General features: G+C 37.0%; 3 protein-coding genes across 3 annotated transcripts in view; all 3 read left to right on the top strand.

Annotated features, from left to right (window-relative positions):
- Positions 1 to 7227: 7227 nt before the first annotated feature.
- Positions 7228 to 20865, top strand: LOC134529725 (arrestin homolog). The gene is made up of 8 exons (XM_063364107.1): positions 7228 to 7385; positions 10390 to 10511; positions 11846 to 11977; positions 13242 to 13448; positions 14907 to 15095; positions 15856 to 16044; positions 17768 to 17936; positions 19733 to 20865. The coding sequence occupies exons 1-8, from the start codon at positions 7319 to 7321 to the stop codon at positions 19879 to 19881; spliced, it is 1224 nt and encodes a 407-aa protein (XP_063220177.1). The 5' UTR covers positions 7228 to 7318; the 3' UTR covers positions 19882 to 20865.
- Positions 20866 to 33864: 12999 nt separating this feature from the next.
- On the top strand, positions 33865 to 43092 carry LOC134528821 (uncharacterized). The gene is made up of 7 exons (XM_063362486.1): positions 33865 to 33914; positions 36657 to 36756; positions 38265 to 38352; positions 39750 to 39867; positions 40950 to 41015; positions 41103 to 41129; positions 42793 to 43092. Exons 1-7 carry the CDS (start codon positions 33888 to 33890, stop codon positions 42994 to 42996), a joined length of 630 nt encoding a protein of 209 aa, XP_063218556.1. The 5' UTR covers positions 33865 to 33887; the 3' UTR covers positions 42997 to 43092.
- Positions 43093 to 66898: 23806 nt separating this feature from the next.
- LOC134528820 (uncharacterized) overlaps positions 66899 to 72089 on the top strand; it is a 9294-nt gene continuing 4103 nt past the window's right edge. Inside the window, exons 1-2 of the mRNA XM_063362485.1 lie at positions 66899 to 66959; positions 69513 to 69597. Coding sequence (XP_063218555.1) covers positions 66942 to 66959; positions 69513 to 69597 — 103 coding nt within the window. The 5' untranslated portion in view covers positions 66899 to 66941. The remainder of the gene's footprint in view (positions 66960 to 69512; positions 69598 to 72089) is intronic.

Below are 72089 nucleotides of genomic sequence, written 5' to 3'. Positions count from 1 at the left end.
GACAGTACAGAAAATTCTATGGAAGGAGTTAGTCAAAACATTATTACAATCAGACGGACACAATGGTCTAACAACGAGGCAGTAGCAACAAAAACGCTAAATAAAGACAAAAAGCGACCTTGGACAACACAGCGAATAACAGAAGAACCACACGATGAAACTTAACAGATAAAATGGACACGACATCGAACAACACAGAGATGCACAGGCGAACTCAGCTATGTGACAAAACAGATATTCTGGACACAGCAACGACGACAGCACGGATGAACACAATAGGCTCCCGAAAGACAACAGTCGTGATGTTTCAGCAACTGAATGTCTGTTTTGGCGCGCATCAGTGTAATCAGCAATGGCATATGTAAAAACAATATCTTAAATCCATTTTTCCCACTCCAAGAACCATTAAAAAACCTAAAATTCTGACATTAACTGTTTAAGTAAGGGCTCTTAACAAAAATTAAGTTGATGTTTTGCTTACAAAGTATAGCAAATGTCCCAGTGAAAATCATAATTTTTTTCATACTTCATATTTATCTTGCAAATTGATGATGTCTGTTAGTTGAAAAAATAATTCTTTATGATTTCTTAAGCATAATTAATTGAAAATTCATTTATCACAACCATATTAAATTCCGCCGACAGTCATTTAGTTAGTCAAATTTACATTTTCAACTTTTTTAATAACACGAGAATACCTCAGAAATAATACACATTCCTTCTAGACTCACTCTTATTAGTAGGAACTCTGAAGAATTTTCACATGCATACAAGAGCTGTCAATTGAACTTTCTTAATAATTCTAACAATCAATTCTCGTTTTAACCATAATTGTTTTTATGCGACGTAAAAGCTATCTGAATACCATGTTTTTACAAGATTCTGGGTCAATTAATTCTTAATAAAACATGTAAAATAATTTGTGAAAAAGTTTAAATTTTCAGAGCTTAACTTAACAAAAAATAAAAGTCTTTAATTTTTTTCGAAATAACACATGTGCCAATGTAATACAAATAAATGCAAAATTTGCATCGTGTTATTATTTTTCAGTTGGTGTTAATTTGTTTATAAACTTCATAAGTTAAGAAAACTTGATGGTGTACTTATAATAGTTTAGGGTATGATTTTTCATTAAAAAAATTAATTCACCGTTAATTTATATTTTTCATAGTTTGAATGAATAATTTTAATTTAGAAAATGGCATTTTTGTATGTCGATCATTATGTAAGCAAATGTGTGAGTAGCAACATGTGGAAAGTAGTTAATATGTTACAGATTGGAGAATGGTTCTAATAGTAAGAAAATGGCAGCCAACAATATTTGTTATGAATGACTGAAGTATGGTTATCATTTAGGCCTATGAAAAGAGGTAGGCTAGATGTACGAAAATGTTACCTATTTAAAAATTCCGCGGACGGTATTTAACTATGCATATAAACATATATCGATACATAAAAATCTTTCAATTACTGCTGTATGTACAAAAATATAAATTATGGAACACATTTTTAACATTTGAAAGCTTGTTTGAACGTCCGATTTTGTGGTGTAATATTTTGATGTATGTATCTACTTCTTGTGTATAGTTAGTTAACATTACTCACCCAAGCATTCCATTTATCATATAAGTATGACTTTTATGTATCAACATGAAAAGTTTTACATTATATGTTCACCAAGTATTTCATTTTCTGGTAATAATTTGCTATTCAGTTCGTGTATTCAAAAATATTATATTTGGCTTGCTTCCTTAGAGATCTAGAGCCAGTTGTCCTCAGTCAAGGACAACTGAGCGAACAGCCGAGTGTTGGCTGCACAAAACAATGAGAGAGTTACAACTTATCTTCAGTACGGAAATAATGACATCTGTCACACATACACTTCTTATTAATATGTGTGTGTGTGTGTATGTGTGTGAGCGTAAAAAAAAATTTAAATTTTTTATCGTATATTCATGAGAGTACAAAGTTAAATTTGTTACAAACTATTTCAATGAAATATTTTGTATTGTATAAATTCATGAGCAATGGCTTATTGAAATAATCATTGATACAATTAATTCATGTCCATGGTTTGATACCAGGCAACACAGAGTTAATTATATTGACTAATTATATATTAAACCGTCTAAGGTACGAGATACAATAAATAAAAAAAAATCAATATCACATGAAACAGCAGGTCAGAGGAGGAAGGGGTTAGCGCATGGATAGTGACAGTCACTCAAGGATCGAGGCTCGTGTGTTCGATACCTAGTACCAACATAGCAGAAACTATATAATATTTTCTTGCATCGAGTAGGAAATTGCGTACAAATCAATACGAAGTAAAGAGTAGTGCAACAGTCTTATAAAACTCTCGAGGCTAGAGCTGGAGGCGGGAAGCTGGGCGACAGCCCGGCTGCAGGCTCGTGCAGGGAGACTTGGAGCCCCGCGCGAGCTGCAAGCCAGCAGAAACATCAGAGTGGTCACCCAGCTGTGCCGCCAGCCAACAGTCACACCATCGCGTAAAAACATCGTTTAAAATCATAATACGGCACATGAAAAGTACTCGTTAGAATCACTCGAAAGTACGAAAAAAAAAAAAAAATTGGTCGTCTGTAAAGTCGGTTTACGGACGATAGTTTAACGTGACAACGTCATAACAAAACATTGATGAAATGATTGCATACTTTTATGAATAAAATTGAATCATTTTTATTGAATTATCACTATTGTGTATGGACACAAAGAAGGAGTGAAATTAAATCTACAATTTAATTGATAAATTTACTTTTATTTGCACTCATTAATTCAAATATGTTTATTACTTTAACGAAGAGATTATTTTAACTATAACTTTTATACATGTTTGCTATTTAACTTCTTCCAATCTGTGTTATTCTGTTAAGGATAGGACGATGATAGGAAAAGTAGGAAACGAATGGGAGTGTTTCAAGTTTAATGTGCTTCGATAAAGTAAAATCGATGGTTGTTTCAATCGAGTGGAAGAGAGAGAGATGCGACGCAAGCTTACAATGAGCGTAGCGGGACACGGCGTAACGGGACAATGTGCGTAACGGGACACTTTTTCGTGCTTGCAGCCGGCGTTAATCGATTTATTAGACGTTGTCACGTCAAAAAAAGGAACGGTAGTAGAATAGTAGCCTACAAACGTAAAATTTGCACCCGAAAAATGTTGTAGTGCATTTGATCCAACAAAGAGTCGAACCCAGGCCATATGCCACCAAAAAAAAAAAAAAAAAAAAAGACATCGCCACGAAAAATAAGAAACAGAAAATCTTCAGCAAGCCTTCTTCTGGTATGACACACATACCAGGTGTTAAAATCAAAGCGAGAACACAATGCAATTTTTAGCAGCAGTTTCGTTTTCATTTTCATTTCGACAGCCACACTAGTCATTTACACTGCAGACAAGGACTCAAACCAAGATACCTACCCGGCTGAATAAATAGGTATGTCACTTGAAATCGCTACACCTTCAAGGGAGGTATTTTTAGATAATTGGCATACATTTCAAAGACATTATATCTAAAGTCAGGCATATAGGCCAAGCGAATCCGAGCCACCTTTTCCCGATACTTGTAATATCTTTCAAACTGTTCATGTACAATGCCAGACGTACAAGCCAGCACCTCTGAACCAAAATGTATTTTTCGTTGACATTCAAAGTATCTTTCCACCAGGCCATGTACAACGTCAGTCTTATAGACCAAGCGTATCCGAACCACGAGGCCTTCTTGGGTGATATTGTAAAATATTTACGCTTACAACAGGAACAAGAAGTGCTTGACCATGAATTCATCAGTCCTGTGTACACACTTGATTACCCACATTTAATAAAAAGGAAATACACTTGGAAGCGCACTCAAAAAACGAAGCACATTTGGACGAATATTCGACGAAAAGGACGAACATTTGAAAGCACATTCACAAAAAGGAAACACATTTGGAAGCACATTCACAAAAAAGAAATACATTCGACAAAAAGGATGCACATTTGGAAGCATATTCACAAAAATGACGCACATTTTAAAGCACATTCACATAAAGGAAACACATTTGGAAGCACATCGACAAAATTGACGCACATTTGGCAGCACATCCACAAAAAGGAAGCAAATTTGGAAGCATATTCAACTCGGTAGGATACGATCGCAGGATATAGTTGGATTCCATTGGTAGGATACCATCCCACCAGCAGTGGTGTAGCCAGGATTTGTGTATGGGGGGTGTTAAGAAGCATGCCCCCCCCCCTCGTATTAAAGCGGGGGGTCCGGGGGTCCTCCCCCGGGAAAATTTCGATTTTAAGGTGTAAAATAGTGCTATATTAGCAGTTTTCGGTTATTAAATTGAAATATTGTAATGGTAAAATTTTTATTAATTTGAATATGAAACTTGTTTGAGTGATGAATAAGAAACTAATTAAATATTTGGTGCTAAAGGGGGGGGGGGGGTTGAACCACTAACACCCCCCCCCCCCCCCCGGCTACGCCCCTGCCCACCAGTAGGATACGATACTACCGACTTGACTACGAAATTTTAACGAAAAGGACGTACATTCAACTTAGTAGGATACGATCCCATCGGTAGGCTAGATCTTATCCGTAGGATGCAATCTGTAGATACGATCGCAGGATGTGGCTACATCTGGTGACATTTGGCTTCATCTGGCTGCAACGACATTAAGGTACATCTGGTAACAACAGCTTTTTATTACAATATTTGGCTACAAGGCTGCGAGACTACAGGGCTACGAGGCTACAAGACTAAATAGCTACGAGACTGCTAACGAAACTGTACCTATTAATTGAAGTCTCCCTTATCGATGTTATAGTAGGCGATGGTGGTGTAGGCCCCACTAAGCTCTGCGCTGTAGTTGGCGTCACTGCCATCAGGGTCTCCGATAACGATGTTACCCTTTCCAAGAAAGTCGACACTGAAAATGCTGTTTCACTCAACCCAAAATCAATTCTCGGATATGCAGCAGAAAGCAAAGTAAAAAATGAACTGGGAGTCACGCCTCCTAGTTCCCACGTATACCCTAGCAGTTGCTTGTACAATATGACAATCAAAACAACTAACATTTTCATTAATTTTGATTTAATTTTTTTACTCTTTCGGTTTTTTCTCTGCGTGCTCCAAGTTATTTCTGACCCATCAATCCTCAATAGTTATAACTGATGACGAACTGCCGAGGCCGCGGAAACGTGCTGTGAGCAAAAGAGTAATGCAGGCAATGCTCTTAGCTCAGTCGCTCTAAGACAATTAGTGGTCATTATTTATTACACTATTACTGAAATACTCATATTGTCTACCAGTTGCTTAGTTTAATCACGAACAGTATTAATGAGAGACATAAGTAACGGTGAATGCACTAGTCGACTGTCGCACGGGCGGCAATCGATATGTCGCGGTGTTTGGTTTCCGCAGCGCTGCACTCGCCTGCCCTACACTGCTCTGAGACACGTTCGGGCCGCTGACGCTCTGGTGAGGCGGCGATGTGCCATGGCGGCCTGTGCGGACCAGAGGAGCACCGACGGTTGGCGTCAATACACAAACACACACACACAATCTTCTAGTCGTCTCTGCGAACCTGAGGAGAATGTAGAAGCACTTGAAGATAGCAATGAGGCTCTGAAACCAAAGAAATGGAAACGTCGTAGTAAAATAAATGGAGAGAAAGTACTAATGTTTATTATAAGTAATAAAAACCTAATTAACTGTATTTAAATGAAAACCCACCCATTAAAAAAACACGCATCTCTTTCTTTATGTAGTACTGCTTCCCAGATATAAAGTTTTTTATGATATAATATGTCTTGATAATGTATGTACTTAAACGATATTTGCATTACACTGTGCAAAGTGGCTGTTCATTATTTACGTAATGACGATTTTGGTCATTTTCGACCCCCTCATCACAATGTAAGGACTCATATTTCTCGGACCCCCCTCGCCTTTCATACAAAAGATTTTACCTAGAGTTTCTCTAAAAGAGTTTAATAGTTAAATGCCGTCAGAAAAGGTTCAGTTACACTAAAAAAAAAAGTTATTATTTGACAGAATAGAACGATTTAAATTAAAATTAAAAATATTATTTTAATTTTAAATAATGTGTATCATAATTAAAGGCGAGACTTGATGCGTCCTGGTGCTTTTTGGTGTATCGATACTCTAACTATTGCATTACCACTTTTTTTTTTTTTTTTTCGTGCAGGCGAATTTTGATTCGTAGTAAAATATTACGTAAGAATGGCTTTTAACCACCCTCCCCCCGAGGTAGGGTAAGACCCTTACGTAATTAATTAACGGCCCCAAACACGATGACAATGTTTTAATCGATTAACTTCTTATCGATACTCAACTATTCAATTACCATCCACATAAAAAAAATCAATGGCCGAAATCTAATTGATGTTTAAAGGAAAATTGTTCGTGAAAAATAGATCATCAAGGATTTTGATGATATCCAATCTCTATAGTGTAGTTGGAAGCAAGCAGGGTTTCGGTGCGAGAGGTCCTGCGCTCGAGTCACGGGCAAGGCAAGGCATAGGTATAATTTTTATAGTCTTAATTACTCACTGAAATGTCTAAAACTCAATGAAACTGCTTTAAAAAGTCAATGAAAAGGAGGAAGGGGTGGATGTATGGATCCTGGCTGATTAAAATCACCAACGTGCGACGCATATATAAAAAAAGAAACTGGATAGTTCACTCGCTTCTTGCCTCGCCAAAGCGAACCGCATTCGATTTTCGGTCGGTGCAAGCGGGAAAATTGACGAATGTTTTTGTGAGCTGCTGGGTTTCCTCAGGTTACTCCAGTTTTTCCAACCAAAACATTCATTCGCTGCTCAATCTAAACGCTTTACTCCTTACCTGTAACTAATGAACTCGATGTCTACAACACGTTATGAAGGAAAGTTTTTATCGCTGGGGATTTAGTGAAATTATTCCATCTTAACCGTAAGTACTTCCAATATTAAAAAAAAAGTCCTTGTTTTCCGTTGTACATATTTCAGATTATTTCCACCGGCTATATAAAAATGCAATAATTCGAACGACACGGTAACCATCTGAAAGTTGTGTGCTGGTGTTCGCCGTCTTCAGACTGTTAGCGAGACACCTCGTGCTGTCCTTGGAACACGTGACCTGTAATCTCGTTACCGCCAGTGAGCGGATTGGCAATCCTGTTTGCGTCGCCGGCAGCCGGAAAGCTGCGGGGTTGAGGGCGGTATATAAGCTGCCAGGGGCCAGCGGGCAGCGTTCACTTCTGGTGAGGCTCTCCTGGCAAGCCCCTCAGCTGAAGGATCTCGCCATGTTTCCGCTCCTGTTTCTGGCCTACGTGGTCGCCGTCAAGGTCTTCAAGAAGACCACCCCGAACGGTGAGTGCTTCCAGCGCAGCACTCTCTCTGCTGGCGAGCGCAGCTCCGGAAAGTACATACGCAACATCATTAACAACAGCACTTAAAAAAAAAAAAAAATACCATTCCATTAAAATAACCGCTATGCAGGGGTGCAACAACTAAATTTCCAAAGGGGGGGGGGCAATATAACTTTTTATAAAGAATCATCGATTGAAGCGGGGGGTCCGGGGGTCCTCCCCCGGGAAAAAATTTGTATTTCAAGGTGGAAAATGGTGCTATTTAAGCAGTTTTACTATCTAAAAACTGATTACACAGCACTTTCTTTGCCCCCGTTTGCCCCCACTTCAAGGTTTCAGAGGGGGGGGCAGAATACCCTTGCCCCCCCCCCCCCCCCCTGTTGTTGCGCCCCTGCCTGTATGTATATTTTCTGCGTTACCTATGACTTTCTTCAGGTAAAATGTAGCTCCGGAAAGTGCATACGCAAAATCTATAACAACAGCAGTTCAAAAAAAAAAACAATACCATTCAATTAAAATAACTTCTATGTATATTTTTTGCGGTACCTATGTCTTTATTCAGGTAAAATGTGAAGGATACGTTACGCACAGTAAAAAAATCGAATTTGGAACTGACGTATTCTTATACCATAAAGTCCCATTTAGTAAATTTTAAATTCAGTTACTCTTTTGAAAATAATGTAATGTATGTTATGAAGTTTCTTTGATATTAATACAAACGTTCAGTTAAACGTTGTTAACATCATGGCAGTTACAAATTTTAGGAATCACACCAATTCAATATATTACCAATGTATTACTGGCGGTATACAGCCTGAGAAAGATTTTCATACTGTTTTATTATTTTTAATATAGCTTACTTTCTGTTTCTAGAGTAGTATAAATGCTCCTGTATAATATGGGAAAGTTGAAGGCTTAAATAAAATTGTTTTCTGCAAAATATTTTAATTGTTAAGTTCAATTAGGTATTGCAGTATTTTTAATTCACCACACCAAAATTGATCTTTTAAAATTATTTTTTCAAAGCTTTTAATGTACATTAAATTGGTGATGAGACTGTATTTTTCTTACATAATATGTTTGAAAATAATTTTTCTTAAAACGATCTTGGGTTTTCTGATAGTGTTCGGTGTTCATTGTTATAATAATATCGTTAAAATATTAAAAATTGATCATGTGTGTGACTTAAAGTTATTAATAAAGATCTACTCGCATACAGAGTTAATTTTTAACAAATAAAAACTGCAAAAATTCTTAAGAGGCCAAAGAAAAAATTAATTATTTATTCATATACACACAACACTTGTTTAAATTTTTTCGAAATATTCTTTTTCCAGCAATAAACATATGAGGCTGATTTTGAGAAACTTGTGCTTTTACTGACATTCTTTAAGATATCTTGCTTGGAATTTCACAGCACCGATAATCTAAATAGACCAGTATATGGTGTTTAAAATTATACACCATTTCATATTACCTTACCACATAATTTTTATACATATAATTTATATACGTTTAACCTTTTCAAATCATTTGTTGCTTTCTCTTTTTATTGTTCAGTATGTTTGTTTCAATTGTAAAACAATTTTAATTAATTTTTTTCACTATCATATAATACAGTTTTGAATCAATACATTTTTCTGCATCATTAAGTTATATAATCATTTTATTTATTTTGTGAACGTTAGATTTACTATACCTGAAAACTATGTTTGTTTTGGTTTTTTTTGAAAGAAAAACTTTAAATTGTTTTAATTTACATAGCAAAATTAATATGTAATTATTAAAAATATTATTATAACCTTTAAAATTCTGTTCAGTCGAAATTATATATACGTATAGAGAATCCTCATTTTAATAGTCTATATGGGGAATGTTTAATCATTTTTTGCCAATTGCCCAGAAAAATTGACAAACGTGTTTTTGGGTCTTTTTGTGTTATTTGTTAATTATGTAAATTTGAGCACAGGAACCAGTATTATGGTTTAGTGCTTTTAAGTAACAGAGAAGCTCAAATGTAAGCTTACGATAAATCGAATATAAATAACAAACACCAGTAATAGCTACCGTACTACATTTGAATTCTACTGAGGTAGTGCTGTGATCCTCCTCCACTGACCCAAGCATAATAGTGGAATTCCCCATTGACAGTTCGCACAAGTCTATTCAAAATAGTATTTCTCAAGTGAAGTGATTTCCCATTTCTCAAAATTTAACTTAACTCTGCAATTCCATTGAGCACACTAGCTAAAAAACTATTTAGAGTATGTACGGACTTGTTTTCCTTAGAAATGAATTCCCTAAGAAATAATAAGCTATCAACATATATCTATTTGGCAGAAGAAATAAAAGCGTCTATAAAAGTTTCTCTCTTTGACCTATAAAACTTGTTTCGTTCGATTTGAAAGGTTTTTATTAATGCATTGCTCCACAGTTTTTTCATTATAAGAAGGAACAACTTATTTTCCTCAGTGCTGTTGTTATTGATTCGTCACTGTTGATTTTAAAAATTTGTACTTCAATACAAGTATCTAACGGCAGTTAGAAATATTTTCAAGATATTTAATCTAGGTAAAAATGATTATAAATTTATTTTAAATAAAACATGATTCACTTCAATGTTTGTTAAAAAATATTTCTACAGAACTACAGAAAAACCTGTAACGTCTTTGAATTTAATTTAATGAAATTTTACATCCAAGTAAATGGTGAGAAGAGTAATTATTGCGTTACCAATGACTGAAGTGTGAAATTCGTCCATTTTCGATAGTTTTTAAGAGGTGTAAACATTGCATTATGGAACACGTTCTGTTTTCGGATTTCTAAGTAATTAAAATATGCCCCGAATACACCCACATTACATTTTACGTAAAGTAAAATCGTAAATTCAGTACACAAGGGCTGCGCAGATAATATTGGCACAGTAAATAATTTGCATAATGTTTTTTTATAATACAAACAAATCTCTGGCAGTAAGTAGACTCATTGTACGCGATGGATCACAGGCAAGGTCACAGTCTACCTCGGGAAGAGGGACTTCATCGATCATCTCGACCATGCCGATGTGATCGACGGAGTGGTGGTTATCGACAACGATTACTTGAGAGGCCGCAAAGTTTTTGGCGAGGTAAGTCATCTGTGCACCTATGCATGTTTATAATTGATGATCGCAGGAACTTGAAGATTGCGAAATAGTTCAACCAGATAAATATTTTATTCTTTGGTCAGTAAAAATAAAGATTTTTCAAGTTTGTAAGAGAATAAAAATTATGCATATTAAATAATACTGTAAAGAGTTTTCTATAGTGTTAAGGATCGGTCTTACAAGCCACTACTTTTTTTTTATAAATGCTTTTGCTGTGAATGTATCATGATAGCTCTTTTGCGTGTGCTGTTTGGCCGTAAATTTCGGCATCACATATTTACAAAACGTTATTTTTAAGCCGTGAAATGTCAAGCAAGTTATCATAGTTATGAACATTTGCGTGACTTTTTATCGCTTTTTGATAACATTATGTAAATACCCGGGGACGAAATTAGGGACGAAACATAACATATAAAATAGCTACCGTGGTAACTTTACAGGAATAATCTTTGAATAATAGTAGGCAATGACAAGAAGAAAGAATGACGTCTAAGGCCGTGCCTTAATGGAGCCGGTCATCATCAAGTTAGGGTGAGTCAGAGAAATGATGAAACTAGTGACACATTGACCATCAGTACAGAAAGCCGGTCGCATGAAGATTAAGGGTGTATGTTCCATTCAAAGTCATTATTACATATTTACATTTAGCACGGTTAAACTTGTAGGCGTTTGAGTGACTGAACTTTAAAAAGTCTACAAGCTTAACAGTGTTAAACTTGTGTATATATATTTTTATGCATATATACATACATATACCTTTTGCATAATTAGTTGGAAAAGTTGAATTTCAAACATTTTTGTCCAGTATGTATTGGGAAAACCAAATGGAATAAATAACTGAAAATTTGAGGTCTAAAGGCAATGATGGTGGCTACTGGGTGGTATGGTTTATTTTTCATTAAGAAAAATTTATTCTATTTTATTTAGCCTTTTAAAACCACAAAAATTCTAGAGTTTTAAAAGGCTAGGTAAATTTTTTTTTCTAAATGTAATCAAACCATATCACATAGTAGCCAGTAACATTGACTTTAAAACTAAAAAGTTCCAGTTTGATATTCCATTTCATTCTCCTTATCCATACTGCACAAAAACGTTAAAAATGTAACTTTGCCAGCTAATTGTGCAAAAAGTATGCGATGTACATATTTTTCATGTTTTGAAAGTTCAGCCACTCAAAAAGTCAGCAAGTTTAACCACGTGTAACGTGGAACGGGCCACACACACTTAGTGTAAGTAATTTAGAATAGTTTGGGAATGAGCTGTGTGTGGAACCACCCTGAACCGAGGGCCTATGTCTCCCTACTTGCCCTGTGCAGCTCACCACCACATACCGCTACGGTCGAGAAGAAGATGAGGTGATGGGACTGAAGTTCAGCAAAGAGATGCCTCTCTGCAGGGAGCAGATCGCCCCGAATCAGGAGGACAAACAGGAGTTGACACCAATCCAGGTCAGGAATGAAGGGCTTCCTTCATTTGCGTTTTGTCACGTTTACATTTTGTTCTTATATAAAAATTGATCTGCTAACATTTTAAAATCAATTCATTTGTTTGGTTTCTTTGTTGATATACTGACATTCATGGATGTTGATCCTTCTAAATAATTTTTGTCTCCGGTATGTCTCATCAATTTACGGTTAATTTGCAGATTACTATATTTATAACCGCTGTCTTACAATTCTCTAGTTGAACGGCTAAAAACATGTTTGTCTCACGCAGTGAGTCAGTTGATACGGATCAAGATGGAAGCCAGAACTGTTGGTAGCCACTACAATCTGCGTGCAATATGCGCAGTATAAAACACTTGTGGCCAACAGCAAACTGGTTGTTCACCAACGTAAATGTCAAAATCGTTTTCGTGGCGGACGCAGCTTTTGAGTTTGCAAAATCTCGTGACACTTTATTCCCGCAGTTACGATGCAGTTAAGTATAGTGCATTTAAATGTGTTCTGCATCAAATTATTAACATAGGCGTCAAATCACGGGAGTGGCAAACGTAATTCCGCCCCCCCCCCCCCCCCCCGGCCCGGGAAGCCTACAGATTTTCGCACCTACTAACTAACCTTCAATAATTTTAACGAAAGCGCGTATATTAGTTGTAAACAAACGCACGAGTTAGTATTAACAATGACAGAGATTGACCATTCTGATGGCAGATATAAAAGCTAATGACGACCTCATGCGCAAAATACAATAAATCGGTTTACATCTTACCGTAAGTCCATGGTCGACGGTGGCCAGGAATCGACCCGACTCCACCGAGGAGCAGCGACGTTAAAACGGTGGACACATATTTGCGAGGACCTGGGTTTGAATCCCTGGCCAACGAACCTGTTTTGGGTTTTCCCGTGGTTTTACAGAACTCGCTCCCGGCAAATGCTGAATTGTTTCGTTACTTTATAGGCCACGGACGAATCCTTCCTCGGTTTCCCTGAACTGTGATGGGCGTATCCGTATCTAATGGCAGTGAACCAGTGTTTAGAGGTGAATATATATCGTGGGAAAATTTGACTGTTTGATAGGCTTCAGTGGACTGTGTATGTATTTGGTTCAAAAGTTTGATTATTGGCTCTGATTGGGGAAAGATGCTCGTTCCATATTTACCAACATAGAAGCATTCGTTATTTGCCCGAAAGTTAACTGCGCCGAGTTTTTCCAAATGAAACGCGTGAAAAGGGGTGGTGAAGAGAAGGACGTGTGTGCGCTGTGCCGCAGGAGCGCCTCGTCAAGAAGTTCGGTGCCAGCGCCTACCCCTTCACCTTCCACTTCCCGGCCAACGCGCCCTCCTCGGTGACGCTGACCCCCGGAGAGGACGACAACGGCAAGCCACTGGGCGTCGAGTACAGCATCAAGACGTACGTGGGCGAGCACAAGGACGACAAGAGCCACAAGCGGTCCTCCGTCAGCCTGGCCATCAAGAAGGTGAGTCCGCTCGGCCATCAAGAAGGTGAGTCCGCTCTGGCTGCTACCGAGTCCGCCTGTGCTGGTGCGTGGGTCTGCGAAGCCAACTTCCATATTTGCTGAAGAACTTTCAACTGCGGATCTCCCAACATAACTTACTTCAACTACTTGTCTGAAAGTTTTCACATGTCGTTAAGGACTTGTACCCAAGGGAGAAAAAAAAATGCGTAGGTCAGGTATATCATTTTATTGAAGTTGATTCTTTTTTCATAATTAAATTTTGGTGTAAATTTCTCAAAAGCTCGTAAGATCCTAACTGAATTTAAATTAAGAAGAATTTATAATATACTGTCAACGAAATCCATTGTTATTATTAATGTTTGTTAAAAAAATGTTCACAGGATGAGGTCAGACCAATGAAGCCAATTTTTAGAATAATACAACAAAATAAGAAGTTATACTTTCAAGCAACTTCATTTGACTGAATGCAAATTTTATTGTACCCTATTAGGGGATTTAATCAATTCAACCGATACTGTGTCTGACACATGAATGTAAGATTTTTTGTTCATCGGTATTTTGTTAACTGAACATACATATGTTATGGATATCGGGTACTCTATGGCCGTGGTTGCTAATGCGTCACGCTCTTGTGGCAATTGTCATTGGTTCGATTCCAACGGTCAGGCATGACTCGAATTAATGAGCACCGATTCGGTTACAAGAGGTTCGGTGACCGCTATAGTACTGGTGCCTATGTGCGTAACTGAGCATCGTTTGTAGAGGCCTATGAAAATCATCTGTAGCTAACTTTTTGTATAATGGGGCATTTACTTGACACAAACAAACCTAGCTCTCTCTCTTCAGTAAGTTCTACCTTCAACAAAAATTTATTTGGTTTATGCTATTCGAGTGCATACTTTGCAGTGACCGCCTGTCTGGTCACGAACAAACCTAATGCACTACATAAAGTTATCCAATAAGATTTGACCCAAACACTAAAGATAAAGGAATTCAATGTAGACCTGATGGTTTTCTTTGGAACCTGCTAAAAAAATTAATCTTCTCAAACGACGACGGAAAGATTGCTGCGACACTCCAATCAAAGTTGATCGACCATCACAATATTCGTGCGATGTTAATCATCGGACACGCACTTGTCGAATAACAATAAAAAAAAATTAGAATGCTGTTTAAATGTTCACGATATCAAGTCTTAACATCGTAAAGAAAATTGTTAACAGAAGCTGTAAAGACTAACGTTCACAATTCCAATCCACACACTAGGTTCAAGATGAGATGATTCAGCAAATGTTGAAACTTTGAAAGCTCAATGTTGTGACGCAATAAACAAAACAAAAAAAGATTAATGTAGCACTAGACTAGATAATCATGTACTAACAATGATCTGCTAAGAATATTCAGCTGACACTAGCTGTGTTGAGGTTATGTTGACATGCCCGCGGCGTCTGTCCGCAGCTGCAATACGCGCCGCCCAGTCGTGGCCACCGCCTGCCCAGTTCGCTGGTAAGCAAGGGCTTCACCTTCTCCAACGGCAAGCTGAACCTTGAGGTGACCCTCGACAAGGAGATCTACTACCACGGCGAGAAGATCGCTGCCAACGTCATCGTCACCAACAACTCCCGCAAGTCCGTCAAGACGATCAAGGTGGGTCCTAAGGGGTCGCAGCCATAGACTAAAGACATTCAATATACCATTTTTATCTTCTGAGCATGAGGCCAACAATACTCTACGATTTAACAATAGAACTGTCAAACTTATATGTTTTAAACATTGACATGTGCTTTTGTTTACAAATTGTATTTCAAAAACATATTATTTTGTTAAAATAATTGAATTTAAAATTGTAGTTTGAAGCAGGACACGTCTAAATGTACTAGCTGTGCAACACAAATTACTTACTGAATTTGAACTTGGACATACAAAATGACTGGAGATTTTATAACCTTAGTAACGTGCCAACTGTCATCTGCAATGACACATTGTTTTAGCAGTTCTTTTGGCAAAAACCAGTTCAATGTTAGACTTGAAAAAAATTTCAATTGCGCAACTTGCGTGCGCTGTCTAATTATATACATCTTTAGTCTATGGTCGCAGCCACCTGGCAGAGAGACTGGACCAACAATGGTGTTCTACAGTCAACGCCTCTCCCATCCCAACCTATGATAGATCTATATTGAAGATATTTGTATTTGTATTTTGGAATCTTCAAATAATGAATGTCCGACCTGTTGGCTCAAGAGTTAGAGCTTCTGGCTAGAGAGCCGGTGTCCTTAATCATTCCGCGGAAGGCAATAACATGCCAGTCACGCCATGACTATTTAGCTGTGGCTATGAGCCTGGGCTACATCCTCAGAATGCGCGGGCCCTGGTCTCGGGGTGCAGAGCACCTGGTCGCTTGCTGCAGGTGTTCGCGGTGCAGCACTGCGAGGTGACCATGGTGAACGCCCAGTTCTCGCGTCACGTGGCCAGCTTGGAGACGCGCGAGGGCTGTCCCATCACTCCCGGCGCCTCCTTCACCAAGGTGTTCTACCTGGTACCGCTCGCCGCCAGCAACAAGGACCGCTATGGCATCGCACTCGACGGCTACCTCAAGGCGAGTCCTGTCAGCAGCTGAGGTCCTTCACATCCTGAGTATTTTTATCTGCAGTGCAGATTTTGGATTCTATTTCGTTGACAATGGTAACACTTAACACCACAATTCAGAAATTTTGGGAAAGTAGTTGGCTATGGCCTATACAAAGCATCACACGAATACCGAGCAAGTGTTTTTGGAAGTTGGGAATCCACTATAAGTTTAGGCGTCCCATCGTCTTAAAATATTTCCATGCATGAATGTGCGATGTAAGATGTTATCTTTACTTTTTATTATGGCACGTGCATTATTAAAAATGTGTTTGCCATCATTATAACATCAACATTTCTGCACAATATCCAAATACGGTGCTCTCAGACTCTAACTAGGGTGAAATAAGTTGTGGTCATGCACCAGTTATGTGAAACTGTGCCATTGTTGAGCTGCGAAAATGTTAATATGGTGATAATTCTTAGTTTAGGTTGCAGGAAAACACATCACCACTGCAATGGGCACCAGATTTAAAATTACATTTTTAACAACGTGATAAAACATGGAACTACTTTGCTTCATTTACTGCCAACTGGAGGAGCACTAGGCGTCTAGGCGATGTTCAGGGAAGTAAACAAAACAAACTGGCAGCGTTTTTCAAACTGGATTTCAGAATTCTTCGTATTAGTGTGGGATGCACCATAGAAGCCATGCATTGGTAATTTCAGTGGGGTTTTCACTAGTTTTCAATTAAATTAATCTCTTGAAATGTTTTACTTCTTTAAAATTTAATAATAAGTGGGCATGGGGAATAACTGGAAAGTCATTCTTTCACAATAAGTATTATCCTTTAAAAAGAAGATTTTTGTTTGGACTTTTTAAAAGATGATTTTTTTTTGCATTCATGTTATATGTGTCGAATATATGTTTTATGAGAGATGCATGTAGTTTACCGATTTCCAAACAAATATGTTTCGTAAAAAAATTTTATTAAATTTCCGAATTTATAAATAATTCTTTGGAAACCTTACAGGTCGTTTTAAATATAACTATATTTGACAACACTCTTCAACTCTATCTTCAGCTTATTGATGTAATAATTTATTTTCAAAGAAAATACCTGAGCATACTATACATTAAACCTCAGTGGGTTTCCCTTTATTTGTCTTTGCTGCCTGCATACGCAGGCTTTGCTTATTTTGCGGAGACATTTGTAGCGCGTTATCTTACAGCGAAAGTCATTAATTAGAGTGCAGTTAGAAGGTGAGAAAACGGTTCACTAAACATGAAAAATGAATGTTAATTTATTGGTTTGTAAGTTTTTAAACTCTTGAGATCATTTCGTGGAAAATACCTGCATATTTATGTTTAAATTGCCTTGCTAGAACTCTAGTATCAATACACATTTCTTGACTACTGGACTGGGCTGAGTTTCATATCCACCTACAATTTGGCATGTCGTGTCACACCATCGCCAAGTGAAAATTCAGTAACTTAGCAATGCCAGTCGTCACAGTCGTTGCCTTAAGCTAAAGGAAAACGAGGAATAGTTTAGCTGAGGGTCCTAGGTGGCAGGGTCAGCTTAGGCATCACGCCTACGTGGCGCGGGTAGCGAATAAAGTCATGAGCATGAAGTCTGGACCCGGGTGGTTTCCAACCCACTGAAGGAGGAATCCTCCCCACCATCTGAAATGTTTGCGAGACTAGTTCAGTCTGAAACAGCTCGGATGTCGGGTTGCTCGTGTGATGGCAGGAGGACGACGTGAACCTGGCCTCGTCCACGCTGATCGCCGAGGGCAAGTGCCCCGCCGAGGCCATGGGTATTGTCATCTCGTACTCGCTGCGCGTGAAGCTCAACTGCGGCACGCTGGGCGGCGAGCTGGTCACCGACGTGCCCTTCAAGCTGATGCACCCGGCCCTGGGTGAGCGCCGCGCCCAGACACGCGCCATCTTGGTTTCAACTGTTCTGATGCCCAACCATCTTTTATCGCTCAATATTCACACGTTTAAATATTTCCAAAAGTCATAGCATAGTGTCTGTAGACATTATTATTACCCAGATAGCAAAATTGACTTGAAACAAGCTTGAATCAAGCTAACGCCAAAGCGAGCTTGTAGCTTGTGGCAACCCTGCCACGACAAGCTTGCCATGACAAGCCTGCAAGCTTGCGGCAATGGATTCATTGTTCACAGAAGGCTGGAATCAAGCTTGAACGGCAAGCCTTATTCAAGTAATAAGACAAGCTTGCCGCAAGCTTATATGCTATGTGGGGTAGGATACAACTGTGGCCATTATTTAAAAAATGAATTTAAAAACCAACACAAAGGAAACTATCTGTAGCAGCCAGTCACTAATAACTTCAAGCATTCCACTAAATAATAAACTTTTCTTTTACGAAGAATGGTTTCGTGAAATAAAGGATAGAAAACGGTTGTGGCCTAAAATCTGTTATAACCAAGATGGAGTATTTCTGTTCCTATCTGTAACCCTTAATAACATGCCCCACGAGTTCAATTTATAAAACTTATTAATGCTTAAAAAATTACTTGCAATATTTAAAAACTGTTTTAGCTTTGTTGAAGCAACAGTGCTGAAAACTGATTAACGCTCCAACGATCTGGTTCCATAGAAATGTTATATGACCAGCAACAGAGATGGTCTGGTTCATCAAGTGTTTCGTGAGGACGACGTTGAGGATATGCCATAAATATGAATGTATTACTACTGTCCATGTTTTCACAAATGTGGTTTCACAAATTTTTGGTCACTTAAAACTTTAAATTTCTCTGAATTCGCATGGGTAATAAAAATAAAACTTTTTAAAAGTACAACTATCCTTTAATACTTATAGTCATTTAACGTGTGCGAAAAATTAGCGTTATTAGCTTTATAATTAATTTTAACAAGGTGGGCAGTACTTCAATAAAATTCCTTGTCAAATATCAGGTCCAAGACAGGGTGTGGTAGTTTACATCTTTTTAGGTAGGCTCCGGTGTTTTGTCTGTCCTGGGTCCCGAGAAACCTCTTAGCGGGTCTGGAGTTCTGCTTCATGCGGTTATGAGCCATGTTAAGAGTTTGGTTTCTCGTTACTGCATTTTCAATGCACAATTTGCTTCAACTATTAAAATTCGAATATACGAAGAAAAATATTGTATTGAAAATGCAGTAACGGAGAATAGCTGATAAAACAGAGCCAAAAGGAGGTATGCCTTTATATTTATCACAATAATTCTTAATTTAACTATGTAATTTTTTTACAAGAATGCCATCATTTATTCGGATTGTGTGTTAACTAGGTTGTCGATAGCAGCATTTTTTTTTTTAGTTAAAACTCGTATACACATTTTTAAACAGGAAAACTTAATATTTAAAGAACAAGTTGACCCACATAGCATGTAAACTTGCGGCAAGCTTGTCATATGACTTAAATTGGACTTGTCGTTTGTCGTGCAAGCTTGTCACATCAAGCTTGAATTAAGCTGTTTTTGAGCCACAAACCATCGCCGCAAGCTTGATTCAAAGTCTATTTTGCTTAAATACTTTCGCAACTGCTTCTTCCGCTGCATTGAAAATGACAAAATAGTATCGAGAACGTTAGATGAATAAAAGTAAAAGTGCGACCATTAACTAATCTGGCAGTTATACAATCTTGTTGGCCACACTGCCGTCGTGGTCGGCTGTGCCGCTGTGGTGGACCGAGGTCGCTGTGCATTTCAGGCACCGTCGAGCGGGACAGAGCCCAGGTGCTGAAGAAGACCAAGAGCGTGGAGCGAGCTCGCTACGAGAACTCCTGCTACGCCACCGACGACGACGACAACATCGTCTTCGAGGACTTCGCCAGGCTGCGGCTGAACGAGCCCGAATAGGCGTGCACGATGCCCTGACGAGAAGTGTCACGCTCGTGACTTGCAACCGCTAAAACACTATCTTAGGCCCCTCTCACCTTAGTCTTTCACTCGCAGACTGTGCAGAATCAGGTTTTCTTAGTTGGTTTGTTTTAGGATTATAGTCGTTTACGATAAAAGAAACAGCTTGTTGGTAAAGTCCAGTGTCATTATTTCACAAGATTACGGTTGTATTTGTGTCAAAGTTTGTACGTATGGAAAATCATTTACTGAATTTTTAAACAAAAAGAGCAGGCAAAAAAATTTCAGTAAATGTTTTCGTAGTTCATGAAAATGCAAGAATGTGTAATACATATTACGAATGAAGCAAGCTAATAGAGGCAACTAACCAGAAAAAGCGTTTGTGAAAAAGATCTGGATATGGAAAGAGTGATATGTTTTTGATAGAATATGTTTTCCTCTTAGAGAAAAATACATACTAATAATGACCGCAGTTAAAACATTAAAAAAACAAATAAAAAAGGAAAAACTATAATTTAAATAAAAATAAAAATATGATTCTTGCTTTATAAATTTTAAACAAATCAACTAGAAAGGGCATTGGATAACACCAAAAATGTCAGTATTCAACCAATCAGACCACAGCTTAGAACAGCTTTTGACTAAGATTGACTCAAAAGATATATTTTGTAGAACAGTGTAAAATAGTAAGTTTTGAGTTGCAAGAATCAGTACGAACCAATCAAGCTTTGTTATTATGATATTCGTTTAAAACAAACACACACACACTCACCAGAAGTGACATATCTGTAAATTCTGTAGATTTAGTGTCATAGTGTGTACATTTTATGCATTTTTTCTTTAACTAGCTTTATGTAACTATATGGACATAAAATGTGTTCACAGAAAAGTTGTCCAATTAACCACCTGTTGAATGCTTGAACACATATTCTTTATTTACTGTAATTTATGTTATTTTAGTGCAAAATAAAATTATGAGTGAAATTTTTTTTTTATTGCTGATAAAAAACCCTTGGATTTTTACAAAAATGTAAATTATATATCGCCTATTTTTTGCATATATACATATAGGCACAGAGTTTGTTTGATGAAATTATAGTTTATTTATTTTAGAACAAGTTTAAGACGTCATAGCTTATAACAAGCAAATTATTAATCTCAAAATAATATAAAATAATATTTTTCTTCCTTTTTTCAGTACATTTTATTTGTAGTGTTATATGAAATTTAATCACACAAAATACATGCATGTCTGGAAATATAATTTCAGATTTCTAAATAAAAGACTTTATTGGCGAATCTGTAAAATCGCATTGTCTTCCACATTTCTTCAGGTTTTATTAAATAAGTTTAAAATATCGGAAATAACTGAACTTTAGAAATGGTGCTATCTAAAATTATGAATAGGTTTAACCTAACTTTCAGTTTGAAGGGATTTCATATTCAGTAGAAAACATTGTGTACACAGCAATTTTTAATATTCTCTCTTTGAAAAGTGGTAGACATAGTGAACTATGTAGCAATTCAAACGATAAAGCTGGTCATTCTTCTTAACATTCCCATCAAAAGAATCTATTTGTGAAGCAAATTTTTTACCATAGCGTTCGTATGCGGGGCCCTATGAGAAAGAGTATATACTAAGGAAAACCATTCGTTTCAAAAAGACATAGCTCCAAATATTACATAACGTTTATATTATTGTTACGAGTGGGGAAAACGGGTTCGTAAGGATAGCCCAATTCATTTTATACAGTTTAATTTGCTACTAATATTTACATTTCTAATTAAGTCACAACACTTAATGTCTGTTCATAAATAACAAAGTATCTGTCAAGTCCACAGTTCACACTCCTCGCTGGAGCTGGGCTCAACAGTGGTTCGCCCCTTACCAGGCAACTGTCCGCACACACAGTCTCGGACCACTCGGCCACACACAGACACAAACACACACACGGTTCCGTCACTCCGTATCTGCGCCACCAACCCAACTCGTATTTCACTAAACTTGCCTGTTGGAACTCCCGGGGAGGCCGGCGTGGACGGCGTCGCCGCTAGCTGTCTTTCTGGAATGGACTGGAGTGGTTGTGATGTGTCACCCAATGCTCGAAGCATCCAGAACAGCTGCGCTTTATTCACGTCACTCCACGTGGTGGTCTCTGTAAGCCTGCGGAATTCCCAGGCCGCTAAGGGATGGATGGTAGCGCCGAAGAAGGAGGATGTGGGGGCAGAGAGTGACGAGGCTGGGCCGCCCTAATCCACAAAGGTATGCGTGCATGACGTCAATGGCGTGCTAGGAGGCAAGGCCGCAACACGTGCAAGGTTCCTGAGCGGGCCTTCCAGCGAGTCTGGCCAGCGTCCCACACGGGGTCCGACATCACGCATGCCACGTGTGCCCGGCCGGATTACAAGGGTCTGTCTAACCATTACCCTCCGCTCCCCGCTCACCCTCCCACCTCGGACTATTGTCACTGACACTTTAAGCGGCCTGGTTTTCTGCGGGTTTTCCGAGGCTGCCGCGCGAAGTGGCGCGAATAAACGCTGTCTTTCTGGGCTTTTCGGGCGTCGGGTCGGCCCGAGATGACACGATACGCCACAGTCGCTCTCGTCCCTTCGAGAAGGACGCCACCGGCCTTTGCGGAAGTTCCGAGAGTTCGGAGAGTTCCGCGAGTGAAGGGTAGTGCGGCATCGGCGTAGAGGGTGAGAGACCCCCTTGAGAGCGGTGCGATGCGGAGCGACGGGACCGTGCGAGTGCGACTGAGTGGCGCGAGGCTGTGTGAGGACAGGCGCGTGGTAAGGTAAGGGGCGAATCACTGTCGAGCCTAGCTCCAGTGAGGAGTGCGAACTGTAGAAATTGACAGATATTGAGTGACTCGCGAAAAAACATTTTTAAGTGCAAGTGATTGGTGATCATACATGTTTAAGTACAATTATTTATTAGTAATGTAAATATTAGTAATCAAAGTTGTCAAAGGCGTATGTTTTCATACACAGAGGTCCAGGTTGTCATGGTTCAAATCACCTCGTTTCCAATGTAATTTGTATTAAAAATTGAATTTAATATGTCCATAAGGGTCATAACAACACTGGTAGGTAATGTAACATTGACCTTAGATGCATGAGACAAAGCAATACTGGCGCACTTTAGGAACAAACAGCTGAAACAAGGACGGCGGACATTTCGTCATCTAAGATGGCCATCTCTAGCAGAACAAAAATCCAAAATTTCGGCTGTGATGTCATCCAATATGGCCGCCTCCACCAGACGATAACAAGATAGCGGACGTGACATTATAATCGAAAAATGATCTGTGATGTCAGATACAAGATGGCGACTGTGATGTCAAAATTAAAGTTGGTGGATATGACATCAATATTTAAGATGGCGAACCAGAACCAAGGTTGTGGTGTTATCGTAAAGAAAAGTGCAACGTTCGTGAGTGGGGCACTAGTTTTCAAGATGCCGGAATTAAATATGGCGTCCCGGTTCGTATACAGACTTAACCATTAAGTAATATGTCAGCCGAGAGGATGTGTTAGTAATATATTAAAACAAAAATTATTATTGTATCATTGTGTTGTATAAATTCTGAACAGCAAATAAAATGTTTTCAAAAATTTTTCAAAGCATGACCGTAAAAACAACGAATATACAAAATATTTTAACTATACGTTTGAAACCAATGAATTTATATTGATGACCACTATTAAATGCCCCGTCTGGTTAAAGGGAAACATACTGTCGCAGACAGTTAAACATCACTGTTTTCATTGTGAACGATTTGATGTTGCAAATCTAGATTTTTTAAATTAATACCAACAGTTTGAAATCTATCGGCCAGACTATCGGCTAGTGTTTCATTTACGCCAGTTGCAAGTGTATTTTACATGTGTTATTTACATAAATGTCTATTTTTCGTAGAAAGTGCGGCTATTATCCTTTTTAAGTTACTGTTTACTATTCTGTGACGGTTCACAATCCTACGGGACTAAATACAAGATTTTTTTGGAACTTTCTGTGAACGTTCAACCACTAAAGTTAAAGGGTTTCCACTGAAAACTTCACAGTTGCCTGCAGTGCAACAAAAAGGCTGCATGCAAATCTTCTTTATTTGAGACTCCACCACAGCTGACAAGTGCTACGCTATAACTTAAAACAGAATGACTCATATACCGCGGTGTTGCATCCCACTAGTTGAGCGCTATTGATTTTAAGGAATCACATTAAACATACATCAAGGATCTGATTCACACAACCTTCTTTGGTCAAATATTTTATTCCATATATTAAAATTAAATGTTGGATCTAGTTTTTTTTAAATATTTTCACACTAGGTTTTAAGTATTTTTGTGATATTCGGCAATAATCATTACATTTCTAATACCTAAACGAGAATCATAAGTACTCCCAAGGCAGTCATAAGGTCAAAACCTTCATTTTAAAACAGAGCATTGGTTCTTTATTCGATACAAGTAGGAATCATTTATAAATCATTTATACTTACAAACTATGTAATTATAATATATACTATAACTACATATTTATTAAGTAGATAATTAACGTTTTTAAAAAAGTAACTTGAATCCTCAGTATCGATTGTCTTGAATTGATTTTCTTGTCAAACCATGGTTATTAATGAGCTATTTTCAGTTACTAGTGAAATATTATTACAAAAATTGTAATTTAGAACAACATTTATTTTTACATACAAAGAATTTGTCAGTGAACGGTGGATAAGGATTTAAAGTTATTTATTGTAACCATGCTGATTGAAATAAGAAACAGTATAGTATAAAACACAAACTCCTACCCTCGAAAGAACATAGACGTGGCATTAAATTGATTAAAAAAGTATTGAAGATGCGGAACGTAGGCTTATTAAATCTTGTGTAATGTATTGGTGACAGAGGTGGACAATGCACAATAGTCAATGTTAACACAGTAGACTGCAGCAAAGAGGAATTACAGAGCACAAGTTCAAGATGAATTAATTCTGGACCTAAGTACTGTTCCCCTACACACTAAATGACTAAGTTAATTTAATAACCTCTAAAACTTTGAACATTAAAGATCTGAAATTTATGTAAAAACATTTATCAAATAACTAATAGCTATGAGCTTATTTTTTTAAGCTGCATCCAGAAATATTCTTTAGATCCCAACAACACGCATATTTCATATTTAAGAATTACAAAAAATATTACAAAAAATATTAAAAACTGAGAGTAAAATTAAATTCAGTGTCGTACGAATTAAACTTTGATCCTTAAAGCCGATGATTTGGGCTTTTAATTTTAGCTATTTTGAAGTGTGGGGCGCGATCCTTTAACATAACGTTAACGTAAAAACGTCACCACATAAGCGTTATGTCTCAGAGCGCACACCTACCGAGAATACAAGCAGGTATTAGAAATCGCGTGGCTAATGCGTGGGCAAGAAAACAATTTAAATGAACTGAGGCAAAAAACTCTAGAATAAGTGAAAGCATTCTAAAGGAAAAAAATCATGAAAGTTTTGTTTAAAAAAACTGGTCGGAATTCGAGGATAAAAAATAAATGTCTTCGACGCTAATCAGTGGTGCGTTTAATGACATCTTCGAAGAAATCTTGTTATTCCTTTTTTGAATGTTTCAAGGTCAAAACAGTACATTGTTATGACTTTTCCACTTGTTAAACAACCATTTTTAGGATTTTCGTCTTACAGTAACTCTATTATTAAAATTTACTCGATATAGTTAACTGAGATTTACGCTCACGATTTCAAGGACCTGAAGTGTAATGCGGTTTTACGAAACTGGAAACGACCAATATCTATGAAATGATATTTTTTACCTACAGATTTTATACTGAGCTGATGCAATGATCAGCTAACCAGTATCATATAGGAAACCAGAACCACAAGAAGAAAAATATTATATTGAAAACAAAGAAATGAATAAATTAAGAGTGAACCATAAACGAAGTCCTGTTTCTAGAGTAGCTGTTCGCTGTTTTGGTAAGATTTTGCCTTCAGGTCGATAGAGTACACATTCTTTGTGAAAAAATATGTGTTCAACTGTTTAAACTTCTATAGTTCTCTGTTTTTAATATTTTTGTCTGTTTACATGTCTGTTTATATATTTGTGTTTCTATCGGAATGAGTAATAGTAAATTGTATTTTATATTCACAAACTAACTATTAAGAGTTGCTTAGGAAGGTAACCTAAATATTGTATTTTTCAACAACTTGAATGGCTTTCAAAACAGCTTTATCAAAATTTCAAGCCATGCGCTTTAGAATCCAGTTAGCTTTAAGCAATTTTATATGAATTTTTTTTAAATAAAATATTTAAAACAAAAATTATGTGAAAATTATTAAAGTTAGTTAGGACTATTACTATAATTCAAATAATTAGATTTTTATACAAATAAATATTTATATACGATAATGATTAAATTATTATTACAAGTTAGTATAGGGAGGTCAAACTAATCTTTACGGTATTCTAATGCATCACACTAAATCTTCCAAAATAGCGGCCTCACACAAAGTACCTGTGACACATCTCTAGGTACGGGTCACTACACTATCCAAATTATTTATTCATTAAAATAAAAAAAGAGTTAAAAGTATAAATTTAATAACTGATTACTTTGAGAAGATAGCTTGATGGAAGGGCATTCAAAATTATGGGTTTCTCACAAACGATTTAAAGATTAATCCGTTAATTGAGAATAAATTAGTATTTTAGTCTATGTGTATAAGCCTACATGAATACCACGAACAAAATTTAATTTACAATTAGTAGTCACTCATATTGAACAAAAATTGAAAGAAAAAACAGTGTTTATCAAATTATATTTTACAGTTTCAAACGAATCAAGTGAAAGGGGGAATCGGGAATAAAATATGGCCACTAAAGCGAATTCATAAGCTTTTTCAACAAGTTCTACGATATTAATTTGATTCTTCTCATTTAAATTTATTTTTAATTCGCGTATGAAAAGTAGGAACTGTTTCAAAGTTTATATGAAAAGACGTTCGTGTTGAAAACTCTCATTTAAACAGGATTTTATTTTGATTTGGGGGATAGTATTTCTTGAAATTATATGCGTAATAAAGAAAACGTTATTTAAAATGGAAAAGACATAATTTTTATTTATAATGGTATAATTCAAATGTATATAAATTCAACAGCATGGTATAATATTTTGGCAGACACTAAAACTCAAAATAGCAAATTAACTTTTAAAGGCAAATGTAAGGAACCAAGACCTTAAGTTTCATTAGATAGCTGGCCAAAAACTGAGCAATTCTAGACATTCTTGTAGTTTGCACTAGGTTGGTGTAACGAATAATGGAAATAATCCTTACGAGAAATATGAAGTTTGGGATTAGCTTGGCTTCTGAGTTGTAGCCGTGTCTTAGGCGAATAATTGTGAATTATTCGCCTAGGACACGGCTACAACCCAGAAGCCAAGCTAATTCAGACAATGGCCGTGAAAGCCTGCGAACATTATAAAGTTTGGGAGTCGCTGCAGTTAATTCGAGTACATGTAACTTACCATAGTTTTTTTAATGAAAAATTATTTTTTTCTCCACTACAAAATAAAATTGTAACAAACCTGAAACAATTTAAGAAGTATATTTAACTTCATATTTTTTATTCACTATAACTTTACTATAATATTAACACTGGCCAAACCTTCTCCTTTAATTATATAAAAATTTATCTACAATTTGAGTGCCTTTATTAACAAAACAACACACACTCCTAAGCATTGCTCATTGGGGATGTTATGTCTTCCCATTCTTGATACATTATAGGCTTTAGAGCATTTTCTAGTATTACCTACTGAAAATTTTATTTCTATAGTCCTTAAATCCTGGTGTTTCAAATAAACTATCCATAGAATAATACCAAAATCATGAAGGCCAAGACTAAATTAGGAATGGGCGCTCGTTGAGCCAGCTCCAACAAGTCAAAGAATAATTCACACAAAACCAAGCGCAAGACTGGAGCAGGCGTGCATAAAGCCAAGTAAAAAATAAAGAATCTCGACAAGAAGATGATTGGAGGATTTCTTCCTTTGGTTTTGCCTGCATTTAGTGCTCTAGGTGGCCTCATCGGTGCTACGAGTGGAATAAGGCGGGCAGTCTACATTTCGAAGAACGAGAGCAAGCAGTTAAATGAAGCACAACGACACAATGCCAGCATGGAAGCCATTTCCATGGGTAAAAAAAAAGGGGTACAGGACTCTACTTGCAGCCTCACAAACCAGGTCGAGGCATGAGAAAGAAGAGTGAAAAATCCTAAGTTCTTTGCCGAAACGTCCGCTCACCAATATAGATATAATTAGGTATGCTTGCCAACTGAAAATACCACATTTCAGTGTAGTATTTATGCGAGATAATTTACCTAGCAAACCAATACTTGCGTGTAACAACGCTGTGCTACGATTACGAAACCGAACAGTCGCCTAACTAAATAAACTGTGGTCACTTGTGCAATCACTTTTTCACTAAAAAAATATTTTTAGCTAATAAAAAAATTCTGTATTTAAAGACTGTACAGTTATGAAAATTAATCAGTCATGTCGATAACACTTACGTTGACAGGTCACACATCAGAGCTGCGGGGGGTCCATTTCCCGCCTCTGGATTTAGATGGTGAATGGTGTATTGGACTCGCAGATTTTCAAACGTATAATGCCATACCGAATATCGATGAAGATAACTGCAAGATCTACTTCCTGAAAAGAGATGGGACAGCTCAATATATAAAGTTACCTGTTGACTCTTACGAAATTGATGGCATTGCAAATTACATAAGGGAAAAGTTACCACAGGATGTATACTTTCAACTGCGTGGAAATCCAAACACTCAGAAAAGCATTCTAGCCTGCAGTGAAAATGTTGACTTTACGAAACCTGGGGCCATAGGTACGATGCTAGCATTTAAAACAAAGGTGTATGATGCAGGAAAAATATATGAATCTACGCGTGCAGTAAACACATTGCCCGTGAATGCCATACGAATAAACGGTAATTTGGCAATTTTAACATATGTCAATGGAAGTTTAAACAACATGCTACACGAGTTTTTGCCAATGGTCCCGCCAGGATATAAACTGGTTGAAGTGCCGCAAAGTTTAATTTACATTTCAGTCGTCGTGAAGAGCGTACACAAAGTCGTCGTCAGAATCGTTGACCAACGAGGATGCTTAGTTAGTTTTCAAAACGAAGAAATTTCACTTTGTCTACACTTGAAGCGATGGGAATAAAGTGTATGAAATCGAACAGTTATAAAAAAAATCGCACTGGCGTGAATATGAAAGGTTCTCTAACAGACGTCGGTGCATTTAAACCTGGCAGCGTAAAGTTTTTTCTTAGTACTGGAAAAGTACTAAATAAATATGGAATACTAAATTCTCAATGTGGAAGACCCGGTTATTTTTGATGGCAGCATAACGAAAATGGAACTGCACGATAAAGAAGAAGTTTGGCATTAAACACTACTCTACATTTAGTAATGTTAAAGCCTCCATTCTCGAAAGGTGTAACAGAACTTTGCACACCTTGATGTGGCGACAGTTCACGGCTAACGAAAATTACAAGTGGCTTGATATCTTGACAAAACAATTACACGGTGCATAGTACCACGAAATTGAAGCCTAAAGTTGTGAAGAATGATCACTTGCTTCTTACGGTGTGTCCAAACAAAAATAAAAAAAAATATCCACGAAAGCGTAAAGCTAACATCGGTGACATTGTGCGAATCTCCAAGCAGAAAGGTGTCTTCGAGAAAGGTTTCACTGCGAATTGGAGTCCAGAACTTTTCCATGTGATGCTTGTTCGTGAGTCGGAGCCTAGGACCTACTACCTCGAAGGTTTGGATCACTAGCCTATTTGTGGCGGCTTCTATGTTGAAGAGATTCAGCCTACGATGTATCCCAATATGTTCTTGGTGGAGAAGGTTCTCAAACGATGACATGGTTGAACCTACGTCAAGTGGTGGAGCTTCCCACCTCGCTTTAATTCGTGGGTAGCCTATGCTGAAATCTAGATGTGCTAAAGACTTTAGTAATGTGCTTGTTTTTTTGTAGTAGTTTAGAATTTATGTAATAAAATATTTGTTTAAAAGAACTTACGGTGTTTTATTTATTGAAACTGTCACTATTATGGTATTTTAAATTAAATTATCTTTTTTGGATCGAGCAAAGATCGAATCAATCAATTAATTAATAATTGATTTTTGGAATTTTTTTTCAGAATTTCTAGCAAATAATTAAAAATTTCCAAGATGGTGGTCAATGTTTGACATAATCGACTTACTGGAGGCTGGTAGTAGAGGAATTGAAGCTTCTACAAGACTTTCCACCATATTTATTGAAATTAATATTTTTTTACATAAAAATTAATTTTTTGCATCGATCAAGTATCGAACCAAAGACAGAAATCGATTGAATCAATCAGTGAATTAATAAGTGCAATTTTTTAAATTAATTTTGAAAATTTTCCCGAATTTATAGTTAAATAATTACGTATTTCCAAGATGGCAGCCAAATTTCAAGATGGTGGGTACCACAGTAATAAATGATTAGTGGATAAAGATTAAATTAACATGGCCGCAGTACACTCTAACAGCCGAAAACAAGATGGCGGACATGACGTCATACTATCTGGCGATATGTACCTTGGCTTTAGTGGTGGAAGGTCAGTCTACCGGTGGCTTCCGTGGAGGAAGGATCCTTTGCCATTATTATTTTAGCTGATTCGATCCGAGGACTTTGAGCTGCATGATAGATATAAGTTTTTTTTTTAATTTTTTTAAAATTAATTAATCAATTTTTTTATTAACTTTCAAATTTTTCCCAAAATTTTCTGATAATAATTACGGATTTTCAGAATAGTGGCCATAACGAAATTACAATGTTGACATCAGAATTAAAAATGGCGGATGTGACATTCAAAATGGAGGAATCTAAGATGGCAGCCTGTGTCAAGGTCAAATGTCAATGTTAATTGTCAAGGTCAAGATCAAAAGTCAATGTCAAGGTCATCCAAGATGGCCTCCGTGATGTCACAATCCAAGATGGTGGACATAATCCAATATCCTCACCCAGAACCCAGTCCCCGGAGGTACCAATATATACGACTTTTTTTCCCTTTGTAAGACCTTTTATCAAATCATAAGTTAGCCCTATCTGATTATGTTAATATAACATGAATTTCACATAAACGGTAACTGACTTGTGTTGTCATAGAATTATTTGATTACTAGCAGAGAGTCAGTTAAACCAGTTAATGTTTGGTGAATCACAGATGGCAATTTAAAGCTAGGCTTGACATTACCTCAAATCTTTTTTAGAAAAATTTAAGATTTATATGTGAATCACAGAGGCCAAGGTCTCACTGTAAGGTTTTCGTGAGTAAATGTTGTCAATTTATTTTTTACCCTTTGTGATAATTTTATATTAGGTATCGTTTAGTTCCACAGAGAGCCCTTAGATCACATGTAAAGCTTGTGTTTATTTTAGTTCCCAGAGTTTATCTCTGAGTCGATAGCTTGAAAATCTCAGCTACTTTGAAAGTAGGAGTTGACTTGGCAGCGTAGTCTTGCTTTACTGAATAAATTATTGTTTTACAAGCACTTTTGAAATTCCAATAGACAAAACACAATAAAAAATGTTTGTCTTCGTAAGGATTTCAGTTATAAGGGGTTGTCCATTAATCACGTGATGTTTTTTTAGGAAATTTTTAACCCCCCCTCCCCCCTAGTGATTTGTGGTGAGGTTTTAGACTTACCCCCCCCCCCCCCCCCCCCCAACAAATCACGTGTATTTTTTCGGTACAAAATATTTTTAAAAATTTCAGAATATTATCTTTAAATATAGGTATAATCTAATTTAATTCTGGAAAATTAAGCACAGCATGTATATTCGGCGCCAAAATCACAGTCTTACTGGCGACTGGCAAGCCGAGCCGGGCGGGGATATTGTTGCCTGGCTACGGCGAGTCAAGGTCACGCGTTGCTTTTCGGTTTAGTAGAAATCGCGTGAAAAAATAAATACACGTGATATCTCTCTATACCCCTCCTCCCCCCTTGTGATATTTCGTGATTTTTTCGAAACACCCCCCCCCCCCCCCCCCCTTTTTCGAGCCTCACGTGATTAATGGACGATCCCTAACTGTATATATTTTAAAGGGTGTTTAAATAAATTCACCCATTTACAATTTACAATTTTACTATGGTGATAGAATGGTTGAGTTTTTGGCCATTTAATTTTCTTTTTAAACATTCACAATTTTTCTGTCATCCAATCATTCATCTTCTATCAGAGTTCTTAGGATTTAAGAAGTAACAAATTTAAATTCAAACTTACCGATATCGTAGTTATTTTTATACATAGGTCTCTAAAATGAGCATTTTGGCTTGATACTGCTTAGGAAAGTGTCAAAATTAACTTTATAAGCCGATTATTTTGGCTATGCCGTAAGTTTGGGTATGCAATGATAGTATTTTAACTTAGAAACAAATTACCCCCCAATAATTTTACCAGCTTATTGAATACATATTAATTGATTTACTGTATATAAAAAATTACCTAAAAATATTCTCACATTACTTTTAATTTTGCCACTCTTTCATGATAAAAAAAAATTAACATGGAAATCATATTTCGTTGCCATCACTGTATTACATTGAAATACACTTCAAATACATTCATAAACACATTCATACTCAACCTTGGAAACAGGATATATTACTTTCTGCTCTCACTTAGAATTAAATCCACTTCCCCATGATCACGAAGTGGGTTAGTGCTTACGATAGGGCACATCAACACACTCACCAGAGAGCACAGACTAAACTCATCACCTAGGTGGGCTTGCATTCCTGTAAGGGCACCTCAAAACAATCGCCAGTGAGCACAGACTTCACTCATCACCAAGTGGGCTCGCATTCCTGATAGGGCACCTCAACGCACTCGCCAGAGAGCGGAGACTTTACTTGTACTACTGCTTGGTGCGTAACTTTCCTCCACGTGTAAAAAATCGTTACAATGAATTGTGCACCTCTAAATAAAGGTATGCTCCACCTGGATTTCTAAAGCATGTTACCAAGTGTTTACTGCGAACAGTGAATAATACGTAGTACGCATTTCATGACACCAAAACACACTCTTTACTGTACATACCTAATCCAAACAAATCAAAAAATATTTCCATGTCAAATACGTGGAAGTGACATTTTTAGAAAAAAAACGCACGTTGTGTTTTTGCGGGTGCATTTATTTTGGAAAGCTTAAAATGGAAGTAAATCTATTAAAGTATCAACTATCATAAAAATTGCAATAATACTTTAAGACCTATAGGTAGTCTCACGTTTGAATAAAATATTCTGGGAGACATGTTCATTATGTGCTTGCCGGCAACATGAAACTAAAATACTGCTAAAAATACAGACCTTTTATTTGGCAATAGTTGTTCTAAAATGTGCTGTTCAGCCCGACACATTGGACATTAGTGGGAACCAAACAAAAACATTAAACTTATGGATTCAAGGAAAGGGGATCTGAAAAATAAATTCGTTGATTTGAAAATTGTTCGGATTAAAATGAATGCCTCATCTTGTGGTAATTCACCGAAATCTTAATTTTGGATATGCAAATCTGTCTTCAAATGTTCTGATGGTTGATCTCAAGTGATCTCAACCACGATCCAGCTCTAGCTGCTGTTTTTTTTTTTTTTTTTTTTGAGGTCGAACAGAGCAGGGCGTTGGCAGGTGGTCGCGAAGCGGCGGGCGAGGGCCTTCGGGCGATAGCGAAAATCCTCCTTTTTCAGCCGTTGAGTTTTTCTCTGCGACGGACCGACGGGGGCCTGTCCAGCGAAGCGAGGCGGTGGATCTGTAGCAGTGGGACTCGGCGGGCAGGAGGGAGGGTAGCGAGGGGACAGCGTCCGTTCGATATAAAAGCGGTCCGAGCGGTCAGTTGGATCACAAACCGTGCTGTGCTCCGCTTCAACCATGAGACACGAGCAGGTGTTCATCTGGGTAAGTGGAGGCTTCGTCCAGTGGCACAGCCGCGCCACGTGTGAAGAGCCCTGGACACACATCCCTCGCTCACCAACAACTGAGTCGGCATTGCCGTTGGCTTGGTTTTGGCGCTCTCGCCGCACATTTCACATTGGGAGGCGCACTGCTTGGGTCAACATTTGTTTCGGCACCTTCCAGTTCAACTTCAATTAACTCCTCACACGCTGGCATCGCAACGTCTTCGGTATGACCACGCGTACAGAAGCTGCAGTTTTGAAAATAAATTAAGCGCATGGGTAGTTCTGGTCAGGGCAGCCCGGAGATTTAACAGAGCCTGGGTTCAATAACAGTGGATGGGCCAAGTTCTCATTTTACTGTCCGAACACGAAGTCCACGTAAAGAAACACACAAACTATTCACGTGTTAGTACGTCTTCATACTACTCGCACCACCCGCAAATAGTGAACACAGACTTTTTATAAGTGCAGGACTTGTCAGAGGTCGTCTGGCTGCCGGCAACATGAAACGTCTGAAGGACGAGCTGTAACGTCAGTGTTAGGCACAGCTTAGAAGTACCCGAATGCTTATTGAAGCAAGGAAAGTTCTGAGCACTTTGTGTTGTGTTTTTTTCATGGTTGCTCAGCAATACAAGCAAAATTCTGAGTCTGTTAATGTGTATAGCGTTCAATGATGTTCTTGCTGTGTTTAAACCAAAAGCCATTTGTAAATAATTCAAAAGAAATTTTGAAAAAAAAATAAAAAATCTCGCGTACCCCTTTTAAATCGGGCCTCAAGGCAAAGTGTATTAAACTGCTTCCCTCTCTGGTGAATATATAATTTTCCCTACACGAGACCTAGGTTATATTGGTTGCTCCTAGGTAAGTGTGTATAATTGATTTTACCGTAATAATAGCATACCTCGTGTAAACTTTTCTAAGGACATTGTGGTTGAGTGACCAGATGACTCTCCTCCCAAGGCCAACAGGGTTAAATTTCCGGGGGAATCTCTCAAATTGGAAGTAAGGCTGATGTTGCTGGGTTTTCTCGCTATAATCCCGTCTGCCCCGCCCTTTCGTTCCATCAATGCTCCTTATCTTGATTCTATCGCCCGAAAAAGTCTCTAATGACCTGGATGTCAAGGGACCAGTGTGCGCAGTGTTGCCAATGCAGTTGTTCATTTTTACCCTTATGCAAAATCCTGCGAAAGCCAAAATACCCGCTTTTACTCGTTCTTTAAAAATAAAAAAAACACCAGGCAAAATGTAATAAAGGATCAGTGAGTGAAACGAAAATTTTCTGGAGTTATAAATTTATCATTGCTTAATGTAAATAAAAGAGTGGATTATTATCTGTACACTCTTTTAGGACAACATATACTGATTTTAACAGTCCTTGAACTGAAATTTCTGCTTTGACAGTTGAATATACCTACTCATCATATAAACAAAACAAACAATTCTACTTGTGGCATTAGTCTAGCCAACCACGTGAAATTGTTTTGGTTAGTTTTATGAGAACTGAAAGCTGTCAAGATCCAAAAGTTAGTTCAAATAGCTTGAGGTTAAGTAGTTGAATTAAAGATATATATTTTTTAAATAAGTGATTACCACGTGTGCTTTCAAGCTATGCATACTGAACGAGGTTAGATCTGGAACACATACCTCCAGAGGTTAAAGTAGCAAATTTGTCCTTTGTTTCTAATTTTTTAAAAAAAGTGTTTTACTTGTGGTACAGAAATACCTTAATTTGAGCCGAAACTAGAGAACACTCGCCGTTTTCCCCGCCGAGGTTTAAAACACCCGTAGGCCTACTGCGGCGCATCGGCAACACTGCGTGTGCGCCAGGGTGTCCACAAGGAAAAAATATTTCGTACCAACTTAGGCGAGAAAAAAGTACTAGATTTGAAGAAAAAAAAGTACTAAATTATAATTTGTTACGGTTTTAACAATTTAGGAAGTTATTATGACATTGCAATGCTCTAACTTAAATATCACACCACACACACTCGTACATTCCATAGTTTTTTAAAAATAATTACGCTTAATAATAAAACATATTGGAGTTACTGTAATAATATTTTATTAAAGAAAAAAGTACTAGGTCTGAGCGTAAATGTACTTGACCACTAAAAAACTTATACAAGTACTAGATCTAGTAGGAAAGTATTGACTGTGGACACCCTGGTGTGCGCTCGGGAGCGGGGCCGGGCGAGGACTGAAGGTGGGTTTACGATTGAAAATTAAGAATTAAGACTTAAGACTTAGTCGTGTACTTACCATATGACTCTATGTAAACTAGTGGAATGGTTTATGATTGTCGTGTGTGAATTTTGACGGGTCGTGCGCGAACCATATGATGACTTAAGACTTAACAGAAATGGTTATATTTTATATTTTTCGTTAAGACTTAAGGGAAGCGACCAATCACAACAAACCGGAACCTTTCAACCGGAAGTTTATGTCTTATTATTGGACCGAGCGAGGCAGTATTTTGGGTTAGAATTCGTATATTTGTCGTTTGTAATCATCATCCATTTCGAAAAATAGATATCCCATTTGTCGATAACCTATTTCAAACCTGCTTCTCCGTTTCGAACAATGGCCGACCATGTGTTTTGTGCTGTGATTGGTTAGAATTGACGACTTCTAAGTCAATCATAAACTGGAAAATGTAGATTTGACTCAATCGTGTGCTGGATGTTAAGTTATAATTGTTAAGGAAATCAGTCGTAAAGCCAGCTTGACTGAGCTCTGCGCGCAGGTCGCGACCTGCTTGGCCGTGGCAGCGGTGCTGCCCGCGGCGGCGAAGCTGACCGAGGAGCGGACCGGCAAGCGGGTGGCCAAGCAGATACACCTCAAGCGTAAGTCAGCCGTCAACACGTCCTCCACTTGCATTCCTGTTTAACATGTGTGTGAATCCCAAGTTACATCCAAACAATTCTGCCAAATTATGATGGACATGGTGTTCCAGGAAAAAAAAATTCAGTACTCGCAAAATATGTAACACCTAACCTCGGTAATGAGCAAATTCGTGTGTTCTCGTGTTGAAAAATACACTCGGGCACGAAATTTACGGTAGAGTTCTTTGAAATAATGGCGAGCGTGAAAAAATATTCACGCGAGTTTCTTGACGCGAATCATACCTAGTTTCCGCGCCCGCCGCTAGAATTCGTTGCCGGAGCAGCAACGTCAACTTTTGGCTCATTTGATTAGTAGAAAGAAATTTTAAACTATATAATGTAATGGCTGCGATAAAAGCGAAAGATACTTGGACCTGATTTTCGACAAGGAATTTTATCAGCCCATCTTGTTCAAATTCATTAAACAGCCAATAATATAAAGTTTACCTTTGGTTTTGTGAACTTTGGTTCGCACCATCCGCCACAGATGGGTGCACCTTCGTTGTTACACATTTCTGTTCCGTGCGATTTCCGTTCCATTCTCGAAATTACTCCCACCAACCAAATGCCGTAAACCAAGAGCTAAGATGTTACACATCAAAAAAATATTCCTGTAGAATATATGTATAAATCTAAAGTTCTAGCCATATTTTCTCCCAAATTACGATGGACATGATGTTACAGAAAAAAAAACTTTGTACACCCCCAGAAAAAATCATTTGACACCCCTCAGCACCGTGTTCTTAAATGCTCAATATTTTACATACAATATATATTACAATGAAATAATTTGGCAAATAATTTTCTTGTAAAATGTACAAGAATTATTGAAAAACTTCTTGATCGCGATGAGAGTAAAATTTCAAGACCGAATTTTAATGCAATGTTTTCGTGAAACATTGTTGTGAAACGTTTCTGACACGAAAAGGACAGAGAATAGGAACTTGTTTCTAATCATTTAGAAATATGGCATTTCAGTATTTTAAGTAGTTTTCCATTAGTTAACATTTTAATGTTTTGGTTAGGTAAGTGACATTAGAAATACTATAGGTTTGTGTAAACGCTCGGTTAGGTTAGGTTTGCTGATTTCAAAATATTGTGTAGAACGTTTAAACAGTTGCTTACGTAGGTTTGATATTTTAGTTAGCATAAAGTTTAGTGTAAATATCGAGGAAATAAATTCAAATTTTTAAATATACCTAATTATTTCATTTTTATTCTATGATACTTTCCTTAAATCCTATTAATACTAGATTTTTTATATTTTATTTTTTACAATATTGTCTTCTCTGTATCTATTTTTTTTTCTCTGTCGTTCTACCCCTTACGATGTACTCACGAGTCGGGGCTTGAATTGCCACGTGTCACGTGTGCTGAGTTGGTACTCCCCTGTGCAGTCGCATGGTGGCGCACCAACGCCCTAGGTTGGCGCGCGTGACTTGTTATGTGGCGCTGTTCGCTTGTTTCAGCCGCCCTGGTCGACTCCGCCAGCGACCACAAGGCGGCGGAGACCGGCTTCGGCGGAGCGGAGCTCGGAGGCCACGGCAAATATTTCCAGTAAGAAACTCTGTCAACCTGAGACTCATTTCCAACTGCAGTGCTCTGTGGGCATTTTTGTGCAGGCTCACGTTCTCACAAAATAAATTGTTTACTCAGAGCAACTAACTTAGAAAGTTACATTAAACTGTTATTGTTATGTTTTATACCTTTAAATCGTAAATTGATTTAAAGTATTTGAATGTCCTTAATGGAAGTATGATTATTTAAAGTTTTATGTCCCGTTCCAGGTCATTATTTTATATTTACGTTCCACGTGGTTAAAATTGCTGACTTTTTGAGTGGCTGAACATTCACAAAATGAAAAATATGTACATCGAATATTTTTTTGGATAATAAGCTGGCAAAGTTGCATTTTTAAAGTTATTTGTCACTATGAATAAGGAGAATGAAATGGAAAAATAAAAATATGAACTTTTTAGGGTTTAAGTCAATTTTACTGGCCACTGTGTGATATGGTTTAGTTTCTTTCGGGGAAAAAAAAAAATTTTAATTTTTACTTTGTCTTGTAAAATACTCAGAATTTTTTGATTTAAAAAAGATAAATTAAATTTTCTGAAAGGAATTTAAACCACACCAGCATCGCCTTTAAACTCAAAGAAATTCAGTTATTTATTCAATTTGGTTCTCACACGAAAATGTCAAAAATTCAACTTGTCCATTTCAAATACATATATGAAACGATGACCTGGAACGGATCTATCACAACGGCGACTTGAGTGTCTCGCAAGTGTGACAGTGTTATGGATCGACGTGTAGGGACGTCTACTTGCAGATAACAGGGCCTCTGCAGATGGAATTTGGCCATGTGTGTGAGAATCCTCACGAGTGGGAGCAGCGCTTTGAGCGCAAGGACCTGGAGAACAACCGCCACCAGGGACAGGTAGCCTCGCACGTTCATCCCGGGACTTGAATCGCATCCACTTTTTAACTCTTGTTCTTTTCAGTTTTCCAGCCCGCGGGTGGTGTCTTGACTGCAACTTGCTATAACTGTCGGCTGGAATCTTCCTGCTGCTTTCTAATGCATCTTTCCCCAACGGAACAACTACTTATCTGATAGAAACTTCAGTTTTCGTGAGAGTTACCTCCTTGAAGCAAATACCTTAACAGATATATTATGAAATTATTTTACGTGCTGCTAGTACATTTGCGCAGTACGACGGAACTAATATTCAACACGAGTTAACAACCAATATAAAATATTGTTTTGCATTGTCAAACAGTTTAAAACGGAGATTGACATGGAAAGCTGAAGTTTCATAGAGAACTGACTTTCGCTAACTCTGTTAAGTGTTTCCTTCTTCCCATCAACAACAAAATTCTTTTTTTTTTCCCTACGATTTCCTCTTAACACATTTCCACCACGCTGTCGCTTACTTGCTGGGGTGCACGTGTAGGTACCAGCATAACCCCGAACACGACCACTATGAGTTCGGCTACCGCAGGGGTAACGACCATCACTTCCAGGAGCGGTACGAGAAGGCCGCGCCCCACCAAGGACACTTCAAGACCAAAGTAAGGCTGTCGCACTCTTGAACCTGCTTAGCTGTTCTCTGCTGGCTTAGTTTCCACTCAGATGTTGCTAAAGCATGCTCTCGGCTATAAGGTAGCATGGAACATTCTCGTTTAACTCTGGCTTATGTTAACAAAAGAGTAACTTATAAAATTACTAATAGTTCAGCTTTTTTCCTCACTTCTGCCGAAAGAGATATAATTAAAGATATATACAGTTTGTCCTTAAAGTCAATGTGCACTTTCGGCCAGTCACAGGAAAGCAACAAAACAAGATAGATAGAAATGTGAAATCTTCGTCAAATAAAGGAGAGTTTACCTTTTATTTGCCAAAGATATGATGTTTCGTTGCTTTCCTGTGACCGGTCGAAAGTGCACCATGACTTTACGGACTCACAGTTCCTTCCCTATACTTTAAAAACTCTACATTTTAAAAGGGTGTCATACGTGTGAAAATGCCTGCATTTTTAATTATTATGATTGTTTGTTCGCTAGTACAGAACAACATACGCACTTTAATGGGGGAAATAACAATGGGTGATGAGAGCACAGGAGAAACACAGAGTTTCTGTATCATTATTTTTCAAGTTGCTTAGCTTTTGGTTTGTAGCCGTGTCGTTGGCAAATAATTCACCAACGTTTCGGTCGACATTGCAGTCGCCATCATCAGGGAGCAGAAAATGCCCGCACAAAGATAAGGGGAGGTTGGGGAATAAAGCTGCTAGTAACTCACCAGACAGGGAAGTTGGCTTCTATTTTCTGAAGCGTAGCACGTCCGGATCTGAAGATCGCGAAAACGCGGGAGGCGCGGACGTTTCCATCATTTAAAAAAAAAAATTATTTAAAAGAATTAACTACTACGCTGTCTACTGTACATACGGAACTAAACTACTTAAATGTCGACCGAAATGTTGGTGAATTATTTGCCAAGGACACGGCTACAACCCAGAAGCCAAGCTACTTCAGACAATGGCCGTGAAAGCCTGCGAACATGATTATTCTCCAAGTAGTTTGCCTGAACACGCCCGAAGTCTCGACTGGAGCAGTTGTGCTGGTGTGTGATGGAGGGAATGTTTGTTCGCCAGGCTCGCTGGGGGGACAAGCACGGAGGGTACGGCGAGCACTACTGGGACTACAACCATGCTGGCCATGTAAGAGCTTTGTCTATCTTCCTCTTTGCTTTCGAGACGCTAGCGGGCTCGTGCTGGATAATGAGTATTTTCTGTTGCTTGTTCCAGGGTGATGACCACGGTGAAGATGGCGATGTAAGTAAACTACACATGTGACCAATTTTAGGTTATGTATAGCGTTGGACGAACATTTGCGGCAGTCGTACGTGTCGTAATATGTAGACGAATATTTCTGTTCGCTTTTACTTGTCAATAGCATTATTATATTTTCGAAATTATTCTTACAAATAACATTATGTTTGCTTTGTTCCCCGTATCATGTGCTTTATTACATCGTCTTCACTTCTTAAGCAGGATGCAAAATACTAAATTTTTGTTTATCAAAACGCTATGCATGTTCACAATAATTATTCCAACCTCGTTTTCATTTATTGAGCTACAACTGTTTATTTTCGTAGAGCTTTAAATGATGGTGCATTTACTCCGTCGTGATAACACTCGACTCACATTTCACAGAACTCGTGTTCGGTTCTTGATTCAGCCATCTTGATATCGGCTAAGCCGCTGCAGGCAGAAGCTGAAATGGTTGATGGCCGAGTGTTCCGTGAACTGTGAAGCTACGTGTGTTTGGACACCGTGGCGACAGCAGGCGGGAAGCTGAGTGCGCAAAAAAATATTAACAGTTACAGTAACAGTAGTTCGTGCGCACCAGATTTCACCGCCATGTTTTCGAACCTTTTTGATTCACAATAGAATAGCGCATAGGACGATCGCGTTCATGGGAGAGAAGACTGCGCGTAGGAGGGAAATAAATATAATTTTTATTTCTGTTACGGACTCCATTTTGGCGGGATTAAAGAACTATTTACGGCAAAAAAAAAGTCGATATATTACAATGCTTATGAGTAATTTATGCTTTAAACAAATTTAATGTTGTTACTTATAAAACATTACTAGCAATAAATGTAAATAAAAACTGTTTCATGGTTAGAATGGTCAGCTAAAAATATTACGTAACCAAAATTCATATGTTGAAAAATTGTGTTCAATAATCACAGGTGAGATTTCACGGGATAAACATTCGGTATATAATATAGTTGTTTACTAAAAATACCAACAGATGTCGGATACATCGCAAGTTTACATTGTTTGGAGTGGACAGTAAGGTTTTCGCACAGGTCGTGTGCTTTGCACTACACGCCACACCCGAGATTAACTAGATCACTTGCTTGCATCACACTATCAAGCCTATAACAGCTCAGACATCGCGACACCACATTACGCCAGTTAGCCGATCTAACTGGTGGGGCGCTTCCATCCCCGCCGACGACACGAAAAGCGTAACTTTACTAGCATTAGACTACAAACCAGCGCTCAAACAGGCCCGTGTGCCATGCTCGTTGATCCAAGTGATGCCACCAGAAGTGTGGGGTGAACCTGATTTACAATGCACTAAGCGCATGGCCCCCACATTCGATTACGGGCCCTGGACCCAGGATCAAAGACCGCCCCCCCCCCCCAACCTTAACCACCCAATTTGACAGTAACGTGCTACATTATAATTTCATGGTTATTTATTACCTGCACTCTATTTAGAATGTTATTTAACCTTAAAATACAGGGTATAATTATGGTTACTATTTTATAAGTCCAAAAAAGCTATATTTATAAAATTATTTTACTTTAAAATAACCACAGCGAGTACACTGGAGCCAGGGGTCCAGCCGGGCCATGACTGAGCCACTAGCGATGGAGCGGCGACCCGGGCTTGACAGGACGCGGTGTTGCCGGTTCGCAGGGTGGCTACAGCGAGCACGTGCCCAGCTACCAGCCGCAGCAGCACAAGGTGACGGCGAAGCGCGACTCGCAGCAGCTGCAGGCGGGAGAGCAGCGCCTCAAGCGGCAGCCGCCGCAAGCGCCGCGACTGGTGTTCGACGTGGCGAGCGGGCAGGTGGTGGACGAGACCACGGGCCAGGCCTACACGCTGCAGCCCGTGCAGTAGCCGCCCAGTGATGGCTTACCTAGCTTTTTGTACTTTTATAACCAATGTCTTTATAATACGCATTCATTTTGTTACAAATAAACTTTTTGAAACATACTGACGTGTCATATTTCTGAGATATAATGCCCAAAAATATTTCCTGCAACATGAAACAAAGAATAATTTTTAAAATAATTTGTGTACAATTTTCAGTGGCTTCTTACAGGAAAAGTAACGGAATTTTTTACTGAAACACACAAATTTATTCTAGTAATTGGAACATTTCCTGACTGGGATACTAATTACGTAGAAGTGCAGATACAATATATTATGGCCAAAAGAAAGCATTAATCAGGACCGTGACCAATTCCTGAAATATCTAAAAATAAATATAATAATTTAAAAGTCTTCAAACAGTTCGAATTTACATTGACAATTCAAAAACATAGGTAACCTATTAGCCAATTCAAGGCGCTCAGCTTTTGCACTTGGTAGTCAACCAAGTAAGTATCAAATATTAAAAATGGGAGTTCCTCTTCAGATTTTTAAGTCATTTTTAATGTTCAAGAAACACAAATTATGATTTATATATTTCAGTGATGTTTATGTTCCATGTAACTTTCAAAAAACGTTTTTAAAATTATTTATTTATTCACAGTTTTCGAGAGCTCTAAATGCCTTGAAAAGTTAGTGAGAGCATTTTGAAGGTTCCGCACAAAAACTTATTACCGTAATTATATTTTTTCCTTCATAAGAATGGTAAAATAAACCAAATAGATTTGCATCATTCTACAAGTACCTATTAGTAAAATCAATATTATATTCATATCGGTACCATACACTATAGCCAGAGTTAATCTTAAATTTAAGAATAAATAAATAAGAAATCAATAAAATGGTTTCCTCAGTGCGAAACTGCACTTGATTATTTTTATCTCAAACGGCATACGAGCTGACTGATAAGAAAACGTTAGGTTAGTGTTGATAGTAGTGATAATTGGACAACAATTAACCCAAAATAATGTCAAACCTTCATATCCGGAAGAAAAAACTAACCCTTTCCACATGCATATATACTTCAATAGTTGCCAACAACACCCATCATATCAAAAATCAACTTGAAAGTGCGTTGTTTGTGACCGTGAAGGTGCTATTTCTAATGGCTTGATTCATCTAAAAAAATAAATGGTTTCAAGTCATGATAATGACAGCTGTTTTAATTATATACAAAAACACAGTTATAACACTTAAAATTTAATATATATATATATATATATATATATATATATATATAAAACAGCACATGAATTTACTTAAAATTTGTAATTTTATTAAAATGTTCCGCAACTATTTAGTCACATGTAACTTACTAATTAATGGAATTCGTTCTTGATTTATTTGACTTCAAGTGTTAGGCACGCTTGTAAAAAACGCAAAAATGATCTGTCAGATATTCTTATGGCAGATATTATTAAGCCTATGTTAAATTGTTATTTTGTTCCGTAGTTATAATAGAAACACACAACAATTTATTTTTATTTTAGGCATTGGTATCTGTTCTTATTTTAAATCTCCATACACAAAATATTAGTACTACTTAATATACTTCACTTTTTTATTTGTATAAATATTTTAGGTATTGTGCCAAATTCATCGAAAAGTTTCATGTTTGATCAAAATTATTATATACTTATTAGCCGTTTTAATTTGGTTCCAAATAATAATGTCTTAAATAACTCTGGAAATGTATATGTGTATCAAATATAAAAATATAATACTACCAAAATTTTCATGTCCCTTCAACAGTTCATCCATAGAGTAATTTTAAAATTTAAATTTTTACCTAAATTTTAATGAGTGGTTGTTTTCAAACTTAAAAATAAACTATTAGTCTGTATATTGATAATCAGTGCCCAAGTCAAAAACTGCTTAATTATCACACATTATTTTCCGTTTATTGACTGCAAGTATTATGAAACAAGCGTTTGTTCAAAACGCAAGGCAAGGAATGGCTTAAGGCGAGAACTCCAAGAAAATATTCCGTGAAGACGATATCAAAAAGCAAGATAGCAATGTATTGTGCACAATGGTGTCATGAAACAACAACAAAAATTCTCCCTTGGATGGATCCTGCTAATGACGTTGGGCAATAAAGTTCCAGTGGTTAGTGATTCAAAGTATTGTGATTCCAGTAGATGTAACACTGTACGTTGAAGTATTAAAATGGGTGCTCACTATTTCGTAGGAGGATATGACCAAGTATATAGCTGTTTGGGGTCACGACTCCTGTGAATGCCTTCCAAGCAGAGTGACTTTAATGAATGTCACTCACAACACTGGGAGAAGCAATGCCAGTATTTTATACTATTTCCAGGGTTTGTGTAGATAATGGAGAGCCTTTCCCTCCTTATTAAAAATGAAATGACTGCAAATAAATATATTTATTTGCCATCAAAGTTGAATCACAAATATATTTGAAATAGTGTTGGTGGAATTAATATGTGATGGTGATATGAGGTATTGTAAAGTTTTTTGGTTGGTTTGAGAAAAAAAATGGCTGAAGTACTTAATGTACACGCGTTAGAAGTTATACCTGCTTATTTTTCATTTAAAACACTGAATGTTTTTTTTAAATTTATTGTAATTAAAATGTACTAAATAAATACTCAGCATTTAATATTAATATAAAAATCTGCATAAATTTAATTATTTCATTTAGTAAAATAATTGAGATGAATTTTAATTAATAATGTAAAATAAGTAAATATGATGAATGATTATTTTAGTTTATTAATTGTAATTATTTATCACATAATAATGTAATAATTTATAATGCAAATAAATTATACATCCTGGAACATAACCTTATATAAATACACTAGAAACAGTTTATAAACACAATTTCTATTACTAATATTAATAATAAATAAATGTTTTTACTTAAGAACCAGTATTAAATATCAATCAATAAATTTTCGAACATGACTCACACGCTAGAGTTCGCTGCCGGGGCAGCCACGTCGACTATCGAATCATTCGATTTGCAGGGCGAAAGATTAAACTATGCAATCAAACGTCTCCAATAAAAATAAACCTTATTTTTTACAAGCACATTTATTAAAATACAGCCCACCTTGTTAAAAAATAATTAAAAAGCTGATACTTTATAGTTTCTGCACATGTTGAATGACTATAAATTATTTAGTATAAAACATAGTATAAAGTTTTATTTTATATTACCTATGCAAATTCATGGAAATTCATTTCCTAACAAACGTAATTAATTTAATATTACTTTAAGTAAAAATTTATTATATAGGCCTATATAGTATGAAATAATCAATCCAATGACCTGAGCTATTTAATTAATAATATTATAGCAATACGATGTACAAATAAAATGTTTTCATATATATTTGCTTTAAGCAAGTATAATCCAGTAATTTGAAATTTAAAAAAAAATATGTTCCCTTAGAACTGTTCCACTGTGCTACGTAGCCTGACAGAAAATTATATGGAGAATATGTATTAAATTGTTGTAATACCAATATTCTTGAAATTACTCTTTACTATGACTATTTTAGTTTACCAAATATATTCCAGGGTAGTTTCACTATCATAAAGTTTCTTTTGGCACACCAATACGTTTGGTATGTGCCCTAATTTTGACGAAAGTGACTACATCTGGGATTATGTTCATGCACACGGGTCCGCCATTTTCATGTGAACATTTCGTTGCACGGTGCGCGCGCAGCGTAGGGAAAAGGAGGGTTGGTGGAGGGCAAGACGAGTTGTTGCCCCGGGTGGGGACTGATCACGCCACCTGGTCGTCTCGGACAGCGTGCTTTTTGCGGGGGTTTGTTGCCGCGGCGGGCAGCGGCAAGAAGTCGCGTCTGACGGCGCGGAACACGGCCGCCGGGAAAGCGGGGGGTGTGTTTTTAGCCGGGAAATAGGCGGAGGCGAAGAAAGCGGCAAGTTGTCCGCCGCGCCGGGCAGTCGCGCGGTTGCGCGCTCTCCAGCCAATTAGAAACCCTGTGTCCGGCCCGGCCGCGGAGGAGAATTGTGGGTGGAAAGTGGACGTTACCAACGCCAGCCTAGTTTCGAGTATTTTTGCCCCGCGCCGGGAGACAGCAGGAAGCTGGCGGGAAATAGGCCACCCTTCACCTGCGCCTCCCTGCGAGGCAAAACACAAGACTCACCCCCTGCCGCTCGTCGGGCCAGACCGAGCGTCTCGCTCCAGTGAGCTCGTTCCGTGCCACTCCTTTTTCCTTCATTTCTACCGCTAGCTAACGAATATCTGTATTTTTTGTGGCTTTTAACTGACTATCAACATTATCTTCACAAAAACATCATCAGATTTCTCTGGAACAGCTGAGGCTACTTTGATGGAAAGCACCTGGTAATCACAGCCTGGTCGTAGGAGCAAGACCCTATTTGAAAAGAAAAACTAACGTAATAACTCGTTACGACAGAATAGCTGTACGTTTTTTTTATAAAAGGGTTACGCAACATCTGTGTAATTTTGTCAAGTATAATCACAAAATGCATCGCCAGGCATCTGGACTACTTGAAAATCACATCATCACAGATAGAACCGCAATATCACTTGTCAATGTCGATTGATTGTGACCGAGAAGGAAATAAATTTTAATTTATCATCAAAATTATGGGGTTCCACAATTTTAATTTACCATCAAAATTATGGGATTCCACAAACCAGATTTCCTGAGTACAAAAAAACTGGTACCTTTGTTTAGACTTATTTCAAAAAACCTTTAGTAGTATACAAATGGGGCTCCGAGCCCTGGCTTCCGGCTGTGGATTAATGATTTTTGACATTGTTCCGCCGAGCGCAGATCCACGTGAGGTGTCGGTGTCCGCCATCTTGGATTGTGACGTTACGGCGGCCATATTGGATGACCTTGACAATGACCTTTGACCTTGACCCCGGTGGCCATCTTGGATCCGCCATTTTGTTTTCTAGAATTTTCCGCCATATAGGAATCAAATGCTCCACTCCCTAATGTTGAAAATCCGTATTTTTGACGTGACAACGTCTAATAAATCGATGAACGCCGGCTGCACCCACGAAAAAGTGTCCCGTTACGCACATTGTCCCGTTACGCTCATTGTACGCTTGCGCCGCACTTTCACTCGATTTGAACAACCATCGATTTGACTTTTTCGAGGCACATTAAACTCGAAACACTCCCATTCGTTTTCTACTTTTCCTATCATCGTCCTATCCTTAACAGAATAACACATATTGGAAGAAGTTAAATAGTAAACATGTATAAAGTTATAGTTAAAATAATCTCTTCGTTAAAGTAATAAACATATTTGAATTAATGAGTGCAAATAAAAGTAAATTTATCAATTAAATTGCAGATTTCATTTCACTCCTTCTTTGTATCCATACAAAATAGTGATTATTCAATTTTATTCATAAAAGTATGCAATCATTATATCAATGTTTTGTTATGACGTCACGTTAAACTATCGTCCGTAAACCGACTTTACAGACAACCAATTTTTTTATTCTAGAAAATAGGAAAAAATTTATAAAAACTAATAAATAATTATATAAAAACACTCCGCCATCTTTGATTATGTCGTCACGACCACCATCTTGAAAATCCGTAATTATTATCAGATTTTAATTGGAAGAATTTAAAAATTTATAAAAAATTGGTTGTCTGTAAAGTTGGTTTATGGACGATAGTTTGATGTGACAACGTCATAACAAAACATTAATGAAATTAATGAAATTTTATAAATAAAATTGAATAATTTTTATTGAATTATCACTATTTTGTATGGATACAAATAAGGAGTGAAATGAAATCTACAATTTAATTGATAAATTTACTTTTATATGCACTCATTAATTCAAATATGTTTATTACTTTAACGAAGAGATTATTTTAACTATAACTTTTATACATGTTTGCTATTTAACTTCTTCCAATCTGTGTTATTCTGTTAAGGATAGGACGATGATAGGAAAAGTAAGAAACGAATGGGAGTGTTTCAAGTTTAATGTGCCTCGAAAAAGTCAAATCGATGGTTGTTCCAATCGAGTGGACGAGAGATAGATGCGGCTCAAGCGTACAATGAGCGTAACGGGACACTTTTTCGTGTGTGCAGCCGGCGTTCATCGATTTATTAGACGTTGTCAAGTCAAAAATTAATTAATCAAATATTAATAAAACAAACACATTCTTGGTAGAAAAACCCGGTGAGGGCATGAATGAAAAAAAAAGGCAGATCCTTCCTCCATGGAAGCCACTGACAGACTTACCTCCCACTACTAATACCAAGGTATATACATATATCGGGGCGACGGAAGTCTACCATAATGACAGTATTCCGCCTGGCCTTTTCGAATAAAGCGGAAAAGTATCATAACGGAAATTTGCCATATGTCAAAAGGACGAGACGGAATTCTGCCATATTTTCTTTCACCCTCCATGGAAGAGTACAGCAGCATTGTCCTCGAAGTAGTGTATAGAATACTCGGTAGGTAGCGCTGCTAACACTCTAGCTGTTTCTCAGGTTAACTTTAAAGCTATGCGTAGCATATTATCCTGCTTCATTAAAACAGTCAGATCTAATTGAAATTCAGTTTTTGTGCCTTACAGCACCTATAAACGAATTATTACATAAAATAACAAAAAAAACCATTAACACAAGATATACATCAAAGCGACAAAACACGAAACAACACAACACACAGATAGATAAAGTTCAGTTAACCAACTTTGGTTACCGAAATAGTGTATAATAAATATGTAGATTAAAAAAGTTTTACCAATGGATATTTGTAGATTATTCAAAAGGAGTTATCATTTTTTTTACACATTTTATTGTTACAAATGGTTTTAAAAGTGTCACTAATTCTGTAATTGCATGTTGGAATTCTTAATCGAAACAGAGTCATTCATTATGTCTGAACCAACAAAAATGGTAATAAAATGTTTATAATAAAAAGTGCATCACTTATTGATCGTCTAATAAATAGAAAATACAAATAGTTTAAATAGAAAGGAAGCATATAAAAATAATTTAAATGCATTCAAAATATAAAATATTAATATAAGAACCTTTTCTGCATACTTTCAATACTATTCGAACTAAAATTAGTAGATGCAGAGAAGGTTACAAAGCCTTAAGATCTAAATGTGTTGCCAACAGAATTATCTGCACGTTGGTGAAAAAAAAGCTTTGCTTCCAATGTAACTCGAATGTCTTAAAAGAAAACAACAAGTTTAATGTCATTAATTACTATGTGACCATTCAGATGAATTGAATTAGTTTTTTTTACTAAAGGTTATACGTTATACAATAAATGCAATCGTAATTCATAGACGTTTTTTAACTTGAAAATCAGATCTGGACAGCTTAAATCTTGCTGAATAGTTTCACAAACATATTTTCTTATTATTATTTTTTTCGTCAGAATATTTTCTTGATCAATTCTGATTACAGTTGGAATATCATTTATTAAATATTAAAGAGAAGTTGAGATAAACTACAACTTTGCGGAACACCTCATACCATTAAATTAAATTTGCAAATTTAACTGCAAAGTGTCTATTTGTAAGATAATTTCAAACATATATATACCACGCATTGCTTGACGAGACCTAAAATGGACAAGTATTAACCATAAGATTGCGTTGGAAAGTATCAAAGGCTTTGCTCATGTTGAAATAAATAGAATATTTTATTTACATCTGGATTTATACTGGTACACACAGCGTGTGTTAAAGACGATATTCCTGATTAAAAACTATGTGGTTTTACAGAAATAATACCTATTTTTAAGAATAAAATTCATGTGCCTACAAATATTTTTTCGTCAAAAACTGCTTAAATACTACTAAACAAAGGTTTATGATTAGAATTTAACCGTCAAGAATATATATACCGATAAATGGTTGAACACACAACTACTCAATGACTGATGCACACTTAATTAAAATATTTTTCTACAAAAGCAATTTTTTTTTAATGTTTGCTAAAGCTTTATTTATATCATTTTGGAATGATAATGCTACAGTTACTAAAAACTAAAACGCTACAAAACTACAAAAATATTTTTGCAAAACTCCGTTCCCCCGGAGAAACCCCCGGAATGGCCACCGCATGGGGAGCCCAAGAAAAGAAACGGGCTCCCCATTTGGAAGCCACCTGGAAGGTTTTTTTCTGTTCCACCCACCGTTTCTTTGGTAGCCTGACTTGTTACAAGGGATTGTATTCCTACCAGAGAAAATGCCACCATTTTGTCTGGGCAATCCGCCTTGGAGGAGCCGGGGCGCGAACCCGGGTCCTACAAGTCACAAGGCAGGCGCTCTACCCCAGAACCAGAGTGGTAGAGCGGATACTTGCAGTCTTCTTAACACTGACATGATGTTATTCCACGAGTTTACTGTAGAGTCGTGTGTCATTAACACGTGAAGTACGTGCGGTAACATCTAACCTCGGTAACGAACAAATTTATGTGTTCTTATGTTGTTCGTTCAGCGTGAATTATGTAATTTCATAACACTGAAATATAATTTGTATAACTAGTCTGGTAATTTTTTAGTAACTTTCCTGCAAACAAACTTACAATCCCGCTGTACAATAACTATATAAAAATATAGACTAGTAAAAACATATGTAAGAGCTTGCACTGTCGATGGTAACGTTATTTTGAAATAAATGTTAGATATTAAAAGAGTGTGTTTAGTTAAAATATGCGTGTGCTTACAAGCATGAAGTTATTGTATAAACATTTTATTTATTTGGTTTTAAAGCCACAGAAAAGTTAACTTTGTCATATTACTGTTGGCTCTTTTGTTTTACCGTGCTTAACATGCACAGCTAATCCCTGGAAAGCTATTAAAACAACTGTTTGCAAAAACTAAATATTGGAGGTACTGGGGCTACACGAAGTATAAATGGTAATACTATTTTGTAGTGATAGTTATTTTCATGTAAATGAACAAATAGTTAAGGTTGCATGAATATTTATATTCCTTTTACAAATAAAATTTACGGTGCACAACGGCAAACAGAATAAATCAACGATGAAACTTAACAGATAAAAATTGAAAAAACAACGTCTATACAGGGATGCACAAGTGATCCCATCTATGTGAAGAAACAGTGATGACAGCACAGACAAACATCGTAAGCAACAGTCGAGCGAAAAAAACAGATATTTTGAAAACCACAACGATGATAGCGCAGACTAACACAGTATATGATTCCTAAGAGAACAGTGGCGACGTTTCGGGAAAGAGATCTTAAGGCACAAACAGACTGATGTTTGTCATGACATACAGTTTAATTAGTAATGGCGTTTGTCCGAAACTACATCTTGAATTAAGTTACCTATTATTTAAAATGTTGTTTGTCAGTGGAAATTTTATTTAATGAACTATACTGAATTAGTTGATATTCACATAGATACTGACTTTCTTTAAACAGATTTGTGTTTTGTTTGTTTTATGTGTATATTTGTTTACACTTCTGTTAACAATGCACAGGTATTAGTGCAGAGAAGCTTATTCAAAAGAGGAACCTGTTTCTGTAATAATAAGTGTCAAGAGCGTAGTAAAAAAAAAGGGGGAAAGTAGGGTTGCCAGATTAATTTAGGCAAAGAATTTTATTTTACAAAAATTACAATGGCAGGAATTTCAAAAAGTACTTAAGGGATCGTCAACTAACCTTAAAAATGTATTTTCAAGCATTCTCTTTGTAAAAGAGTTTCCGGAGGAGGGACTGGCTTCTGCCCTCCCATTCCACAAATACTGTCTACACCCATGGTAAATGTGTAAACAAAATCACATTTAGTTACACGCACTAGTACAGGATATACTCAAAAGACGTGAATTAAAATTTAGGAGACCGTACTATTTGATAGTTGTACTTATAATATTAGATGTCAATAATTTTTTAAGACATGATGTGATGATAGCCTACATGGAGTACTATAGTCTGAAACTATGTATTTGTACTGTTATGCGATAATCGTACACTCACGCCTGTAGCATAAGGAATCACTACAAGGCAATCTGATGATGAGAAAATATACACTATAGAGGTTTATGAACCGAGTCGTAAGACACTATATTCTTATTCCAGAGAACATAGGTTCAAATCCCGACAGGTACCTAATTATCATATCATTTTGACGTGAAACGTCTAAAAATTCACAGCGAAACATATGGATACCAGAAAAAGTCTGACTAAAAGGTGTGTATCATCTTCCTTTAACATTTTTCTAACTATATAGGCTTCGGCCTGAGACGCACTTAAGTCTTCCTTACCTAGACCTCCCAAATACACTTAGTTTTAATTTAGGTTTGGAAAAAATTTCTGTTCAGTGTAGCTCACGACTCAGATGTGATAGCGCCGTGATTCGTGTGATTGTGTATAGAGAACTGACAACACTGGGCAATACAGATTGTACGTTCACCAAAAAACATTAATTTTGAAATTGTGCCTTCGGTATCTCATTTATCATATCACAGGCCAATGTTAAACTGAATTTTCGTCGAATATTAATTGAAATTAATAGTAAGCTACCATTTAGTGTCTGTTTTAAATTAAATTTTTTAGTACGTAGTCAATTTCTCGTTTTTATTGTTCTTATTTTAAACCATTACACTAAACGTGACTTGCTGACATAGAAGTTTCACGTGAAACCAACGGCCGTGAGTCTCGATACAACCCCACCGATTTTTCTAGAAAATTGGTAGGATGGTTCCGTACTATACGTCACGGCTACTTCCTTTCACATTGTCGCTCTACTGTGGCGTTGTGTTTTGCCGTCCATTAATCTGTTTACGGACAGGCAATAATTTCAGAATAAGAAGCAAAATAATATCGGAAATAGGTTATTCCCCTGGTAAACATACACAAAAATGATTTCAAGGCTTTCATAAATTAATATTCTGAAATGTTTTCACTTAACCAGCTCATTACAGTATTTCTGAATGATTTCTTAGTCATTGAGTTAAAATATAGGTCTAATTTCATTACTACTTAATCAGTAAAACTTAAACAGCAAACGTAAATCGTTCTCAAGTAACGTATAACAAATATTCCGTATTCGCAATTCACAGGTTAGAAATGCTGCGATTGTTTTATCTATTCTTAATTGCAATTGTTTTTGACGTGACAACGTCTAATAAATCGATGAACGCCGGCTGCACGCACGAAAAAGTGTCCCACTACGGATGTCCCACTACGGATGTGTCCTGTTTGCTCATTGTACGCATGCGTGGCATCTCTCTTCCACTCGATTGGAACAACCATCGATTTGACTTTTCAATCATATTTTCGTCGTTTGAATTATTAATATTATGTAATTTAACGATCGTCCACCGATTTTCAGCACAATCTGTACGGTTATTTAAAACTAATGTTGAATATTCAAATACGTTTTGAACCAACAATGGTGTTTTACAGTTACACATAATAATTCAAATTACACCCGGTATCTTTTGCACAATGATTTAAAAAATATTGTAACACATTATAAATAAGTTTGGTGTATTTGGGATGCGTATTTGTTATAAAATCGTGTTATAAAAACGAAATAATATTATTCCCCTACCAAGAACAAAATTTTTATAAATATGTATAGAACAACTGAAACTATTATTTTTCAAGTATGGCCTCGTGGCCGTGCGGTCAGCATCGCTAACTACCACAAACATTGAGCCAATGGCTCCAGACATATAATGAAGGTTTTTAAACGTTTTCCTTCAAAGACAATCAATTGAAACTTCTGTTCATCTGTATATAATATGTAAAACCAATGTTCACCTTTTAAATTGTATATAATTTTTGGAAAAAGAGCACAGAGTGCTGGCATGTCAAGTGTATCGTGTAAAAGTGCTAATGTATGAAAAAGACATAATAAAAAGCTTTTTGAATTTGAATTTGATTTCCAATCCAAAGGTTGTCGGTTCGAATCCCAGCAGCTGCGAATTTTTTTTTGTACTTGTAAAAATAAATACGGCGCACGCAACATTTCAAAGGTAAAAAATATATTTGAATTAATGAATGCAAATAAAAGTAAATTTATTAAATAAATTGTACATTTCATTTCACTCCTTTGTATCCATACAAAATAGTGATAATTCAATAAAAATGATTCAATTTTATTCATAAAAGTATGCAGAGGTAGATTTTATCATACAAAAGATAAAAAAAAATCTTCCTCAAAGAATATAATATTTTTAATGCCTAACTGGTTTGGTTGCAAAAACCTATTACGGCTCAGTCTCAGGCCGAATATGATATCTCCTTTTCTTCTGGATCAATCATTTCATCAATGTTTTGTTATGACGTCACGTTAAACTATCGTCCGTAAACCGACTTTACAGACAACCAATTTTTTTCTGTACATCTATATGTTAAAATACTCTTCTAATGGTTTTCACAGCACATGCTAAAAACATAATACTGGAATCACAATACCCTGTAACATCCCCAACATGACAAAAACACTACCACAGCCATTAAGAAGTAAGGTAGCAGTAAAGTCAGCCTACGAAAAGTGAACCCCAAAAGCCCATCAGAAACATAATGTGGGTATTATTAAATATGTACTAACGTAAACATATTTTTTTCTGTGAAATAATTCATGTTTAAGTTTATTTTATCGTTCTTTTGATAGACGTGATGTAAAATTAAATAATTTGAATTGCCACCTCAGTATTTTAAATGGTTATACACGTGATAGTGGCGATCTGTCGTGGCATTTTAAACATATGATATAAATAATGCAATATTTTACTTACTTAACCGTCGGTTGTCAGGGAATTGAGATTTTCAGTCACTAGATTGCATTTCATTTCAACTAGTGACCTGGAGTTAAAACATTAACTAGAATCACAAGGTTTGTATGCTGCTTATTTATTCAAATTCTGATTAAGATAATAGACATAATTTACTCATGTCGTTCGATTATTAGGACTGTATGGTCGCGTTTTCACTTATGGTAGTTTTCCGTCGCCCCCAGACGGAATTATTCGATTATGGTAGTATTTTCCAGTATGGTAGTCTTCCATTATGGCAGTCTTCCGTCACCCCACCTCCCCCATCAAAACAGGAGGAAAAGTACCATATTTTTATGTTTACAGATCGTGGCTATAAGTATACAGTGCTGCTTCCTAAACCGATTTTTGGAAAAATTTGTTTATATTAGTGCGCGATCTGTTGATTTGATTTATGACTGGAACTACAGAAAGTAACCGTGGGGTTAACAGTGCTACCTAGAGACGTATTCTATACACTACTTCGAGAGCAAAGCAGGTGTACTCATTTCATGGAGTGTATAAGGAAATATGGTAGAATTCCACCTCGTCCTTTGAACTTATGGCAGATTTCCATTATGGTACTTTTCCGCCTTTTTCGAAGAGACCAGGCGGAATACTTCCATCATGGTAGATTTCCGATATGGCATTCTTCCGCGCCCCCTATATATCTCTTGCTAGTATGGCATGTCCGCCATCTTGTTTTCGTCTGCTGGAGTGTACTGCCGACATGTTAGTTTTATTTTTACCCACTAGACCTTTTAACATGACCGTTGACCTTGTACTTTACCTTTGACTTTGATCTTGACCTCTAACCTTTACCTTGACCTTGACATTTGCCCTTGGCTTTTACCTTTACATTTGACCTTGACCTTTGACTTTGACATTGACCTTGGTCTTTGACCTTTACTTGACCCCGTTGACCGTTTTGGATCCACCATCTGGTTTTCAGTACTCAGTTCCAGGAGTTAACACACACTGCCTACTAGAGGATGTCGCCACCATCTTGTTTTCAATACTTGTCACTAGGAGCGCTAGTGTCACATAGTGCACATGCCATCTGCTAGAGTGTGTTGCTGCCATATTAGTTTAATTCTTAGCAACTAGGGTGTAGTAATTATTTATTATTACTGTGGCACCCACCATCTTACATTTGGACAACATCTTGGAAATCTGTATTTATTTAGCTATAATTTTGGGAAAAATTTAAAAATTCATCAAAAATCACTCAGTAATTTAATTATTTAATCGATCGATTCCTGTCCTTGGTTCATTACTTGATCGATGCAAAAAATAATTTTATTTAAAAAATAATAATTTCAATAAATCTTGTTCAACATCCTAAAAGCGGCTTACTTTCCTTACATACCAAACTCTAGAAAGCCGATATGTCTGCCATCTTGTAAATGTGTATTTATTGACCTAGAAATTCTAAAAAAATTCCAAAATTCATCAAATCATGGATTTCCGTTTTTGGTTTGATTCTCGGCCAGTGATAAGGATAACTAAAGTTAAAAATAAATTTTAAGTTCTGTTTCCCGTGGAGTTTATTAATCATTCACTCTACGAAAAACAACACTAGAGAAGATACCTGCCCGACGAAATATTTACGTTGTCGCACTGCCTAACATGGATGTATATTTTTTGCAATGCATGAAATACATTACAACCAGTTCATGTAAAATGCTATACGCATAGGCCAAGTGTCTTCAGACCACGAGACCAGGTCACGTACAATGTCAGACGTATAAACCACATGTCTCCGAACCACAAAACCTTCTTCGTCGATAGCTAATATAACATATTTCAAGCAGTCAAGACAAAGTCTTCGAACTGGCAGAACTAAAGTATCGTGTATCGATAAAATCAATTACAAGAATTTAGACCGATGGAACATGTTGAAGGCTTACAAAAGCACAAAGATTTCACTACAGATTTAACGACGGTCATTTAACGAAACGACACACATTCAACAAAAGAAAAGAACACTCTGCACACACACACACACAGAACACGCACTAGACGCATAGTACACACAGTACATACACTGGACGCACAGAAAACACACAATACACAAACTGAACGCACAGTACACACACTGATCGCACACTGGACAGACAGTACTCACAGTACACACACTGGACGCACAGTACACACAAATGTTACTTAGATCTAGCGAGAACTTAGATTCTCGCTCACATTGTTTTAGAGATCCCTTTTCAAAGAATTCAATGAAACTATCAAAACTACATAAATGTCCTTTATATTAAAACAAAAATACTGCAAGTTTCTAAAATCAGGTGTTACCTATTTATAAATGCGTACATAGCAAGTACCCACACACGTACGCAATACGAACACTTCCTCGGAAATTGTTCGTAGGTTTTCGCATTTTATTGGCATTTATTGCTCTATATATTTTTTTATACTTTTTCCTGCATACATATCCTTCTTTATATATTCTTTCATCAATTTAATCCATAAAAATGTACATTTTCGTAATCTATCAATTAACTTTTCCGTCAATTTCACTACTTAAAGCAAAATTGAACTACATAAAAAGCACAATTCCGCACGAAAACAAATTTGTAATCTGAGCATTCGCGAAGTCAACGCCGTTTAGAAAAATTTGCCAAGAAACAAACACCGCGGATGTTGTCAGGATCATCAAATAGAAACCACATCTAGGTGTAACCAGTGACAACTGAGATGCAGCTGGCTATATCCTACTTTATATTTTAATATATATTTTAATTAGTTTTGGTAACTATATTTCAATAACATTAGTTAATGTCAATATGGATAGTGAAAAAAATGGGGTGTGGCTGTGTCATGGACATGGTCGTGTGTTGTACGTGAATACGTGTACGTAACAGGCAATATTTTCTATACAAAATATAAAATACGCTATTTTTTTTATTTTAACACGATATATATTCACTGTAACAATTTTTCAGTAGCTAATGTTTTAAAAATGCAATCGATAGATTATGACGAGAGCTGAAGATTTAAACTCAAACGAACGTCGCGTCGTAGTTTCTCCGACTCAAAAGTTATATCAAATGGAAATTTCGAACGTAGCAAAATTACCTGAAAAAGGTGCCGCTTCCCGCGCGATATGCGTCGCAGTCCTGTATATTAGCGTAACGAATTCTTTGATCCTTAGCTATCCAATGGTGTAATTAAATTTTAGATGGTGATGATAGATATGAAGCTGCAACACCGAACTGTATCCCCCGATTTGGTTATCATTCGTTTTTTTAAATTGCCTTCCACGTCAAAATCATAGTATTTTTCTTCGTTCCCTGATCGTTGTAGTTTTAACCAATGTTATGCCTGGGAGGGGGGACGCCACTCCCCGCAGTGCGCGCTGCCCGGGGCTCACAGCAGGTCGACCAGGGCCTCCAAGTGCGTGCAGGCAGGCAGGCTCGGCGCTCAGCAGTGCGACAGCCGCGAGTTCTCTCGGGGACGAGACAGGAACAGCTGGGGTCACGCGACTCTGGCACTGACCAGCACGAGTGCAGGGTGAGGCGGGACAGTGATTGTGCTTCCGATTGTTCTTCATTTTCGATGATTGAGCTTCAGATTGTTCTTCCTTTTCATTGATTGTGGTTCCAAATGTGCTTCATTTTCGTTTTCATAACAGTGAAAGCTTTAAACAAAATATATATATTTTTTTTGGACGGAAATAAACATACACAACCAATAAATGAACTCTTATTACTGTAACAGTTAAAACATAAAACATGTTTTATACTATTGGGCCTACACGTAGAAATATTACACAACCAAAATATTTCAAACGTCGTATTCCAACTTTTGTTACAATTAAATTTACAAATAATTAAATAGAAATGCCACTGCGAAGTGCACAAATATAAAAAAAAATTAACCCTGAGGTAAGCTTTTACAAAGAATTTTGTACTCAGGAATACTGAAAGCTCCAATAAAATATAGCTTTATTAAAATAATATGTACATTTATAAATAAGTAAGCAAATCTCACAAAACTGTTGTCTTCACAAACTGATCGATTTAAGGTCAGTACTATCATTACCTGAAATACCGGCGATGTCAGTATGAAAATGTATCTTTGAATTTGACATCTCCAACACTATCATAGATTTAGTAATGATTTTAATATTTTGAAAACGCCTATTTGCAAACAGTTGTTTGAATAGCTTTCCAGTATTAGCTGCGCATATTAAGCACGGCAAAACAAAACAAAACCGAATGTGATATAAAAAAGTTAAATTTTTTGTTTATACATACAATAACTTCATGCTTGAAAGCACACACATATTTCAACTCAAAACACTCTTTTAATATCTAACATTTAGATATTTCAAAATAACTTTGCCTTCGACAGTTGCATATCAACTCTTACATATTTATATACTAGTCTATATTTCTATATAATTATTGTACGTCGGGACTGTAATTTTGATTGCAGGAAATCACCTAAAAAATTTCCAGACTAGTTATACAAATTATATTTCACTGTTTGAAATTACGTAACTCATGTTGAACGAACAACATAAGAACACATAAATTTGTTCGTTAACGAGGTTAGATGTTACCGCACGTACTGCACGTGTTAATGACACACGAAACTACAGTAAACTCGTGGAATAACATCATGTCAGTGTTAAGAAGACTGCAAGTATCCGCTCTACCACTCTGGTTCTGGGGTAGAGCGCCTGCCTTGTGACTTGTAGGACCCGGGTTCGCGCCCCGGCTCCTCCAAGGCGGATTGCCCAGACAAAATGGTGGCATTTTCTCTGGTAGGAATACAATCCCTTGTAACAAGTCAGGCTACCAAAGAAACGGTGGGTGGAACAGAAAAAAACCTTCCAGGTGGCTTCCAAATGGGGAGCCCGTTTCTTTTCTTGGGCTCCCCATGCGGTGGCCATTCCGGGGGTTTCTCCGGGGGAACGGAGTTTTGCAAAAATATTTTTTGTAGTTTTGTAGCGTTTTAGTAACTGCAGCATTGTAATTTCACCATGTTTTAAATAAAACTCATTAAAATATTTGAATTAAGTGTGTATCAGTTGTATGTTCAACCATTTTTCGGTGTATATTTTCTTCAAGTATTATTGATAGTTAAATTTTAGCCACAAACTTTTAAGTGATGCCTTTTCGAAGAAAAATATTTATAGGTACATGAATTTTATTCTTAAAGGAATATTTCTGAAAAACCACATAGGTTTCGATAAAGAAGATCTTATTTAACACACACCAGTATAACATCCGTAGGTATATAAATAAAATATTATATTAATTTCAACATGAACAAAGCCTTTGATTTTTTTCAACGCAATCTTATGGTTAAAAAATTATCCATTTTAGGTCTCGTCAAGCAATGCGTGGTGTATATATGTTTGAAATAATGTTACAAATAGATGCTTTTCAGTTAAATTTGCAAATGCAATTTCATGGTATTAGGTGGTCCGCAAAGTAGTAGTTTATCTCAACTACTCTTTAATATTTAATAAATGAATTTCCAACTGTAAACAGAATTGATCAAGAAAAAATGCAAATGAAAATAAAATATTTTTGTAAAACTATTCAGCAAGATTTCAGCTGTAAATGTCTGATTTTCAAGTTAACTAACGTCTCTGAATTACGATAGCATATATATATATATTTAAATATATATATATATATATTTAAATATATATATATATATTTATTTAAAAATGTGAGGCATTAAAATTATTTTTTATATGCTTCATCCCTATGTGATTTACTTTTTATTATATATATATATATATATATATATATATATATCATCCCTATGTGGGACAGTGGCGGATTCATAGGGGTGGCGCAGGGGGCGCGCCCCCGCCCCCCCCCCCCCTCCCGACCAGGGCAGCCCAGCACCAAGCATGGTTCTTGGCAAGGGGAGGGCGTGCACCCGGCCGCCGATGTTATACAATACACATTCATACACTTACCTTTAACGACTTCATGTCTTTGAAACAGTTTGAATAAAGTTTTATTAAGCTTTGCATGTGACTTGATTTGTTTTACACCAATAGCTCAAGATGTCTTTTAGCGGCGGGATAAAACGTGTGTCAAATTTACGTGTGCATACGGGTTGAAGACAAATGGAAAACTCCTCACAGTAATTTATCTGTGGCATGCGACACTCGGATATTTCCTTTCAGAAACCGCATCAGCTTACGCAGGGAGAATGTAGACGCCTCTTCCCTTCTTCCTTCCCACCCTCCTTTATTTTCCTTTCTCCACTCCACTTGAGCGGCGACGGTAACAGCCGTTATCTTCACTGCATATCGGATATCGATCATGAATCGGACCGTTTTATTCGCGATTAAAACAAAAACAGTTGCCGACCATGCCGCCGCCCGCGTATCTATCTACACACAATTTATTCGTCACCTCAGTCGAGTAGTTGTACTTGCATAGGTACTACCTGTGATGATGGGGATGTTAGCATGTTCGAGAAAAGTTGCGAACATTCTTTCTAGTGATTTCGATACGTCATGCTGTCTGGCATATGTTCGAGGAAATTCGCGAACATTCTACTGATAATTGTACCGAGAACTCTCGATACGTAGTGGTATAAAAACGGGTTGTTTGCCAAGTAGGAACAGGAAGTTAAGTTATAATCCGAAGCCGACGTGTTAAGACTTATGAGTGAATCGTTCATCGTTCTAGTGGTTGCAAGTGTGAAGATTATTCAAGACAAGAGTGATCAGTATCAAGTATTTCAAGTAGTGATTCAGTACAATAGTGTTAATTAATATATACTAATTTCTCAGTAATAATATAATAGTGCCAATCCACAATCAAACTCTGACAGTTATTTATTCAGAATTTAGTTTAAATAAATATTTCATACAGTCCGCATATACTCATAATGAAAGTAAAGTTCTAGAGAATATTTGAAATGGATCGTTTTATAATAAGGAAACGAAAAATGGAAATATCTGTAGATCCCGGTCATGTTTTAGCCGCAAAAAAACCACCAGAAGACCCAGATATACAGGCAGAATCCAGCACTTCGTTAAAACCTCTGCAACAGAGTTCATCGAATATTGGTACCGATTCCTGTAATCCCATGGATATTGGAAATTACATAGATATATTATCGTCGGGAAAACTTAGTGATGATATAATATACAATCTTCTCACAGCTCCAAGGAAACCTGAAAAAGGTTATATCTTTCCTACTTCTGAGCACCACAAGAGAGGACGGGTTGAACGCAGACAGGTGCACGATAATCATTTTGAACAGTATCCTTGGCTGGTTTTCTCACAAGTTAAAAAAGGACTTTTTTGCATTAACTGTTCAATTTTTGTCAATAATAAAATGGTCGGAGGAAAGAAGGCCAGCATCGCTAAGAAACTTGTGACTGAACCTCTTACAAAGTTTGTCAAACTTACTGGAAAAGATGGTGACCTTGAAACTCATTCTCATCTCATGTACCACATTGAAGCATCAACAGATGCAAAAAAATTTTTAACGACACAAGACAACCGCGAACTTGAGGTCATAAATCAATTGTCAACACAGAGAATGGAAAGTATTAAAGAAAACAGAACCCGTCTTGTACCTATAATAAAAACAATAATATTTCATGGAAGGCAAAATATTCCTCTGCGGGGACATAGAGATGATGGGATACTATTAGAAAACGAAACAAATGATCGTGAAAATATAGTGAGTAATGAGGGAAACTTTAGAGCTCTTCTAAGATTTAGAATCGATGCTGGAGACTTGCAACTAAAACAGCTCCTCGAGACCACTAAAGCGAACGCCACTTACATAAGTAAAACAACGTGTAACGAACTTATTATATGCTGTGAAACAGTGATGTTATCAAGAATACTGGAGGAAATTAAAGAATCTCGTTATTACAGCATCATCTTCGATGAGACTACGGACATAGCGCACATCGCCCAACTGAGTTTAGCTGCAAGATATGTCAATGGTGTTGGCCAATTACACGAAAGATTTTTGGGTTTTGTTGATATCCATAAAGACAATGATTTTAGTAGCAACACAGATAATGAACCTGAAGAGTGCAGCATTACTAGTGAGATATTGGGTACTACGATTCTAAGAAGAATGGAAAGCATTTCTCTGTCACTGGAGAACTGTGTGGGTATAGGCTGTGATGGTTGCTCAGTTAATATGTCAGAATTGAAAGGAGCTGTTACTACAATAAAAAAAGAAAGCTATCAACGCACAAGTAGCACCGTGTCGTAGTCACCAGCTCAACCTCGCTGTCTCTCGCAGTTGCAGAGTTACAAGTGTGAGAAACGCACTTGGTACTATTGAAGAAGTAGTAGCGTTCTTCACGGCGTCTAGCAAGCGATTCGCAACATTGAAGAGTCACCTAAAACACTCGGTGCAGTCACATTGTCAAACGAGATGGGTTGAGCGTCATGATGCTGTTATTCAATTCGCAGCTGATCTCGGGACCAGTATGTAAAGTTCTTAAAGAAATACATAATTGGAGGGATAGAACAACGGCAACCAAAGCCAATATTCGAGCTCTCTCTCTAATTGCGAGTTTATTATCACACTATTTTCACTGAGTGAGATAATGAGCATAACATATCCAGTCAGCAAAATCTTGCAAGACCCTAGTTTGGACATTGCATTGGCAAAAGTAAAATTAGATTCGACGCTCAAGGTTTACGACGATATGAGAGCTAATGCTGATAGCCACTTTGCTCGTATTGTTCAGGAAGCGAAGACAGTTATGGAAGAGTTGGATGTGGAGATAAGTGTTCCTCGTCTTACAGGCAGGCAAAGCCACAGGGCAAACTGCGATCACAATGACGATGCTATCACATATTGGAAAATAACTGTTTTTATTCCAACACTGGACCATGTTACTGCTGACATGAGAGAACGTTTTGCTGAAGAAAATATTTATCATTTTCAATTCAACATACTTTTGCCCTCTCAACTACTAAAACATGATGGTAATGATCTGGCAAATAAACTTAAACAGTGCTTAACTGAAATCTCGTTATTCGAAGAATTACCCTTCGTGATTGAAAAGATACTAATGGCAGAGATTCTTCATTACAAGAAAACGAGCATAAACGCCCTTGATGATCTTAATTCTGTTCTGCAAGCGTTGGCTTTTTGTCCCAGAAGTGACTATCCTACTTTGCACACACTGTACAAAATATTTGCTTGTCTACCGATATCTATTGCTACAGTAGAGAGAAGTTTTTCAACATTTCGGCGTACAAAGACATGGCTGAGGTCGACAATGAGAGAGGATAGACTTAATGGCTTAGCTCTGTTGAACACTCGCCTTGATGTTGATTGTCCTATTGATGATGTAATTAACCAATTTGCCAGGAAGAATAGGAGCATGGAATTCATCGTTTAAAGAAGAGAATACGAATTATGAATTGTTTGGTATCTTCATACCAACATAATCTGTTGTACTACATCTATATATCACACCATTTGAATAAAGTTTTCTAAGGTTTGCATGTGAATTGATTGGTTTTACACCCATAGGTAAGATGTATTTTAGCACCGCCCCCAACCCCCCTTAAATTTTATCTGTAATCATCCCTGTATTTGGCTAATGTAGGTAATTAATTCTGTGAGATGAAAAGATACTTTTTGTATTTCCAATTTCATTAACTATACAATAATACCTAAGATGTAAACAGTAGATCACTTTGTATGTCAGCCTTCTTATACAGTATACATCCTGCACTCCGGAAGTTATTTCTTTTTCGATTCATGCATGAAGGCTGCCATGGGTTGTTGATAGACTCTGGTTTTCCATTTCTTTATCGACATTGTTTGCAATGGTTTAGTTTTCTTATTGCATATTAATTGATTGATTATTCAGTACCAAATACAAATCCTACATGTATGTTTTAACAATTTAAAAAATAAATACTTTTGATAGTTAGATATGCAATCTAATATTTCCTACGAAAACTGCATTAACGTAGCTCCTTCCAGCCTACAGATTTTTAATAAACCTTTCAATATGCGACTGTGTATATGTAAGGTAATTCAACATAATGTAGAGGAGGTGGTTGGAGGGAAGGTATCACAAGGTAAATTACGACTAAGCAAGCATATTAATGTCATCTGTATGTTGCACAATTGCGGATACATGCGCCTTCCCCCCCCTCCCCCCCGAAACATGTTATACAATGCACATTCGATCACGTTCATACACTTACACTGAACAACTTCATTAGTATAAATAAAAACTTAATATTTTGCTCGAAATATATCCATTGATATAAATATAACGTATAGTTGATCATACACAAAATATTGAAAATAAATACTCTAAAACACTCTTCATTCTTAGGGAAATAGAAATATTATATTCCAGAATCTTTAGTTTTTCTGTAGTGATTTTGACATTTGTATACTGCACAATTGGCCATTTTAACTACATATAGCACACAATTATGCACCAACAACAGCAAATATTCGGGTGAGACGTAAATGAAACGAATAGAGCTTGGAAAAAGATCTCTGGCTGCATCCAAGCAACCAAGGTGACGTAACAAGGGAGTGTGTGGAAGAGGTAGACCTGCGCCCCCCCCCCCCCCCCCCTTGAGATTTTTCTGTATCCGCCACTGCATAGGGATGAAGCATATAAAAAAATAATTTTAATGCCTCACATTTTTAAATATTAATATAAGAACTTTTTTTCTGCATAGGTACTATCAATTCTAATCTAATTAATTGATGCAGAGAAAGATATTGATGTGTTGCTAATAGTAGCTATTATCTACATGTTGGTGAAAAGCTTGGCATTCAATGTAACTCGAAGGTCTTAAAAGAGAACAACAAGCTTAATGTGTGTGTGTATATATATATATACCTATATATACATATATATACATATATATATATATATATATATATATATATATATATATATATATATACACACACACACCACCCACCACCCCAACCACATTTTTGTTTCTTGGAAGAGGGACTGGCAGCTGGCACCTGGCGGTGCAGGAGGCTACGTGAGCAGCGGACCAGAACGAGGCCGGCTGAGAGACGCGCGGCAAAAACACTCCCCCGCTGTCGCCCGCCCCAGCTATAAGAGCGGCCAGCTGTCAGGCTGCACGTCAGTCACCCGTCGCCTGCCGAGCAGCTGCAGTCATGGCGTCCTTCAAGCTGGTGAGTTCCACGAGCCAGTTCCTTGCAACGTAGAACGAGCTGGAGATATGCACAGATTTATAATGTTAATTTAACTACTTGACGACTAATTGCTTAGTAACAGAGATTTAAACTGTGTGAGAAACAATCTTATTTTGTAATAAAAAAAAAGGGCATGTTCTATATAAATTAGTAGGAATACAAAATTTCTGGTATGCCACACCACAAAATATGTAGCAGTGAATTAATTTTCACAGGTTTATTTGCGTGATAATAGCTTATGCATTACTTCTGTGTTAGTAATATAGTATGAAAGCTACTACCTAGGGGGTGAGCCCAAACCTACTTCAAAAAACAATTAGAGTTTCTCCCCCGTGGCTTACACTCACGTCGCAGCCTCTTACGTTGCCTTGTGTTTGGTTGCGAGCAACGACCATAGAGTTGTTTTTCTGTGCCCGCATACAATTGCCGACTACACTGCCATCTACGAATTTTCAAATGAAGGAACATGATCGGAAGTGCGTGACGATAGACTGTATTGAAAAAAAATCGATTGTTTTACATTATGGACTGACTACATTATAACCGCTGATTTAATTTTCTACAGTTATTATAGAAGCGATCAAGTGGTAGGTAACACACTACCCAAATGTAATATCCAATAATAATATATGTTGTTCATCACTTTTTATTTCATAGATTTAATTCCGTCAACAACATTGCAATTATTTTTTAATTATAAGTATTAACGCTCTCTATGAATGATGAAAAGCACTAGCTCGCTATAGTGCTATCTATCATGTCGATTTGAAACACTACTTGGATACACATCGGGCTGTTTGAAATGCCATCCGCTGGTTGCAGGTCATAAGATACGGCAAAATAAAACTCCTGGAGTGATTTCGGGGAAACATTGGAAATATTAATCAAAGTAGCATGTAGCGGGATTTGAACCTGGGTCCTCTGTAATGCGAGTGCAGTGGCTCACCACTGCGGACCGCCGCTGCATGCACGGTGTTGTCGATCTTCTTTTCGCGACGCAAAATAAGTATGCTAGTCTTCCATTCGCATAAGCTACAATAGAATCCATGAAGGGAAGCTGATAGTGAAAATTTTACACCGGAAAATTTGTCTCAGAGTCTGGTGTAGAAGATTCACTGAAAATTCTAGAACATGAGAAAAGTCAATTGTTTTAGTGAAAAATTAGGATTTCCGTCATATATGTTGTTATTAAAAACAAAACGTGTTCACCTGGAAGTAATTTCATACAAATTTACAATAAAATGAAGGAAAAAAGTTATTTTTAAAATAGTAATTTTAATTGTTTGTTTAGCTTCAAATAAAAATATTCTAAAAAGTATGTCAGTTGTTTAAATATACGTTGGATACATTAGCAGTAGACTGTCTAAATGTTATCTCATTTCGTTTAAGTAGGTCTCTTAAAGCGTTAAGATTTTAAAAGTAATTACTGATTTTTTTACGACTAGTAGTTACGATGCGTTTTTAATACAGAAGTGCACAGTAAACAAGTATAGATAGTTCACAGATAGCTGGGCACTCTCTTCCTACTATCTGTTGATTATATTCAAGCCTGCCATTGTGGCGGTCTTGGTGTCTATCAGCCATGCGCTGTTCACGTACTTACAACTGGCGGTACAGCTAGAAACGTTACTGTGTTTTTTTACGCCTAGCATTTGCTCTAACGTACACAAAACCAACACAAACATTATTCAAATACAACATTTCTTCAAGTGTACCTACCTCCGTAGCGTTGACTTGTTTGTAGCGCTAACTTCAATGCTACGGGTTCTGGAACCCCGGTGAGATACTGAGGTGTGTTCTAAAATTTATAAGTTAGGTTAAGGTATGTTTTTATCCGCCCCCATATTAGCCTAACTGCACAAAAGAGGGGTTGTGAATAAGCCCAATAAATGACATATCTTCGTTGAAATCTTAGTAATAGTTGCGTGCGGAAGTGAACCTGGTGACAGGGCAACATACCGAAGGTCGCTCAGCCAAACCCGTGTCTCCGATGACACACGACGTCAGCTGGTGGGCAGAGCGAAGGAAGACTGGCAGGGGGTAGGAGGAAGGACCCAAGAGAAAAGACTATCGCATTGCTCACGTGTGAAAATCCTGTTTCGTGACTCTAACCCGTGTCGCCAGGGATAGGAAGCGACTGGTCTTTCCACTACACTCCAAAACCAAACTCATTCACAATGTTAAAACTCGATTGTAATTTTCCCAACTCTGTGCCACTTTGACTTGGCTTAAATACATGCAGTGGCTTATTTGAACAATAGGTCAACTCTAAATCTAAATTCATTTATATTAATTAAGTAATTTTCACTGAAACTTCGGCTAAGAAGTTTGTTCTGACTGACGAATCAGTACACTTCAATAGCAATAAATGGTTGGGGAATGAAATTGATAGTAGATTCGGTGGAACTCACTGCAAAATTAGTATGAATATTGTTATTAGGATTTCACCTAATTTAGAGTAGTGTCTGATTTGTTCAGTTTGCCACGAGTGTTCTCTGTAGAGGAGGTTAACCACGCACAACTCCCTAACAGGTGGTCGCGTGTTTCCTGCTGGCAGCCTGTGTCCTGACGCCGGTCCTCGCCCGCAGCTACCTTCTGGACGACGGGACTGGGGAAGGTCAGTCCGCGCCAGCGCTACATGTTATAACTAGAAACTCTCCAATTCAGTTCACGACAGACTTGTACATCTTCTGTTGGCCCACAGTTGATGCGGAAACCTCTGCGCCAGTAGCAAACCGGCCTCTCAGTATGAGCTGAATCACGAGCAACTCGCTCGAGAGACTCGTTAATATAGCAGCCAATGAACACATGACATCAGCTCGTGCCTGTTGATTTCATTCTGCAGGTTATTGAACTTGGCAAAATTGTACAGTCTCTATCTAAACAGCACGAGAAGGATGCCAACTCTTGCACAATCTCGTAGATACAAAAACTTCAAATTAGAAACGTTGTATCATAAGTACTTTGCTGACGTTACGCACGGAGATCTTCATCGAGCTCGTTTGCGTCAATCTGCTGAGACTCAAACGATTCATTCGCAGGTCGTCCCATCTCCGCCGGGAGAGGGACTCGCCCCAGTATAGGGCCAGATTTTGAATTGTATTCCCATTCCGAAAATCCCATCCGATCTAGCGAAGCTGCAATGATGTACTACTTTGTGCAGCGGTGAACGTCTGCCTAGAGTTTTTTTTCTGAAATCAAAGTACTTTAAATAAAAGAAATTTTTTTTAAAAAATCCTGCTAAATTATCAAAAATTGTTGACTATTTAAGCACCCCTGGGTATTCGTGTCCAGCCCTAACTCTGTGCGTTTTTGTGAATTTACCGCCAGTTGTCTAAAAAGCTAATTGAATAACAGTTCATTTATTCCCTTGAGCTGATGACTAGTTGCTGAATTCAAACAATTTTACGCCTGCGCGTTTGCTGTTGTGGTTATTCTGACGTGGATGGCCTCTGGAAACGAAGGCGCGAGTCTGTCGTGGAAATAAATCAGAGAACCATAAAATAAACATTGGAATGAACCAAGTTTTTAACGTTTAAGTGAAAGAGATTGGGTACGGTATTGCATGTAAATGATTTTTTTTCTCATTTGTTAAAAGGTTATTAAAATGTTAATTGTATTGCAAAATCTTTTTAAAAAGGATAGATTTTAGAACTTTTCAAAATGTAAATAGGAATACATAAAAACCTAATTCAATATTGTGATTTTTTTCAAAGTCTTGTAATGAAATTAAACAGATAAAAACGTTCCTTAATCTCTTCAAAGATTTCACGGCTCACTCGAAGATAAGATTTCTTCTTTTCATGATTAGTTCCCATTCGTACGCAAATGTAATCTTAGTGACGTACAAATTATTATTTTTTAAGATAGCTGATACCTCCACAAATATGATCTCTTTTCAGTCGCAAATATTCTGGGATAAAATAGTTCGTCGGAGGATTATAGGTTCATTGACGAACAATGTATATAGCAAAGAAAATTTTTGTTACGTGAAAGCTATCAAAAACGGTCACTCAACAAGTCTAACCGATTTAAATATTTCTAAATATTAAAGTTAAGTTAATATGCTAATAACAAGAAAATGTTTGGTGTATAAATAACATTTTATTACTTACAATTACTCAGATTTTCTTGTTCTAATAGATTTTTCCTTAACTTTTGTATTTTTATTATAACATTGTGAAGTAACTAATCGATGAAAACTTCTTTTATTATTATTTGTTGTATTGTTTGTTATGGCTTTATTCTTTCATAAAATGAAAATTGGTGTATATTTACAGTGGCGAGTATAAGCAATAATCAACAATTAATTGAAATGTGTTTTATAAGCCATTTGTATTGCTTATCGTATGCTCTGTGCTTAAAGTATTCTCCAATATCGTTATTCAGGTGATATTAGCGTCTCTACATCATACCGGAGGGATGCGTGAGCGAACTCTTTTGAGAGGTACGGATAACACTCTGTTACTGAGGGAGAACCAACACAGCTTTCTGTGAATATTTTCATACTGTGAGCTGGACGATAGTTGAAAGAAAAATAAGTATGCATATGTTATTGTATTTCTTATTGATTAAGAAGAAAATATTATACAGCACGCTTATTACCATTTAATTTTCTCGTTAAAGAACTGCACGCACCATGATGACGAATCGAATTTTCAGTGTTTATTGCTGTGAATTGAGTGAACATGTTAGATTCGTGAATTGAGTGAACATGTTAGATTCGTGAATTTTTTTGAACGCTCACCTAAAACGCTCTATAATATAGAATAGCCAAAAATTCTCCCTGCCAAAAATCAAACCATATCAATGACGGAAATATTTTGCAAGGTAAGTAATATTTTTTTGCCTTGAAACACCTCTTCCGGTGAAGACAAATGACTATCGCGTGGAACCACACTTTAAAAATGTTGTCCGCGCCTGCTGGGCTGGAGACGTTATGGACGAATTGCCGGTTTTGAGTGGAAACCCGAGAAAATTCACTGTTGAGCGGCGCTTGTGAAACTGCGCTTGTGAAACTGCAGACTCGCACACGCCGGTAAACTCTCCTTGCTTGGCGGACTGTGTTGGCATGACAACCGCGCAACAACTGAGGCTTCAGGACAACAT

This window comes from Bacillus rossius, chromosome 2 (assembly GCF_032445375.1).
Source record: "Bacillus rossius redtenbacheri isolate Brsri chromosome 2, Brsri_v3, whole genome shotgun sequence".
Taxonomy (NCBI): Eukaryota; Metazoa; Arthropoda; class Insecta; order Phasmatodea; family Bacillidae; genus Bacillus; species Bacillus rossius.
Note: the sequence above shows the minus strand (reverse complement) of the source record. Positions and strands in the feature narration are given on the sequence as shown.

Bases quoted from the DNA above. Each gene is read 5' to 3' on its own strand.
- LOC134529725 (XM_063364107.1), top strand. From the start codon at position 7,319: ATGTTTCCGCTCCTGTTTCTGGCCTACGTGGTCGCCGTCAAGGTCTTC. The intron at 7,386-10,389 runs GTGAGTGCTTCC...GATGGATCACAG, and splicing joins CAAGAAGACCACCCCGAACG to GCAAGGTCACAGTCTACCTC. The intron at 11,978-13,241 runs GTCAGGAATGAA...GCTGTGCCGCAG, and splicing joins AGGAGTTGACACCAATCCAG to GAGCGCCTCGTCAAGAAGTT.
- LOC134528821 (XM_063362486.1), top strand. From the start codon at position 33,888: ATGAGACACGAGCAGGTGTTCATCTGG. The intron at 41,016-41,102 runs GTAAGAGCTTTG...TGCTTGTTCCAG, and splicing joins ACTACAACCATGCTGGCCAT to GGTGATGACCACGGTGAAGA. The intron at 41,130-42,792 runs GTAAGTAAACTA...GCCGGTTCGCAG, and splicing joins ACCACGGTGAAGATGGCGAT to GGTGGCTACAGCGAGCACGT.